The 71,673-nt window shown below is 45.5% G+C and overlaps 2 protein-coding genes across 2 annotated transcripts; one reads left to right on the top strand and one right to left on the bottom strand.

Moving 5' to 3' along the window:
• Positions 1 to 4,839: 4,839 nt before the first annotated feature.
• On the bottom strand, positions 4,840 to 32,859 carry TADA1 (transcriptional adaptor 1). The gene is made up of 8 exons (XM_039484931.1): positions 32,642 to 32,859; positions 25,703 to 25,794; positions 25,195 to 25,260; positions 15,506 to 15,603; positions 13,186 to 13,395; positions 11,476 to 11,627; positions 7,994 to 8,156; positions 4,840 to 7,180 (listed from the first exon to the last, which is right to left on the bottom strand). The coding sequence occupies exons 1-8, from the start codon at positions 32,713 to 32,715 to the stop codon at positions 7,028 to 7,030; spliced, it is 1,008 nt and encodes a 335-aa protein (XP_039340865.1). The 5' UTR covers positions 32,716 to 32,859; the 3' UTR covers positions 4,840 to 7,027.
• Positions 32,860 to 35,413: 2,554 nt separating this feature from the next.
• PRDX6 (peroxiredoxin 6) lies at positions 35,414 to 64,910 on the top strand. Its single transcript, XM_039486063.1, has 5 exons — positions 35,414 to 35,577; positions 51,065 to 51,221; positions 59,343 to 59,489; positions 60,454 to 60,600; positions 63,910 to 64,910. Exons 1-5 carry the CDS (start codon positions 35,486 to 35,488, stop codon positions 64,036 to 64,038), a joined length of 672 nt encoding a protein of 223 aa, XP_039341997.1. The 5' UTR covers positions 35,414 to 35,485; the 3' UTR covers positions 64,039 to 64,910.
• Positions 64,911 to 71,673: the final 6,763 nt, after the last annotated feature.

The following is a 71,673-nucleotide window of genomic DNA, read 5'->3' as shown; positions in this document are numbered from 1 at the left end:
AACCTCCTGCCCCAACCCTGAGCCTCCTCCCTCATTTTAGCTCCTGGCCAGACCCTACACCCCAACTCCCAGCCTGCTCCTTCACCCCAGCCCTGTGCTCAGTGCACTCCCACCCTCAGCTCAGTGCAGAGAGGAAAAGAATGGGTTAAAACCAGGAAGAAGGTAGGTACCTGCTCTATGTGGGCAGGGTCGGGATCCCAGACTGGCAGCAGGCTGAGCGGAGCCGGCTGCCAGGCCCCTGGCTGGCAGGAGCCAGTGGGTGAAATCCCATTCCGGCAGTGGGCTGAGACCCCCACTGCCAGTCTGGGCTCCCAGCCACCAGTCCCGCTCAGCCCACTGCCAGTCTGGGGTTCTGGCTGCCGGCCCCTTGCCAGACAGGGTCCTGGCCGCAGCCCCCCCTCAGCCTGCTGCCATCCAAGGTGAATGGAACCACAGGCTGGCAGCAGGCTGAGCGGGCCGGCGGCATAAGATCAGCATTTTAATTTAATTTTAAATGAAGCTTCTTAAACATTTTGAAAACCTTGTTTACTTTACATATGACAATAGTTTAGTTATATAATATATAGACTTATAGAGGGAGACCTTCTAAAAAACGTTAAAATGTATTACTGGCACGCGAAACCTTAAATTAGAATGAATAAATGAAGACTCGGCACACCATTTCTGAAAGGTTCCCAACCCCTGCTCTACAACAAGATATCTGATTTTAGGCATCTTTTTAATCTAGCAGGCAAAGGCTGGAAGCTGAAGTTAGAAAAATTCAAATTGAAACTAAAAACATTCACCACAAAGGTAGTTAGCCATTAGAAGATATTCTGATGAGATGTGGTATATAAAGGCACTGTTACTTGGAGTTTTTCAAACCGAGATTGGATATCTTTTAAAAAGATACATGTCTTGCTCAACCAGAAGTTGTCAGGTTCCTGTACTGTGTGACAGAATAATTCCCTTTTTGGCAGAAATTACTAAGTGACATTCTCTGGCCTGTGTTATGCAAGAAATCAGACAAAATGATCAGAATGGTCTCATCTGCCTTATCATTTAGTGTTACAAAAAAATAATTACAGACTTACACAATGCAGTTATGGTAATGCTTCATTATACCCCGAGAAACTTAATTCTACTCTCTGTGGTAACCACCATGCCTTGATCCCACAAGACTCTGACCTCTGCTATGGAAAGTGACTAAGGACTGTAGGCAAAAGGCAAGACTGCTCATACTTTGTATAATGTTGCATACTCTATTGTGAGAGAGTAGAAGATCTGGAGAAGGTTATGACATCTACTTCTTTGACCTCTGTTGTTAACTCCTCCTCCCCCCCCGCCCGAGTGATTTGTTTACAGTGTTGGTATAGGCGTGTCGGTGCCAGGATATGAGAGACACAAGGTGGGTGGGGTTTTATCTTCTTAGGCCAACTTTGGTTGGTGAAAGAGACAAGCCTTCTAGCTCCACATGTCTGAAGAAGTGCTCTGGAGAGCTCAAAACCATGTCTCTCTCACCAAAGTTGGTCCAATAAAAAGGTATTACCTCCCCCACCTTTTCTCTCCCAGTGTGAGTTGATATTCCTGGAGCAATGAAAAACAAGGACCCATTAGAAAATTAGCCACATTATTAGATTTTTTGATTGCAAACTCAATTTCAAAACTGAAAGCAAGTTAGACAGGAAGCTCAATTGTGGAGTAGCAACAAAAATTCAGCCTGGAGGGACTTGGAGCGGTGCAAATCAGAATCCCGCTGCACAAGGGGTCGGTGTGTGGGACACAGAAGTACTCTGTCTTTGCCTGTTCTTCAAGACATCTCCGTAAGGGTGTCTGGGTGTGTTGTGGGGGAGGCATTACTTTAAGTGTGTGTTTCCTGCATTACATAAATTTGTGGTTTGGCTTCTGGTAATGCTAACATTCTTCTTAGGGATACAAAGGGAGAGCCTTCCTGAAGGTTTCATTACTTTCTAATGTTCAAGTTCTGGCTATTCAGCAGCAGCCTTAGCAAAGCTTTTGGGAAGTGAATAGTGTAGTTAGCACAGAGATGAGAGCCACTAAACCTGGACGGGCCTTTATCCAGCCTTCGTCACTGAGTGACCTGGGACAAGTCACTTAACCTCTTTGTGCCCCATTCTCCACCACCAGGGGGATAACACTGTGGAAAGTGCTGTTGGGGCTAAGTATGATCATTCTTCGCTCTCTTCAGCATTATTCATGGGATTTGAACTAGCAGGACTCTTCAGTCTGTCATACTTGCTTAAAAAGGCGGCAAACATCACCACTTGTGGCCCCTGTGAAAAAGCTGGTGTGGGTTCAACTTTGCGTTAAGACTCCTCACAACCAGGAGAATCGAGCTCAATATCATTTTGTTGAGACATTTTTCTTTTAAGCAGCATGGCTGAATCGTAGTTCACCCTCCCCCTGTATCATGGGCGCCTTGTAGAAGTTCAAATCAAAACGGATACAAATTTGGCTTTGCTGGACAACTGGCTTCCTCTCAGCCTGGGCTTTGGCTCTCTTTGAGCATTACTGTGGATAGGTTAAGGTATGAGTAAGATTCATACTTTAAAAAAACAAAACAAAAAAAACACCCAAGGGAATTTTTTTTTTTTTTTTTTTTACATGAGATCTCAGTCCCACATATTCCTTTCTTTGCTGGGGAATCTTGACTAGGTGCTCTAAAGGCCTGCATAGTCATGTGATGACTGTTACGGCATTGTGAGCACCAGCTCTCCCTCCCTCTGTCTTCAGGGAAGGGGTTGCAAAGTACTAGATTTAGGTATTCTGTCAAGAAAGCAGCAGCATCTTCATCCGTAGGCCCTGCTGGAATGTGGGCTGCTCCCAGTCTCCGTTAGCCATGGGAAGGAGAAGCAGCTCCTTGAAGCTTTGCCAGTCTCTGCCATCTAGTAGAAGTGAGACAGTTGATCAGGGCACAGAAATTTGGAAGCAGCAGCTTGAATCCCACTTTTGGCTGCCATTTGATTTAGGATTTTCCTTTCTGTAGTAAATTGCCAACAGTCTTCTTTTAAAGTTAGCGTTACCTGTTACATGTGGCATTTCCCAGCTCCTGCAATGAGACAGGCAGTGTGGGCGTGAACACACATCCCCAGAACAGCCTAGACTATGGACAAAGAAACAGCCTCTTTCCCCAACCTCCCTGAAGAAGCTGGCTGTGCAATCTATGGGTTGGGATGGAGTCTCACTGCTTGGGGGATGGGGATTGGGACAGCACAGAATATCAGGAGGTGGGCACAAGGCAGGAGACAGTGGAGGAAGCCAAATGGTGCTACGGGCAGCAAGTGGCTGTTTCTAAATGGTGGAGAGCAAAATGGTCTTCCTCAGAATAGCTCCAAGGCACAGGAGCTATCTTCTCCCAAAAGTACCTGCTCTCCAGTGTCAGGCCCCACTTTCCTCCCACAAGGCTCTAACTTCCCTCTCCACTTATAAATTAAACCTCATGCTTAAAACTTTCCTCTTCATATCTTGTCCATTAGGAGGGGAAGGTATAGCTCAGTGGTTTGAGCATTGGCCTGCTAAACCCAGGGTTGTGAGTTCAATCCTTGAGGGGGCCACTTAGGGATCTGGGGCAAAAATTGGTCCTGCTAGTGAAGGCAGGGGGCTGGACTCCATGACCTTTCAAGGTCCCTTCCAGTTCTAGAAGATTGGTATATCTCCAATTATAAAAAAACCTTTAAACACACAATGATGCAGATGAATCTATGAAAAGGACTTTGCATTTATTACAGCAGCATTCTGATATGCTAGAGTCCTGTGTGAAGAGGTGACAATGACATTCAGTACAAGAAGTGGTGGGCAAAGAAACAAATTTGACTTTTGGGCCTTCCCTCAGAGGTAGCCAAAAGACCATTGGGTTCCACCACTCAAATGCCATTTTGAGCCAAATTTGGGAAATTCCTTTATTATGGGTTGCTGATGAAATAACCCCAAATTTGACAACTGTCATAAGTCACAATAAAAGTCACCACTAACAGTTCCCAGACATGATAGTTTTCTTCTTCCAAGGGTGGTCACATCGAGTACATAACTTCCAATTTGGAAAAACTATACTGCTCAAGGTCCCCAGTTCCATTTATTGGATACTAGCCAGGCAATTGCTGACGGGGAATGAATGTGCTAGTGCTGACAGCCAAGTCCACCCAAATGATAGACTACTGTCAACTAGTGGCACTAGCTACTCACCCCAACACCTTCCAAGAGAATGCCCTTGTGGGTGACCCCTGTCACAACCAAACCAAGGAGTGGAGGGGCCACAGGGGGAGGGAGGGCCAGTATGGAGGCGAGGCTATGGGGATGTGCCACAGGTACTGTAACAAAATAATACCACGTAGTTGTTCTATAGCGCTTTTCATCAGTAGATTTAAAATTCTATTACAAAAAGGAGGTCAGTACCATCACCCCCATTTTACAGATGGGGAAAATGGATGCATTTCCTTAATCCAGCCCAGTGAGGCAGGTTTCCTTTAACTCCTTTTCTTTTACACTGAATAGATTACACAGCACTGGAGAATAAACGGTTCTGCACAGCATCTACATGGCATGCTCTTCATACAAACACACACAAGCGCATATTATATTTCAGCACTAAGGCATTTTATTTTAAAATGTATGACGCTTTAGAGGCTGCTTATTTAAATTTCTAGCAAACACACTTAATGTTTTCATTCCATATCAAAGCATTATGACTAGCTGGGAAATCCCCTACCCCTACCCCCACCCCAAAGCCAGTAGTATATCTGGTGCCCTGCTGATCTCACTAGTATATATTGTAAGTATTATAGTTCAGTCTTGGATATAAGAATTGCCTTCTAAAACTAGTGGATTTCAAACTGGTGGGGTTTAAGGCTCATTCTGCTACATATGCCTGAAGAAAGAAAAAATGGGTGCTGGGAAAGGGGAGGGGGGGGGAATCTGCATCCTCTCCCAGATTCCACATATGCTCAGACACTGCTGGGCTTTAGGAGGCTGTGGAGCTGCTACTGCAGGGTCCTTGCTACCAGCAACCAAGTGCTTTACCAGGTCCCTCATGCTGCTTCTTCATCCACGACCATCTCTTGGAATTGGCTTCATAACTCACTAGGGTCCTTCTCATCCTGAGCCACTGGATACAAACTGCAGTCTCCACCTTATTACCCCTCACACCATTGTACATGGTACACTTCCACACCTCCCTTCCCCCGGGGAAGCTTCAGAAAAACAGGAAGTACCAACCAATGAGGAGCCATCTTGCTACATTAGTGATCCTCCAGAACCATAACCTATTGTTTCTTAAGAGGATTCCCTGGAAGCATAGGCAAACTGATAGGTCAGTGATTGTGTGGGAGGGATCTGAGCCCCTCACCAATTATAGGGAAGGCAGCCAGAGGAGAGGAGACTGGTTCTGTGTTTTGAGTACTCTAGTGAAACAAATTATAGCTGCCCCAGTACAATCGTGTTCTGAGGAGGGGAAAAGGAGTGGGTACAGGGAGCCCTTTAATGTACGTCTACAGGGGAGCTGGAGGTGTAATTTCCAGTTAGAACAGACATACCTGCGCTAGCTCTGACTGAGTTAGCATGCTAGACACAGAAGTGTAGCCGCCACTGCATGAATGGCTAGCCACCCTGACTATAATCCCACCTGAAATGCTAGGTACATACTTGGGGTGGTGTGACTTCTATTTTTAGTGCACTGGTACACGGATGTTTTCTCGAGCTGGAAATGACACCTTCCAGTTCCAGTGTAGCCATCCCCTCAGCCTCCCCTCCTAGCACTGCATTACAGGAAGCTGTCATAGTCCAGTTTTCAGAATAGGTAAAACAGCACTGATTTGGGTATACTGGGCTACAGCCCCAAACACAGTCCAGTCTAGCCATCAGTTTGAAAGACTGGCTCTATACTTCAGTGTGTTTCAAACAGCTTTCCCCTCTCAGCACAGAAATCACAGGCCCTTTCATTTGTGTGTGTGTCTCATAGTCCAGATCCAGAAGTGGAGGTTGCCAGGGTACAAATGGAGGGTCCACGTGGGCACTACACCCATCTTCACTTGGGTGTCTCGACTCCCCAGAAGTCCAATCCAGCTCCCAATGAAATCAAGGGAAAGACTCGCCCTGAGCTCATAGAGAACTGGATCAAGGCCTGGGTACTAAGAGACACTGCTTTTCCAACTTCATACATGTTCTGCACATACCTTGGTAAGCTATATACTAGTGTGATTACACCACAGGCACTCTCAGAAAACAGCTTTTTCCAATACAAATACCTGCCACAGCAAGGCACCTGCACTTTGGGCCTGCCCCAAAGCCCATTCACCTCCCTGGGCTTTGGATCTGCCCCTTTGACAAGTGCAACATTCCATACTCCTTCCAACTCTTTCTGTGGTCTGTGCCTCCCCCACCACTGGAGGAGGTCTCCCTGGTGACATTGACTGGGCGCAGAGAGGGAGACCGCATGACAACCATTCTGGCAGTGGGGAGCAGGCTTCTCCCCTTCACAGGGAAGTCCTAGTTACACCAAAGGAAAAGTACTTTGCCACAGGCATGTTTCTTCACCTGGATTTTAAGCACAGTGGTTCAGGCTGCAACCCGGACAGTCACTGGCGAGCGTGACAAATAGTCATGCACTCTGTCAGGTCCTCTATAGCAGTAGGCTGTTTGCCAGCACAGATCTATCACACCCACTAAACAAAAATGTGGATCAGTCTTCCTTAAAACTAAACAGTTCCTTCTCCCCCTGCCACTCACATTTTTCCCTACACAGGACACAAAGTCTAACTTCCACTCCTCCTCAAATGCAGTTGGAGCAGTGCAGCCCCAAGCAGTCAGAGTAACCCAGAGTTGGGTTGACTCTACAGCTTCACGGTAGCAAACAAGATGTACTACCCTTGGGTCACATTTCCATAGGAAAAAGGTTACACATATTACACATTTCTGCCTTGAAATGCTGACACAATGATGCAAGATTTGACAGTTTTCATAACGGCAAAGCTGAGGAGACCCCGCTGCCGAGTTCACAAAATGACAGCCTGCCTCGACGCCGGCCATCCTCACTTTAGCACAGCAGCAGCCCTTCCTTGGCTGTCAAGCGCTGGCGATGGATTTTGTCTTGCTGCAGCTCCTCATGGTTTGGATGCCAAAGTTTCATGATGATTCTCTCAATGTTTAGAGCGTAGACAGTGTGTGCTGGAACAACTTCTCTGTGCACCTGGGGGAGGGCGGGGGTTACACATTAGAAAACATTGCTAGCCAGACGCTATCACGCTCACTCCCCCACATTTCTAAAATAAGATGCATCTAGTGCATTTATTATAACTATATAATAAGCTGATGAGCAGGTTCTCAGGGGCAACAAAAAGGTTAGGCTTGTTGCTTTGTTTCTAACTTGCCAATATTTACCTACACCCAGAAGAGACCACCTGCACCCACTCAGGGTAAGCACAGGGAAATAGATAGTGCTTGTACCATGCTCATAAGGGTCATATTCAGGAAGCTAATTCCAGAGTCAAGAGTCCTTCTGCTGAGAATGCTTGGTCTTACCAGCCCCAAGCCATGCAAACCCAGGGAGGGACAACTCGGGCAGCCCAGCTGGTAATAAATACCTGCATGGAACACAGAGATTTATCTGGCAACTCAGTGTGCTGTATTTCTGCCAGAATCTCCATCAATCGAATGCAGGGAGGGGGGCCGTGACCACCTGTAACCCCATAGTGCATAATCCCAAGGTGAGAACCTATGATCTAATGCATAATGTGCTTGCATCTATGAGGCAACATTTACACAGCTGGCGGGGCCAATCCAGAGTTCCTGCCTAATATGCTGGGCAGCTCCATGTATAGCCACAGATTTAAGAAGAAAACAAGGAAACAGCCTGTTTAAATGAACAGGCAGTGGGGAGGGAGTGAAATCGGGTCAGTCTCCAAGTACATAATACAGAGCAGACACAATCAGCTCTGACTAGCAGTCTCTGCTTAGGAAAGCACCTCGCCAAGCCATGCCGCAATGGAACGTGAATGGTTACCTGTAATGCCTCAAAAAGGTCATACATGTTCACGGGAGGGAGAGTAGCTGGTAAAGTATTCCCAGAACATGCTAAGAGGAGAGCCGCCTGCTGCTCAGCATCATCAGGAGCGGGGTAGGAGGCTAGATTCTGACCTGCAGAAGGTGCCACACAGGTAGGAGGACTGTAAAGAGAGGGACATTAAAGACATTCCAGTCAATAAAAAAGCACCCACCTTGGGAAATATCAGGGCAGTAGCTTGGCTCCTGAACTTTATTCTTCAAGGCCTGAGCCAGCTCTGAGTGTCTAGATACCAACGTTGCACTGGTTTCACTAAAAATCAGCTTTTAAAAGGGACTGAGTTAAAATGGCGCAAAGCTGTGTGGCTGCACTTAAACTGGTTTACGTTACTTTTAACTTGGTCACTTTATTGCAGACAGGCTGCTGGCATTCTTACATGACTAATCTCCAGCCAGAACAGATCCCAAGGCTGTGTCTACACTAGGTAAAGAGTTGCACAAACTAAAAACAAATACGTATTGGTTAAACTATGTATCAGTTGCAACTCTTCAAATGGCAAAATCCCACTGCTCCCCAGCAGCCAAAGACAGCATGCTTACTCCTAAGCATAAACAACACGCCAGATAGTGCACTGCTGTTTGGATTTCAGAGATTACAAGAGACAAGATGTGTTCTGGAGATTAGCTATTAAAAAGACCTTGATATCTCAGGACTGAAAACATAAAGGAGCCCACTCTGGCCCATGTGTCTGGCAGAGACAAGGCAGGAACAAACAAAGTCTTTATCTGCAAGGTGCTGAAGGTAAAACCTAAAAGTTCGCCTGAAGCTCTGGGACTGTGGCTGACCTCTCTGCTCCCAAGCCGGAGCAGTCCTAGTCCTATTTTTGGCCCCCTACCACCCTGAAGCTGAAGGAATTTACATATGCAAAACCCATCACTTGCATGCACAAGTGATGGACTCCGTCCTGCTCCCAGCAGAACAAAAACCAAACCAAACTAAACCAAACAGCCAACCGATCAGAAGAGGAGCAAAACAAAACAGAGTGGCACAGCAGTTCAGTGCCCCAGACAACTGCCCGGCTCACCCACCCCTGGAACTGCCCCTGCTCCCAAGGCACACTGACGCTGTCCACCACGAGGGTTGTGTTTTGCTGTGCAGAGACTGAGCTTTACTGGGGGGCAGCCTGAGACTGCAGAACAAATTTTTACAGAATCCAAGAACTAAATTGACTCTCACCAGCTTCTGCTCCAAGTGTGGGTGCAATTTTCTGACCTTGCTTTCAGCGAAAAGCACACAGAGCAGAGCAGAGAGAGAACAAATATAAATTATTTAAAAGACCTTAACATAATTTTCCCTTGGAGGAGGAAAAAAAGGGAGTCCCATATCTGACAGATGCTAGTTATGTTACTTTGTGCACTTCTGGAAGGCGCTCAGATAGCACAGTGATGAGGGAGATGAGATTGGAACCCCCACCCCTCCCTTCAGGAGGGTAGCACAAACTGATTGGGGATTCTGTGGGTTACCATCCACGGTTTGCACCTCTGGCAATTCCACGCTCTCTGTCATCACAAGCTGCATGCTCTATTTACTGTAGTAGAGAGAGCCTAGAGCATTAGGCCTGATGCAAGACCTAAGGCCTGAGCCAGAGGCTGTGAACCAAAGTCAGGCAATGTACAGAAGTAAATGCCTGTAAGTTCAATGTCCGGTACATGGACTTGGCACAGGTACTGCTAACATTGCTAAAACACACTGAATATATAAACACATTCCAGCACCGGCATATCCCTGCAGCTCCTAGCTGGAGGCGCTGGGGGCTCCGTGCACTACCCACGCTCACAGGTGCCATATCCGCAACTCCCATTGGCTGTGGTTCCCTGCCAATGGGAGCTGTGGAGTCTGAGCTCGAGGCAGTGCAGGAAGCCCACTGGCCTTCCCTCACCCTAGGAGCTGCAGGAATATGCAGAGCTGGGTAGGGAGCCTGACAACCACGCCAACCCTCCCCCACCCAGCACTGGCCGGGGTCCTGGACTGTGTGCTGCCCGCCTCGCCCCCAGAACCAGCGGGGGTCCCAGGCCCAAGTTTTAGTTAGGGGTATATAGTACAACTCATGGACAGATCACGTGCTCTGAATTTTTGTTTATTGCCCATGACTTTTACTAAAAATACCTGTGACTAAAACATAGCTTTAGTTATAGAGCATCAAGCCTGTACCCTGGGACCAGTGTATAATTAGTCCAAAAATACAATTCAATACATTATCCAATCCAATTTAAATGTCTCCAGTAATGGGCTTTCCTCCCTTCCCTTGGCAGTTAACATACAGAAAGGGCTTTGAGATCCCTAGATGAAAGGTACTTCAGATGTGTACAGCATTATCAGGGCTTGAAAAATCTATTTGCCAGTAGGGAGCAGGAAATTTTCCCTGAGGAGAGGGAGTGGGATGGTGGGAGAAGCATAATCTTCTGCAGAATTTACTCTTTCATGCAAAACAAAAAACCACTCCTTATGCTAAGATAACCTTCCAGATATGAATGGTACAGTCTTCTTGAGTCTGCAGACAGATGCAAGATTACTGCTGCTCATAGCCTTCCCAAGTGGCTGCAGCAGGAGACTGAAATCAACATCATTGCTGACAATTTTACTGCTGACCAAAAGAGTTCTGCACAGTAGCCACGAGCCAGCATCTTTGTCAATTCCACACTGTAGCTGTCTGGGAAAAGCAACAAAGGTAGACACTGGAGTTATCCACACGGGAGTAGGAACCAAAGAGGCTGGGGAAGTGGTAGAGCCAGGAGAGCAGGGAAGGGAAATAGTGGCCCAACCCCTTCGCTATTCTTCACAAGTCAGAAGACCATTGGGGGCATCTCATCTCATCTTAAGGTTTTATACAGATGCCCAGGTGAAAGCTGTTTCTCCCTTCCAGCAGCCAGAAATAGTTGGAAGATGCTGAGTAAGAGTCTGTGTGCTTCAAATCAAACACTCGCCTACTAACCAGAGGCTTATAAGAAAAAATGAGTCCTCAGACTGGATCTAGAGAGAACACCCAAGAAGGAATTCCAGGATCTTCCTAGCAGATGAGGATGGTGGTAAGGGGCACAGACTTCTTGCCAGGGCACTTTATGCTATACCCCAAGTCCTTCCCCTCTGCCCAGTAGGGATAGTCCTCTGGCACATCTGAAGTTTCTGAATATTTTCATAGATTATTATTAGGGTTGGAGGGGACCTCAGTAGATCATCTAGTCCAACCCCCTGCTCAAAGCAGGACCAATCCCCAAATGGCCCCCTCAAGGACTGAACTCACAACCCTGGGTTTAGCAGGCCAATGCTCAAACCACTGAGCTATCCCTCCCCCCCCATATTAAATATTACCACCAAGTTTTCTCCAGGGGTTTTAAAAAAAATGGATCATTATGCTCCATCTCCTACACCAACTACTCACTGACTATGTTTAGAACAAGGTAGTTCCATGACAGCTCGCTTACCATTCAATTAGATTATTATAGGCAACAACACTGTTCTTCAGGTAAGGTTGTGGGTTAACATTGCTTCCGAAGGCGTATTTGAAATGACCATCTCTCAGGCGATAGGCTTTCCTCCTGGATACTACAGATGCCAGGATATCCTTAAGGTGATTCTGTAATGACAAACCTTACCTTTACCATTTGTGCAGCGTGCTCTCAAAATTTTACAGTATTGTCACATAGGCCTGTTTATCCCTTCCACCTAGATACTGCTGCAATCAGTACATCGCAAATGCCACTGGTCATATATAGAGACAGTTTCATAACTATTGATTTTAATCTATTAACAGGTGGATTCTGTTATATGGATAGCTTTCATTATTAGAGGCACAATCTGGCAACGTTATTTTAAAGGAAGTGCATTCAGTAGAGGATCATACAAATAGCATCCCCCTGCATCACATATCTGGAAAAGGATGTATTTTATAGTTTTGTACTGAATCTGAAAAATCAAACAGATCTCCAACTCAAATAAAAATCCTAGTTCCTCCGGAGGGCAACCCAATCAAAACAAAGCCAGAGTGCTGATTTACTTGTTATCACATGTTCGTGTGTTTCTCTTCCTGATTTATTTCTGCAAACCAGTAGGGTACCAAAATTCACGGGAGCCTGCCTTCAGACAGCAGGATTGGTGTAAATTTCATTACCCTATTTGTACACAAAGCAGAACAAGCACAGTAAACAGAGTGTGTGCACTTGTCTGTGAACTGAAACTTACAGCTCTCATTTGAGCTCTCCTGGTACCAACCTTAAAAATGTCTCAAATGTCAGGAAATTCCCACCATTAACTAGCACACTGTGTTAGAGGACAAGAAAGGGTTTCATAATCAGCATCAGACAGTGCATGGGAATATTGCACTTAAAGCTATTCTGAAAGCCACACTATGCTTTTATTAAGGGCTGGCCTTACTTCTGAGGTGAAACTGCTGGAGAGGGTGTGAAGGGGTGGAAAGAACAAGCAGAAAGTTGCTCTCACATCTGGTCATACTGACGGATCGGGAGATCAGACTGGCCTCTGAGTCTGCTGTGTAAGCCCCCAGAAGCACAAGTCCTAAGCAGTTGCTTGCAGTGCTTGGACCTGATCTTGAGTGATGCTAATCGCCATAACTCCCATAGAAAACAATCGGAATTGCATGTAATCAGCACTTCAGGTTTTGGCACTGTATGATTTATCTACTTTGCTTGAGCTTCAACAAGCAGACAAGTTTTACAACAGCTTGATGTACCTAAAAAGGGACTGTTCAAAACTAATCCTATGGCCTCTAGATATAAATCTGGAGTATAAACCGCTGCTAGCAATGGAATGTACATTTTAAAAATCCATCATAGTTAAAGAAATCTTTTAGTTTAAAAGCTGAAGGTCCAACTTTTCAAACTCAGTTTCTAAAATTGTGCCTACAATTTTTCACTCTGAGCTTCTGCAAATTATATTTTTGTATGCCCGAATCCAAGATCCTTTGTGTGTGCCAAGACTCTGATCTGAAGATCTGCAGGAATAACTTTCAGGGCCAGTTTGGGAGGCCCCTTTGAAACACATGGCATGGATTCTCATAAGTCACCTGTAAATATAGTGAAGCTATTTTCCTCTCACACACTGTAGTGCCCCGCCATATACAAAGCCTTTTGTTAGTAGCATAATCAAAACTACATCATTGATTTGTCTTTTCTAACCTGCACAGCATAGACAATAGCCGTCACTGCCTCTTCGGTGACATTGTCCAGCCCGTGCTCATATGCAGTCACTATCATCCTTCCTTCTAGCTGGCCCCGTGTGGGAAGCATCATTGTATGGGAACACAGCTTCAAATCATCATCTTCTTGAGGATCCTTTGCCACAAACTGCTGGGCTCCAGACAATGGATTCTGAGGCTGGAATCGGTGCTGTCAGACAAACACACTTTTCATTTAAAAACTACTAATTCCAGCACTGAATACAGCTTTCAGGGGAGATGTGAAATTGAGGTTCTGAATTTAGATGATCATTAAACACGGCACTTTTCATAAGAGAATAGAGATTTTAAGCATAGCAGCCTAGTTGAGTTCCAGCTTCGGTTATTATATTCTGCCTGTCTTAAATTTACCTGAAACAAGGTGAGTGAGGGAATCTCTTTTATGGAACCCACTTCAGTTGGTGAGAGAGAAACTTTCAAGCCACACAGAACTCGGAAGTTTGTCTCTCTCATCAACAGAAGTTGGTTCAATAAAAGATATGACCTTACCCACCTTGTCTCTCTAATATCGTGGGACCGACACGGCTACAACTATACTTCAATTTACCTTACCTTTTCAACTTAACATTGCTGCGTGCTGCTAAACAGCTGGGTGTTCCCCTCAGAAGTAGCTGTTTTTCAGTCATCCCAAAATATCAGATGCTTAATTAGTTAATGTTTGTAAAGACATCCTCGGATAGAGGGGGTTATAAAAGCTTTATACAGAACTACAAAGAATAACCATACATCTAACCATCATTTATTTAAATCTGATGGAAAAATTATTACCGCTAATGAGTGGAAAGTTGTTCTGTTAATTTTGAGGACTTCAGCTTTCATTTGGTTGCAAAGATATAACCTTCAAAATGTAACTGATGCTGCAAACAGAGAACATGTACCTTTGGAAAGCAGAAGCAAAGTGGAATTAACATGAAATCTGGTAATTTCACAGCTGTTACTGGGACCTTTCTGGGTAGCAATGAAATTGTGTCAATTTCATGCTGTTGAGAAATACTAATAGCAGGGACAGGCACAGAAGTTATGCATTGGGGGGGGGGGGGGGCGAAAGGTGGAGAGGGGATAGAGTAGAAGAGACTTCTGTTCCCCTGCCCTCCTTGCAGCAGAGAGCGAGTGGAGCATTAACAGAAATCTCTCTCAGCAATATTTTGGTGTCAGCTGAACATTTGAACTCTAATGGGATTATTAACTTCACTACCAAAATTCATCCTGATAAAACCTTCACACAGTTCTACACTATCATACATTCCTGAAAAAAAATGCACATCTACAGTATATACACACACACACATTCACATTTTTTAAACAAACCAAGTTTTAAGTCCACCACCAGACATACGTATTACTCGTTTAACCAGATTCTCATCATTGCTTAGTTCGAAAAGATTACTGAGAATTTTTATAAATGAAGATACTACAGATTATCCGAATAGCAGCTTGTATGCATTGCTGTTACAGTCTCGGCCAAAACAGGATGAATAGTAAGAAATATTGTCTGAATCATTGTGGCACTTTCTAAATACAATTCTGCTTCCACTGGGTTCACAATTCTTTAAAACCGCTGTTTGTAAAGAATATTACAGTGCCTGATTACACCAGTGTCAAATTTAGTTTCTGGCGTTTATGGGCCCAGTTCTCATTCACACTAATGCCCTTTATACCACTCTGGCAGTGTAAAGCAGCCTCCAAGTGGGCCACTTTACAGACCCTTTAGAATGCCAGAGTAATGTAAAAGGGGATTAATGTAAATGAGAACCTGGTCCTATGCGTTTCTCCCCGCACCCCACAGGGAAAAGGCTAGGCAGAGAAGAGGCACTCCGAAGTATTTTCCCTTAAGAACTTGGAGCCCTTTAAGAGTGGTCTGTTTAAAAGAAAGTGTTGCACCCATCCAGACAGCCCAAAGCAATATGGAGTTGGTGGCCCAACCAGGCTCACGCAGCAAGTCAATTTGAGAAGAAGGGGTAAGCACAATGGTAAACTATAATATATGGAACAGTGACCTTTTGCTTCATGAAGCACTTAGCTTTTTAAAGTCAACAAGAGATCAGGGCAGCATGAAATTATAAATATCTGGACTGAAAGAGACTTGTCTGGTAATTACACTTGAATACTTATTGCTTTAATACAAACGCTTCTGCTGGAATGAAGTAAAGCATTTTAGCCGTCCAGGCTAACAAAGGGACCATTTACTGCTCATAAGTTGCCAGCTCTTCATTTCTAGAGTGTTTAGCAGAGCTGAGACCCTTTGCAGAATATAAACTTACATCAAACTTCTGCCGAACCGAAGAAAACTTTTTCTTTCCTTTGGGTTTTCCAGGTTTAGTTGCAGAGCCACCCGTCCATGGCAGAGGCCCAGGACCCTCTGAAAATAGGAGAGAAGGAAAAAAAGCGGGGAAGGGAAGGTCACTCCCATTTGTAGCCAACATAATTTAGTTCATACAGTTAAAAACAAGACAAAACCCACAAGGTTCTGACACCTCTGAAGAGCACTTCCATCCTTTCCAATTTAAGTGCATGTGCCATTTCTATTTTACACTATTTGGCTTGTTACAATTCTCGACTACTAAAACCATGTATCTGAGCAATAATTCTATTACTTCAGAGGGAAATTAACTGAACAATATTGTGCCTTTCTTGCAACGTGTTTTTAAACTGCAATAAATGCATGAGGCTATCACAAAGGCACATGTATATAAGGCTAAGACCATACTACATCTACCTAAAAGGACATGGCAGGCACTGTATTGGCGGATGACCTCTGTAGATAGTTATTAAGCAGTACGTCAAGATACTTGAGAAGCATAGTTAAAGTCAGACCCTGCAGAGTTCCAAATGACTCCTGAGAGGTGTTGAGCATGCTCATCTCCTGTATCAGAGCTGAGCTGAGACTGCTCTGAACCTCACAGAATTGGGCCCTAATTGTTCAGGTATGTCCTGTATGTGCTATTATTCAAATTACAAAATCATATAAAGAAAAAAGCTAGATATGTGTTCACTGGGTTTTAGTGATGATAATTACCTTGAAAGTTCTAGAGTCTCCAGACAGTTCAACATATTTCACAGAGCTATCTCACATGACATGAGTCTGACCAAGGAATTAGTGCTTGGAATTTCCCTTTCTAATCCCGTAGCGGCATACAAATGTTTACACCCAGAAAGACCTTTTCAGTTTAAAAACAATGATCTAAACTTTTGAGGAAAACAGTATGTGAGGAAACAACTTACAGAACTCAAATTATATTGGGAATGGAAAAAAATACCAGATATTGGATTGTCTGTTAATGCTTGTTAATTAATCCTTTATATACCTAGAATTTCATATTTTCTTACTTCCCCAGAGAAATAGCTGCCCCAAGGAGTAAGAGCTACATATATATCCTCAAAAACACAAGGATTTCTTGGCACAGCAGTCCCTACACCACTGACACCAAGGAGTTCATAACAATGGTATTGACTTGGAAGAATTACTAATAAGAGAATAAAATGTATTTTCTAAACCCAAATCATTTTATATTTCCTCACCCCCAAAAAAAATTTTTAGATAAAAGGAAGTCACCAACTAAAGTTAAATATATAATTCTTAAACCAAGCTGGGGTTGCACACTCTCAGACTAGAAGTTTCTCTCTATGCCAGAGCAACCTTAACTCTTCTAGTGGAAGGGGAGGGAAAGAGTAGAGCATTGCAGGGAAGCTATGAAGATAGAACAAAGTTGCTCGGGGCCATGGAGGCAGAGGTTTTTGGAGGCAGGATGATGCGTATCATTCAGGCCCTCTCACTAGCACCCCGTCCCACTTCTCCACACACATGCAGCTCAGCAGACACTCCCTCTATGCTTAAAGTATTTAAATGTGTTATTGTTTAAGCAGTAAAAGTAGCACTGGGATGAACTGTGCTGCTAGGCCCTCCTCTAGCAAAGCAGTTAAGCACATGAAGAATCCCATTGTATCTCGTGTTTAAAGATAGATTCTTTAAGGTGCTTTAAGTACTTTGCATATTTCAGATGAGACTTAAAACAAGGTTCTGGTCACATGTAGTCCTTAAAGATCCCATGACATTCTTTTTAAAAGTAGGGGTCGTGGTGTCAGCATTCTGGCCCTATTCTAACTCTAGGAATTATGGTCAGCCTAAATAAATTCCCTCTACATTTTCAGTTCTAAAAAGGTAGTTTTCATGTTCAGTTGTGTAAGCACTGTTGTGTTCTACTTGACAGTTGCCATACATCAGCCCCAGAAATGGCTACATTTCACTAGCAGAGTCATCCTTGACTATAGTTTGCAAGTCATTTTGAAATGAGAGGGATTGTGTAAGCATAATATAGATATATCTTTTATTGAAGAGATTGTTTGACATTCTGGAGTTTTGTAAGAAAAATTGTCATGTCCTAACATAGCATGTACTATCAGCCTTTCAATATCCGGTGCCTGGCAGGTATTCAATTCCAATTAAGGCAACAACAAAGTTCAATTTGAAGTTTATGGGCAGACTTGCTGAAAGGTAAATTTGCAGCAACATATTGGTCCAATGCTTGGGGCCAGATCCCAATCCCCTTACTCATAGACTTTAAGGTCAGAAGGGACCATTATGATCATCTAGTCTGACCTCCTGCACAATGCAGGCCACAGAATCTCACCCATCCACTTCTATAACAAACCCTTAACCTATGTCTGAGTTATTGAAGTCCTCAAATCGTGGTTTACAGACCTCAAGCTGCAGAGAATCCTCCAGCAAGTGACCCGTGCTCCATGCTGCAGAGGAAGGCGAAAAACCTCCATCTGCCAATCTGCCCTGGAGGAAAATTCCTTCCTGACCCCAAAGATGGCGATCAATTAAACCCTGAGCATATGGGCAAGACTCACCGCCAGCACCCAGGAAAGAATTCTCTGTAGTAACTTAGATCCCATCCCATATAATATCCCATCACAGACCACTGGGCATATTTACCTGCTGATAATCAAAGATCAATTGCCAAAATTAGGCTATCCCATCATACCATCCCCTCCATAAACTTAATCAAGCTTAGTCTTAAAGTCAGATATGTCTTTTGCCCCCACTACTCCTCTTGGAAGGCTGTCCCAGAACTTCACTCCTCTAATGGTTAGAACTTCACTCCTCTAATGGTTAGAAACCTTCGTCTAATTTTACTCACAACTGAACAGTATCTGATGCCACAAGTGGTGGACAACTTTGTGAAGTAAAGTTCTACCCAGGATGAGTGAGGGTATCAAAGTCTGGCTCATTGGGTCCTTCTATTGACTTTAATACGCACTAGATCAGGCCCTTCATAAACAAAGGTCATATTCCTTAAAGCACAGAGGGGGTATGAAAAGTTGCAGAAGAAATAGAGACCCAGGAAGCAGACAGAGAGCTAGCAACCATGTGGAACTGAAGGAAGGACCAGGAAGGACGAGTGAAACCAACTGCAGCAAGGATGGTTGTTATGCGATATCACACCAGAAGGTCTGGCCAAGCAGCCCAATTGAATACTGCTCAGGAGTTAGCTACTTGTACTTCCATTGCCACTGCTGGCCAGACCAATATTATAGACTTTATAATTCCACATACCCTTGGCAATGGGAGTCCTGCAGAGTACAGTCAGTATCTCCTATTGAAATGATCACAGAATCTTGTACACCAGCTCCCACACCATTATTTTGGGGGGAGGGGCTATGGAGAAGGTTTGATCTGATGGATTTTTTCATTCACTCGTAGTACTATCAGGCACCTGCCCTGCCCCCAGTTTGAGCTCTCTGGCTGAGTGTGCAGCTCCCACTAAGGAACAAAGATTGGGATTGCTTCCTGGGAGGTAAGGGCTGCCCAGCTCTCTCATGATAATATGTCTAATACGCAACCAAACCTCTCCTTTATGTTTCCTCTGCACCTCCAATGCTGTTCAGGGCAATAACATTGCCCTTCCTTCAGGCTTTTGGTATCCTGCTGTGATCATTATGCTTTATTAAAGAAACAAACAAAAATACAGAAAGGTAGATTTACCACACATTTATAGGATAGCCAATAAAATTTTGCAGTTACGCAACTATTAGCTTGTCAAAGAGCAGACAGTATAAAATTGGACAATATCACACAGACGCTACAGTGGGGTTAACAATACGGTGATCGTTATTTGACTACAGGGAAGTTATTGGAAATGGTGTTTAAAGATGTGTCAGAAACCAAGGAAAGCTTTTTGAATTTCAAAGTTATGTTAGGGGGAATTTGGCAGCTCTGGAAAAAATCTTTGAAAGGTTTTACCTCTGAAGTCCCCCCATTTGTAGCTCCTAGCCCAAACAGAATATAGAGCATGAATGTACGAGAAGGGTAATGCCAATACTCAATCCACTCCTGCTATTCCTTCCCACACCTTAGAAGGTTAGAGAGAAGCCTCTTGTGAGATATCCCAACCTCTCAACCTGGGTTAAGAGGAAGTATTCCAGATTTAAAATTAAGAAATCCTAACCTTAACTGGGCTCTGGCCCTAGTTTTTAATAATGGTTCTATGGACAAGGGAAAGTCACAGCCTGACTGCAGCACCATATATGCATGATTAATACGCTACTCACTCCAATTTCCGCTCAGAAATCAAACTCCAAAAAATGCCAAGGCTTTCTACTGTAGGATGACAGGAGAGAGTGGTGTGGAATAATTTGGGGGTGGGGGTTACATGTATGAAAATTTTGATTAAGCTTAGAGAAGAAGATATTTGCAAACTACCAGATAAGGCAGATGCTAATGTAACAAATGGTTCCTTGGCTCCCTTATCTAAAGGCCATCCATAGAGTCAAAAATATTTGGAAATTTTGAACAGCTAAAGAGGGCCTTTATGCAGTTGGTTTATTTGGGAAGTATGAGAGGCACATCATGAGAGGAAGTAGGAGAGCACTGAGAGGCACAATCACTTTTGCCCAGGAGGGCCTGGCCAGGTTGAAGATTTGCCACATTATGCACAGTACTGTTACGTAACTTTTGAGGCGGGGGGGGGGGGGGGGGGAAGAGTCTATCTCCAATCTTGGCCCTGAAGCCTTTCACAACATTAACTCAAGAATTAGTATGGTTGTTATAGAGCAGGATTGTTTCAGTTATACAGCCAGTTGTCGTATCTGCCCACTCAGTAAAAAATAGACTGAAATTAATGCTCTTTATGATGTAAACAGATCAATTTGCTTCCAACACCTCTAATTTTGTTTCTGCATGTTGTTTTATGAGCTGTTTTGAAAATGTCAGTTGAATTTAAAACGGTTGAATTTTTTTTGTATTTTGATAATTTTAAAATTTATATTGGTTTCATTGAGCATCATGGATAATTGCTAAATCTGAGTTTGTTAGGTGCTGCTGTTTAATTCAGGATGTGCTCATTTCTCTAAGATTTTCTAGTTTATCAAGGATCTCAGCAATTACTCTTTACCTACTTAGCATGTAGGCTAGTCATAGTTTGGCTTCTATAGTATTCCTAGGACATTTTCTTTACTTCTCTCACCCTTAGCAGAGAACCTGTTTTATTCCCACAAGCCCTGGGAAGAGAAGCTGATATGAAAAAACAAGAATTAATTATCACAGATATCCAAATAACTGATGATCATATTTACTGACCGAACTCTAAATCGAGATCCTGAAGAACCTCCATAGTATTTTCCAGGAGGGCTGAATCTATGTGGCAGTAGTGATATCCAACTGGTTATGCTATCTGATTTCCTAATGCTTCCAGACAATTACAGCAACGTCAGCTAAAGGCCCATCCTTTCAACACATCAATCCTGTTTTCTCCATTGTCGTTTGGATGTTTAGTTATGGAACTTGGGGCTTCACACTGCCAAGATTATTTTCCCTTGCAGTTACAGAGAACTATAGGTCACCTTCTGATCGTGTAAAATCCCCAAGCAGATCTCTGGGTTAAAGTGTTCCTTGGGCCAGTGTTCTTGACCATACAGGTTCCCTTCAACAAAAGTAGGCAAGTAATCCAACCCTATTCAGTCGAGCACTTATTTAACTTTAAGTACATGCTTAAGTCTGTTGAAGCTGATGGGCCGTAAAGTCTATTATTTAAGCACATCGTTTTGCTACTATGAGGGTGAGTCTCTACAACCTAATATTTTGTTTCCAGTTTTAATCTTGCCTCTTAATTTTCTTGAGCCTCATACCCTTAAAATACCTTTTAACACACAGTATTCTAGCACTTAATCATCAGGTCCATATTAAAGGCTTCAAGTATTAGGGCACTGAAGTAATTAACTCCATCTGTGTGATGGACTCTGTTGTTCACCCACTCATTTGACAGCTACTTCCTCTTGCATTCTCTTGCTTTGTGCTGCACAGACCACATCAGGCTTTGCCATTTTTCTTTATTCTTTCCATGAGTCTGTTATTATACCTATACACTTCGCTTGCATTCTTCTGATCTATAGCCTCGGATGACCGGTCACAAGCCAGTCAGCATTTGGATGGGAGACAGAACATGCAAGTACTCTTCACTTGTATTCTAGTAGGTGTAGAAGGTAACACGTTCTTTTGTAGAAGGTGTAAGACTGAACTGTAAGCATTGAGAATCTTTAGAAGCACAAAGTAAGGAAGTTTTGGGAAGGTCAGAAATTGAGAGTGGGTAGAAACAGTGAGCATGGGATACCATGAGGAAAAACAGTAGTGAAGAAAAAGAAAAGAGCCACAGCTGTTCAAAAACACAGCCGTCTTCTTACCACGCAAGATAGGTTACCAAGAGCACATCATACAGAGCCATAATTCTTTGCATTAGCTCAGACTTGAAGACAGCAGCAAGGTCAAGATTTCAGTTCTTATCCTCAAAAAAGCCTTTATATAAGTAACCCCAGCTATGCTGAAGGACTGCTCTCACTCTTTTCAGTCATGACAGCTGAATTCCACTACAACTGGGAACCTCAAAAGAGACAGTTTGCTTAGCAGGTTGATTTCAAGTGTGGAACACATGCCTGGATGCGACAATACCAGACCTCCCTGTCAGACTGAAGCATAAAAATATCTCCCTCCCTAGTCACTAATCATTTTTTTAAGTTGTTGGAAAAGGCAGGTTAGAGAAAGCCAGAAATTCTCTAGAAGTAAATTCATTAGAATTCGCAAAGCGCTTAAGAGATGACAAGTGCAGTTGTACTGCCTTCATAGACAGACCATATGATTCCATGTGTTGCTACTAAGCCCTTCTGCTACCATTCCCTCATCAGGTTTTATGCAAACAGATTAAAATATCCAGGCTTAACGTTATATTAAAGTTGCAACAATATCAGCAGATTCAGAGCCAAGGAGGCTCTAGCAACATTAACTGCTCCTTTGAGCATGTGTTACCACATACAAATCCACACAGCCAGGCCATATGTTGTAGCTGTCATCTAGTGTAATATTAAGGAACTGCATCTCTTTCCATAACTAGAGGTGCTTAGAAGTAGCATTATAAGTGACAGCATGTGTTCATTTTACTAATTTCTAGAGCACAGCTTGTACTTATTGCACACATTGAAGGGTGCAGTAGTAGCACGTGAGGTGCTTTACTGGCTACTCTTGTTCAGTTCAAGATTTGCCAACTTCACATTAGCAGGGTTTTGACAACCGATCCACGGCAGACCTAGCCAGCTTCTAGTCTTCTTAACAAAGGCAACAAGCTGAGAAAGGAGGACAGAGCTGCTTCGCTCCAGACTTGCACTGATTTGCCATAGGGGCAGCAGAGTACAGTCAAACCCCAGCAAAAGGAAGGCGGTGGCATTTGAGACTTTTCCCAACACACATACAGCAGCAAGAGCAGAGAGAGAAAAAGAATGTACTAAACAGAGATGAAGCCACAAGGATATAGGTTATAGAAAAGAACCCGCCCATGCTGTTTGTTTATTTGTTTTTCAGTATTTTATTTTCTTGGCCAGAAGAGAGAAGGACAAATGGTTAGGAGAATCTCTCTGTTCACTCTCTTCTGTTTTCATTTGTCGCTTTAGTCCCCTTTCTTTCTCTCTCACACACTTCTTTTCACTTCTTCTCTCTTTGGAGGCAAATGGGATGTGGTCAACCCATCCCTGTGTGTCAGACTTGGAAGCCCTTAAATCAAAACGCGTTGCCAACCCTGAATAATTAATTAAAAAAAAATAAATGTTGTTATCCAGTCTCAGGTGTAGATGAATATAGCTCCAAGTCTTTGTCAGCCCAAGATTACTGAAAAAGAAATTGGGGCCCTACACAAGCCAGGATTAAAAAACCAACTAATTGCTTTGCTCATCAAGACGGATCAGAGACCCTATAAACTGAATGTACATTTCAGTAGGATTTCCTGGGGGGGGGGTGGGGGGGAGAAAACACAAGCATGTGAAAGCAAAAAACACAAGTAGTTCTTCAGTGTTTTTGTTCCTAGGTAGACTTTGAAGGAGGCAATTTCCACAAGCTAAGTAGTCTCAGGTGTCTAACAAGAATCTTCCCTGAAATCAGCAATCTGGAACAGAATGTTAGCAGCTCTACCATGATTCTTATTATTACTACAGAGTACTCATGTGATGCTTTGTCTGTCTAGGTACTTACACAGCGCCTGTCGCTGTAGTATCTAAGTGCCTCCCAACTTTTTATGGATTTATCCTCACATCACTCCTATGAGGTGGAGAAGTATTTTCCCCAGCTGTAAAAATGGGGATAAGGGGTACTGAGAAATGAAGGACCAGATTTTCTAAGTGTACTTGCTCAGCACGAAGCAGCTCCTATTGTTCTCAGATGGAGCTGTCGAGTGCTGTGCAAAAATCTGGCCACTCATTTAGGTGCCTAAACAGGAGCGGAGATCCCTTCCTGACCAGACCCCTGAGCCCTACATGCCCAATGTTACACATGACAACATCTGTGTCACTCCTAGGAAATGGAACCCAGACCTGCGGAGTCCCAGTTCACTGCCTTGTCCTTTTTGAAAGGTTAATCGGGCTGTGGTTAAGTCTGTCTGGTTTTATTCAGAAGGTTTAGATTATAAAACAAACCAAGTGCAACGTATTTGCTGCAGCCACCCCAATGGAAAAAAAATTGATTGATTATAATCAACGAGAAGCAGCAGAAGTTACATGGAGAACTTATGGCGTTCAGTTAGCCAGGTTCAATTATATTATGCAGTCAGCATAAACAATACAGCAGGCTCAGCACAAGACCCTAAAATGCTGGTCCCTGAACTTTCTAGCCATCTCAAACTCATTCTAATTTGCAGTTTGAATATCTTTCACTCAAAGGGTCTCGTGGCTAAGTTTTTGGTCCATCCTTTCAAAATCCATTCTGGTGTCAGGAATACTGAAACTCATGAGACATCGCAGACCAGCGTAACACCAGACATAATGTGATAGCTGCAGGGGCTTAACAGAAGGATATTAAATTTATTGGCAACATTTTAATTAAAAAAAAACTTTACAACTAGAAGCTTCCCATCCTCCCCTCTACTCTGGAGACAGGACAGGGCAAAAAAACAAAAACCAACCCAAAAAACCCCTCTCTCTTCCCTAGTGCTGCCTCCCTCCATGACTCAGAGTTTCCATCTTTCTGACACAAGGCTGTCAACACCATTCTCACATCATGCCAAGCAGATCGCTGGAGAACATGGAGCAAATCCTCCCTTCACTCAGCCCTGCAGGTTGGTGGGGCACAGAGCACACCACCATACAGAACTAACAGCCAAAGAAGCATGAGACTAGAAATCAAACCTGGGTCTCCTGCATGGCAATGCAGAGCACTAGTCTTTAGCCAAGTGTGTGAAATCCTTATTTTATAATATAGATGATTATATTTATATTGCAATAGTAACTAAAGGCCCCAGTCAGCATTCCCACTGTGTCATGCGGCATCTATCTCATATAAGAGACAACATACAAATTTAAGACTAAATAAGTCAAGCACATAGCTTAAAAACAAAGCCCACCACAAACACTTCCCAGGGTTGTGCTGTATAGTTTAAAAAAAAAAAAAACCCACACAATAGTTTTGTTCTCTTACCTGGTGCAGAAACCAGGATTTGGCATCGAGTGAGAATAGCCAGGAGGAAATCATTGTGAGAATGGACTGTGAAAAGAAAGAGTTCATTCAGACTGACACCAGGGAAGAAAGTTTTACCTGAAGACAGATTCACATTAGCAACATGGCAGGCAAAGTCCAAAGGCAGCCACTGGAAGCTACCTTATAAAGTGATTTTGTTTACACCTTCCAAAGCCATGTTTTCCCATGCATTCCACTGGCTGCATACACCTTCCAATTGATATCCTTTACATTGGTTTTTAGTCTCTCTATGAAATTAGGAGCTGCAAAAGAGAAGGTTATCATCTCATCAGTGGTAAGATCATGTGGCCCAAGAGAAGAGGCAAGTTCTAGTGGAGCAGTGGAAGTTATGTAGTCACACTTCATGTGGTTGCATTGGTGTGTAGCAAGCAGCAACTAACCCAGAATGTGGTATTTTGAGAAATGGGGGAAAACAGAAAAAGGGACACTCCTAGGGACTGTCTCTTACCGTTATCTTGGGTGAGGAGTCTGCGAGCTTCCAGATCAAACTCTTCTTTACTGATCTTTTGCTTGAACCAAAGTTTCAAGTTCGCCCAGTATCTGTGCATGGGAGAGAAAACATTAAGTACTGTAAACAACATTGCTTTGCCTACTAAGTCTATTCCTTTTCTCCCATTTCTTAAATGGACAGTCATTTAGTTCAGGTCCAGCATTTAACTTTTTGTGTACGTTTTAGAAAAATCTAATAAAAAAAGCAATGTTTTAATATAACATCAGTGAAAACAGAGAGGGTTGCATAAGAACAGCCATACTGGGTCAGACCAAAGGTCCATCTATCCCAGTAGCCGGTCTTCTGACAGTGGCTAGTGCTAGGTGCCCCAGAGGGAATGAACAGAACAGATAATCATCAAGTGATCCATCCCCCGTCACCCATTCCCAGCTTCTGGCAAACAGAGGCTAGGGACACCATCCCTGACCATCTTAGCTAATACTCTTGATGGACATATCCTCCATGAATTTATCTAGTTCTTTTTTTAACCCTGTTATAGACTTGGCCTTCACAGCATCCTCTGGCAAGGAGTTCCACAGGTTGACTGCGAGTTGTGTGAAACAAATCCTTCCTTTTATTTGTTTTAAACCTGCTGCCTATTAATTTCATTTGGTGACCCCTAGTTCTTGTATTATGAGAAGGAGTAAATAACACTTCCTTATTTACTTTCTCCACACCAGTCATGATTTTATAGACCTGTATCATATTCCCCCTTAGTTGTCTCTTTTCCAAGGTGAAAAGTCCCAGTATTATTAATCTCTCTTTATATGGCAACCGTTCCATACCCCTAATCATTTTTGTTGCCCTTTTCTGAACCTTTTCCAATTCCAGTATATCCTTTTTGAGATGGGGCAACCACATCTGCACGCAGTATTCAAGATGTGGGCCTACCATGGACTTCTATAGAGGCAGTGTGATATTTTCTGTCTTATTAGCTATCCCTTTCTTAATGATTCCCAACATTCTATTAATGTTTTTGACTGCCACTGCACATTGAGTGGATGTTTTCAGAGAACTAACCACAATGACTCCAAGATCTCTTTCAGGGTGAAGAAGGAAGATTAAAATATTTCCCAGCAGTGTTGGTAAGCCAGAGAGCACTGTGCTACTGACTGATAATCAGAAAGTGGGGACAACAAAACTAGACCCATTGGTTTCACTCGTTTTAATAATTTCAGTGAAATACATCATAATTAAAATTAATTTTTAGTTTTATTGTCACAACCTTAGATTATTAAAGGTTAGGCAGGTTGTTTTTGAAGTAGTCTGTCTTCTAAATTGCACAGCATCAGCTGGTTACACCCTTGCATATTCCAACTGTATTTAGACTTGGTCTGCTACAGACACCCAGGGCCGGATTTGGATAGAGACCTAATATTTTTAATTAAATAAATATTACTGGGAATTGTGTGATTATGGGAGACTAATTGCCCAGATATAGACGGGGGGGGGGGGGGGGGTCCAAGTGCTACTTATAATGGTAGGTCCCAGCTATTCCTGGATGTGATAGCTGACAGATTTATTCACCATATAGTTACTGAACCTACAAGACATGATGCCATTTTAGATTTGGTATTGGTAAGTAGCAAGGACCTCAAAAAAATTGGTAGTAGAGACAACCTTTGTTTGAGTGAATGCGAGTTTATCCTGCCATTTAGTTAAAATGGAATTATCAAAAATAGATCAGCAACTAGGGTCCTTGATTTCAAAAAGGGCAAACTTAAAAGGAATTAGTTAGGGAATTGGACTGAAGAACTCCAGGATCTGAACGTGCAGGTCGTTAGCAGTTATGTTAAATCAAAGTTGCAGAAACGATCTGAAGTCTGTGTCCCAAGCAATGGGAAAAAATTCCTAGGGAAGGATTGCAGACCAAACTAGATGAAGAAGCATCTCAAACATGTTATTAAGAGATAGCAGAAAGCCTACAAGGAATGGATCAGCAAGGAAAGCTACCTCTTGGAGGTCAGCAAATGTAGGGGAAAAGTGAGACCTGACAAAAGCCAAGCAGAGTTAGACCTTGCAAAGGAAATTAAAAAATCAGTAAAAAAAAGTTATTTAGCATATATACAAAAAACAAAAAAAGAAAAGAAAAAACTTTAACTCCCCCAAACCACACACACTTTTTTTAGAAGGAGATTGGCTTCCAAATACCCATAAGGCTATCCACACTACAGGTTTTCCTTTGTTTTGTCATTAAGAAATAATGTCAAGTTGTTTCAAGATTATGTTATTTGAATCCATTTAAGGGCCAGTTTGTACTGACTGGAAAATGGGGTCGAGACTTTTAGAAGCAGGGAGGAAAACCAGTTTTCCCTCAGAATTATCCATTTTCCCCTTTGCAAACATTTATACATGCCACCAAACACTTGTAGTAATGCTAATCACTCATTAGCACAATGATTTAACAGGATTTTAGATGTAGTTATGCAGCAGCAAAGCCAGCAGAGGGAGCACAAACACATTAATACAGTGGTTCCCAAACTTCCACAACCTGTGAACCCCTTTCACTAAAATGTGAACCCCTTTCACTAAAATGTCAAGTCTCATGAACCCCCTCCTAAAAATGAATATTTCCAGGGATTTTCTCTTTTACCTGAGTATAAATTATAAAAGCAGTGATTTGGAAATATAAAATTTGTTTTTATGACATGATTACACACAATTATTTATCATTACAGTATTTATTACATTATGAAAATGGCAACACGCTTCCAAGATCTCACTTTCGTAGCTTGTATCACTTTGAATAAGCCTGTTATAAGACAAAGCTCCCATGTTTCATCAAGGAGTATCAGATATGAAACAGCATGAAGGTATTTAAAAAAGCCAACCCGAAGAGTTCCTCCTACACAAACATTCTGGTCTTGAGCAGTCCAGGCAAACACACGTTACAACAAATCTTAAACTTGTTCTTCATAATAATTTTAAAATACTAGCTGCCTATTTAATTTAAAAAACCAGAAGAAAAAAAATCCACCCCCTTTCCATTACTTATAAGGAGTCTTGAACTTTAAATCTCTTCAGTCTGATAGATAGGCTTGCTTTGATCTGCTTAGCTCTTGGAAGTACAGGGGCTCCAGGCTGCTGGCCCCATGCTGCCCAGGTCCCTAGGGACAGCTCTGTCTGCCACTAGGGAATTTCTTCCCCCCCCCACGAGAACCCCCTGTAACATTTCACAAACCCCAGTTTGGAAACTACTACATTAATACAAAGACTCCTATATTAACATGCTACTGCTGAATATAACTGTCATACAAATGTAGTCCAAGAATACTAGGTGGTGAGAGTATCACATCCCATTAGGAAGGTAATTTGTCCCATATTTGGGATCAGAGTTTATATTTTGACTTAGAATCTCAATAATACTTAGCTATAGCACCAAGAGCTCTTAACATCTGTGGGCATTCTTAATACACATTCCTTGACAGATACCTCCACTAGTTTCTATATTTCTTTAAAAGTTTCTCATTCACTGGAATGGTGGTTCTCTTAAAAAGAGAAGGCATTTAAAATTCAGAAGACTTTACCCAACATACAGGTTTTAACCTTCAATGCTGAAACTAGTTGAAAACACTCAGGCAATTTAGAAATCTACAGATCATGAGCCCCGCTGTTTGTAAATGTGGCTGGGTGCCAGAAACTTAGTAATAAATCTGGACCACAGCCAGATTTTACTCCAGTAGGGACAACAAATGAATTTAATAGCAGACAGTACATTTGTTCAGGATAATAAAACATTCCATTAAGAAGAGCATGTAGGTCACATTCATTGTGCCAATGAATGCATGGTTTTTGAAGGTCAGGAAAGGTTTCTACCTTGCTGTCACATCAACTTATTCTTAAGGGCTGCTCAGACATTCCAAGAGAGAGCCAAAACATTTCATTGGTGGAAGAGCGGAATATAGCATCTGAGGAAGCCAGCTGGCTCTATCCAAATGTAAAGCAGAGGAATATAGGCATTTACTTACTTTTTAGAGTCTTAGTAGTGCTTCAAACCTCTGTTTCCCTCTCAGATAAAGATGCAGAGGGAAGCAGAGTAGGTCTCCAAACCCCCCACCAAAGATTACAACATGCATCTGTAGCACCTTACTTACCCTCCCACACCCCCATGCATCCCTACCCTTGTTCCTAAATGATTCAGCAGATATGCCACCCTGCCACCAGTCACCATGACACCAATTATACTTTGTGACTCTGCTGATGAGCACAGAGAACACTGGGATAATTACTGCTGTTTCAGCAACCATAAGTTGGGAGGGGAGAGAGGGGAATTAAATGTTTGTGTTTTCAAATATTGTTGAATCAAACGTATTGTTTTTTAATCCACATAGGAGAGGGGAGACATAACACGGCCTATGACTGTTTCCAGATCCTTCCCCCCCCAATTCTCTGCCTATATCCTTCTGTTAAATTGATAGATTTTTGGCAGCGCAAACACTGCAGAGCAGTGTACATCACACTGCCTGGGATGAAACACATGAAATGGGGTGGACAGGAAATGGGCAGAGAGGTGGGCCGAAAAGCATAGAGTCCTTAAGGTAATGATAGTGCCCAGTCATAGTTATGATCACAAATAATTTTTTAAATATTTCTCCTTCTTCCCATACTCAATTCAAACTAAAACACTGTGGTGAATGATGTAAACCAGGGGTAGGCATCCTATGGCACGTGTGCCAAAGGCTGATTTTCAATGGCACTCACACTGCCTGGGTCCTGGCCACTAGGTCCAGGGGGCTCTGCATTTTAATTTAATTTTAAATGATGCTTCTTAAATACTTTAAAAACCTTATTTACTTTACATACAACATTATAGACTTATAGAAAGAGACCTTCTAAAAATGTTAATGTATTACTGGCACGGCACGCGAAACCTTAAATTAGAGTGAATAAATGAAGACTCGGCACAGCACTTCAGAAAAGTTGCCGAGCCCGATGTAAACTTTAAAAGCACGTTTGAGGGAAAAGGGAAAGTGCTCCCAATTAGGTAAACAATCGACTCATCAAATGAATATAATAGAATTGGCCAGTGTTAGACCAACAGGGTCCGAAAAACCCTGGTGAATAGGAAACTTTCCCTGACAAGAGGGATGAGAAACAGCTGTGCTCCACTAACTAAGGAATACAATGTGGCTTATTGGCACAATGCATTGGACTGGGACCCAGGAGACCTAGTTCTATTCCCAGCTCTCCCAATGGTCAGCTGGGTGAATGAGCAAGTCACTTCACATGTCTGAGGCCAGTTTCCCCCCACTCTGTAAAATGGAGCTAATGATACAGATCTCTGTTATAAAATGCTTAAAAATAGAACCATAATGGCTGAAACCCACTTCTTATAAGTGGAGGTTATGAAGATAAACATACAGATATAATAGAAAGAGCTGTCACACTGAGTCTGCAGACAGTCTACAACCTGTGATGCTGCTCATAGCATCCTAAAACAGCAATAGAATGAAATTGACAAGACTTGGGTTAGTTTGACTCACAGCAGAGGCATAGATCCATAAGGCAAGATCCCCCAAAAACTAAGATTCAGAGTAGCAGACAGCTGCCTTCAAAGGCAGGTGCCTGTGACATGGGATGAAAGGTAGAGGAGAAAGCTGCCTTCCCCCTTCTAGCATCTAGAGAAGGCAGAAGGTATGGCATTAGGGTTTATAACATGCCAAGAAGCACAGAAGATGGAGCATCTGCAGATGGAGGGTGAGAACTGTGTTTCTGTGCTCTCTAGATCATACAGGTACACCTATCAGAGGGGTAGCCGTGTCAGTCTATAAGGTGCCACAGCACTCTGCTGCTTTTACAGATCCAGACTAACAGACGTATTGGAGCATGAGCTTTCGTGGGTGAATACCCACTTCGTCGGATGCATGTAATTTGTTATTTAAGTTTATTACAGGAGAAATGGGAAAACAATTATATAAAACTAAGTTTAGCATAGGCAAAGGCACATGAACTATCTGGTCCATTGTACTCAGACAGAATTCTTGCAGATTTCTAAGTTTACTGCAAGTAAAACACCAAGAGAGAACAACCAGTTCTCATTTTGCTTACTAGCTGTTTAGTTTAAGCAGAGGGGAAAGGGAGCATCGTTAATTAAACGGTCAGACTTTAAATGACCTCGTTAAGCGCCATGTGTGTTAAAAATGCGGGCCTACAATTTCTCATGGTGGAACAGGATGTTTTAGTGCAAACCCAGAGGGTGAAAAAAGCTTGCCTCTCAGCATGAAGACCAGCTCATATAAAGTAAACAAGAGTGCAGCAGGAGTCAGCAGGTCCCTTCCGGCTACATTTGCCAGCTTTTTGCTAAATCCGGGGTTTTAACTGGATAGGCTGTGGGAAAAGAGACAGAGGCTGCTACTTCATCACTTCCCCTGATCTCTTACTGCCCCCATGGCCCGAGCACGGGGTGAAACGGACCCGAACGGTCATTAAGTTGGGCCTGCAAAGCTCAAGCTTCCTGTCAACGAATGACAACATGCTGCTTAGCCCCCGCCTAGCGCAGGCCCCGCGCCAGCGCCCAGGCAGCTCGGACAGACCGAACGGCCCGCGAGTAGTTCCCCGCTCAGGCACCGCTCCCCTGCGGACTCCGGCCCGCATTACCTGAGCGGGCTCCCCGCCCCGCCCCGCGCGGCCTGAACCGGTGCCCCCCGCCCTGCCCCGCGGCTGAGGCCGAGCCCCAGGGGTCCCCACCAGGCCGGGAACTCAGCCCCTGGGGGCCGGGCGCTGCCTGGTGCGCTAGGGAAAGGCGAGGCCACGGGGCGCCCAGCGACCGGGACACGCTCCAGGCTGAGCCCCGCGGCCCAGGAGCGGCCTCCACCAGCCGGCAGGCCCCGCTCCCCCGGGACCGGGCAGAAATCGAGGCCGGGGCTCGGCGGGACTAGCCGGGCGGGGCGCACTCACTGCTTCACGTTCTCGCCCAGCGCCTCGCTCAGGTTCTTCTTGGCCACCTCCAGCTCGCTCACGTACGTCGCCATAGCTCCCTCCCGGGGCCTTGCCGCCCTCCCGCGCCGTTTGCGCGCCCAGCCGTACGCGGCAACCACAGCATCAACTGACGTGCACTAGCGCGTGTCTCTTCTCCCCCCGCCCACCTCCGCTGCTTGTTTGTTTCACAATTCCCGGCCGCGCCGCTTCTTCTAGAGGAGCCCGGCGCCGGTCCCATGACGTCACTCTCCTGTGGCGGTCGAGTGGGAGGAGTAGTGTGTCACTGTCAGGTGCTTCAGTTCCCCGGGCGCCAAGAGGGAGAGGTCGGCGCGCGCCAGCAGTCAGCGCTGCGGGGTGGGCCAGGGGGGATCAGTATCATGCAGGGCTTGTGGGATCCTGGCAGGGCAAGATAGAGGTAGTCACATGGGATCAGCTTTGTATGAGTCAAGAAGCAGCAACCAGGTGATGGGTAGGGTGACCAGATAGCAAGTGTGAAAAATTGGGATGGGGGTGGGGGATAATGGGTGCCTATATAAGAAAAAGCCCCAAATATCGGGACTGTCCTTATAAAATCACGTGTGAAAATTTGAAGTGTCAGGCTATTGACCCCTCCCCCCAGTGCTTAGGGAAAGCGGGGTCATGTGCACTGCTTGTGGAGAGAAGGTTGAGGGGGTCTCTCACAGCACAGCCTCATGGGTGCAGAAGGTGATGCTGGTGTGCACTGCAGGCTTATTGGATTCATCATGTGTAAAATAGTCCTTCCTAGAAATCTTCATTGTAGGTCAGAGTAAATCATCCACCACATAGGATGGATTTAGCCCACATGAGGTATTTATCTGAATCCCAGTGCAGATTCAGAAGCTGCAAAATGCAAGCTGTGGTTTAAAAGAAAAGCGCCCCATATCATTGTTCACAAATTGTTACAATGATCCAGTGTATACTTAAACAGTCTTGGGCCCAAATCCTGATTTCAGTGCGCAGCAGCTGGCTAGATTTAGCCCTTTGTCGTTTTACATAAATTCTCTTCAATCTAAAGTCTGTATTTTTCTAATTTTGGCCCCAATCCTGCAAATAATCCTCACTATACATATAATAGGATGGGGTCTAAATTAGCTGTAACACTCAAGAAAGATTTTGGGAGTCATTGTGGCTAGTTCTCTGCAAACATCTGCTCAATGTTCTGCAGCAGCTAAAAAAGCTAACAGTATTAAGAACCATTAGGAAAGGGATAGCTAATAAAACAGAAAATATTGTGCCACTATATAAATGCATGGTATGGCCATATATTGAATACTGTATGAAGTTCTGGTCACCCCAGCTGAAAAAAGATATATTAGAATTGGAAATGGTACAGAGAAGGGCAACAAAAGTGATTAGAGGTATGTAAGAGCTTCCATATGAGGAGAGATTAAAAAGACCAGACTGTTCAGTTTACAAGAGAGACCTAAGAGAGGATATGAGAGAAATCTATACAATCATGAATGCTGTGGAGAAAGTGAAAAAGGAAGTGTTATTTACCTCTTACATAACACAAGAACTAGGGGTCACTTAATGAAATTAATAGGCAGCAGGTTTAAAATAAAAGGAAATAGTTCACACAATGCACAGTCAACCTGTGCAACTCATTGCCATGGGGTGTTGTGAAGGCCAAAAGTACAACTGGATTCAAAAAAAGAATTAGATAAGTTCCTGGAGGATAGGTCCATCAATGACTATTATCCAATATTGTCAGGGAGATAACCCTATCCTCTGGGTGTCCCTAAACTTCCAGCTATCACAAGCTGGGACTGAATGACAGGGGATGTATCACTTGAAATTGCCCTGTTCTTTTCATTCCCTCTGAAGCGTCTGGCATGGCCACTATCAGAGACTGTATGTTTAAGGGGCAACATTTCTTCTTGTGCAGACAGCCACAACTCTGGACAATAATACTATCCTAAGAGCTTTTCTCAGAGAAGTGCATACAAAAAGTTGTATTAACATAATATGTTTTTATAAAATGCTGCTTTTTTATTATTCTTTTTCATGTTGCTTGCTTATCCTCATATTGTCTTAATAAAAGTTAGTTGCTATTTTCTCCAAGAATTGTTCCATCTTTAAAATAGTGTTAAATTATTTCCTTAATGTGTGAGAACTGGGTTATGGAAGTGATGTTTGCATGTTATTGGTGTGATTCCTATTTGTATTATGGGTAGTGACCTGGAAGCCCTAACCAAGGGCTAGATCAGTGGTTCCCAAACTGCAGGGTGCAGAGGAACATTGGGGGAGGGGGGTGGAGAAGGGTCCAGACCAGCCGCCATGGAGGGCGGGAAGGCGTGCTACCCAGCACTCTGGGTGCCACTCTGCCCCTGGCCCTGCCCCACCCCAGCTGCAGCGTGGCTCTCTCCCAACCCTGGGCCTCAGCTCCAGGCTCCCAGTTGAGGTTCCAGGGTGGGGGGTGCGGACAGGTTCCATTATGGGGGGGGGGTGATGGAAAATGTTGGGGACCACTGGGCTAGATGCTACCCCAACACATGACAAGAGACAGCCCCTGTTTCGAGGGTTTGCACTGTAAACACTCAGAGTGAAGTGACTTGCCCGATGTCATGCTGGGGGGGGGGGCCGAGCCAGAACTGGAACCCAGGCGTCCTGGCTCCCAGGCCGCTGCTCTAGCCACGAGGTGCGCACCCTGCAAGGCGCGCTCCGTGCCTTTCTCCTGATTGGCCAGGCACAAATCATGGCAGCCCCGCCCCCGGCAGCCCGGCCCCGCCCCCTGTGGAGGGTGCATCAGTCGCTGTCGCCGCCGTTCCGGCACGTCGCCCGCGAGGAGTCAGGCCGCCAGCCATGCCGGGACTGCTGCTGGGGGACGAGGCTCCCAACTTCGAGGCGGACACCACGCAGGGCCGCATCCGCTTCCACGATTTCCTGGGAGACTCGTGAGTAGCGCAGGCTGGGGGACCCCGGGCTCCTGCCCGCCCGCCCGCGGCCCGGGGTAGGGGACAGGGACCCGCACCGCCCCGGGTTGGGGGGCGGAGTTCGGGATCTGCGGGGAAGGGCTGGGTTGCCAGCTCTTGGGGGGCCGGCTGGCTTCTCTTCTTTCTCTCGGGGGGGCTGTAGGGGTGGGGGCGTCTCTTCCTTCTCTGGGTGGTGCTATAGGGTTAAGGGGTCTGGGGGGTTCCTCTTTCCTTCTCTCGGGGGGGCTATAGCGCTAGGAAGTGCGGGGGGAGAAGTGGCTGGGCTCTTTTCCTCAATGGAGGGTAGGGGATAATGGCTGACTGTGGGGTTAGCTGGAGGGCTGGGTTTTGTCCTCTGCACAAATGGTATCAGGCACATGAAGAAACTTGGAATAATTTTATTCCTGACTCCACATCCCCCCCAAACCCGAGCCTGTTCTCTCTTTGCCCAGCTCTCTCTCTCCCTCCCTTCCTACACACACAGGCCTTGCCTACACCAGAAAGGAGAGTATGCCAGTATAGTTTATACTAGTGTCCCTGTGTCTGCAGTTGGGCTATTGCTGGCATAACCTTTAAAGTATTGACCAAAATTCCACACACCCAGTTCTGTTCTTGCTTGTACCAGTGTTGATCTAGAACAGGGATGGGCAAATATTTTGGCCCTGAGGGCCACATCTGGGTAGGGAAATTGCATGCAAGGCCATGAAAGTAGGGCTGGGGCAGAGGGTGAGAGGGGGTGCAGTGTGCAGGAAGGGGCTCAGGGCAAGAGGTTGGGGTGCAGGAGGGATGCAGGGTTTATGAGGGGACTCACGGCAGGGGGTTGAGGTGTGGGAGGGGGCTCAGGTTTGGGGTGCAAGAGGGGTGTGGTGGGGGGCTCAGGGCAGGGGGTTGGGGTGTGGCAGGGGGTTGGGATGCAGGAGGAGTGCAACCAGGGAATCAGGGCAGAGGGGTGGGGTGCAGAGGGGTTCAGGGTGCAGGCTCCAGGTTGGCAGCAGCATGTCATGGGTCTAAGGCAGGCCCCCTGCCTGCACTGGCCCTGTGCTGCTCCCAGAAGCGGCTGGCACAATGTCCCTGCCTCCCTGGGGTGGAAGGGCAGAGGGCTCTGCGTGCTGCCCTCACCTGTGGGTACCTTCCCTGAAGGGGGCACTGCCTGCAGGTGAAGGCAGCATGTGGAGCCCTCTGTTTCCCCCCCCCCACACACACACACACACACTCCCCTAGGGGCTTCAGGGACGTGGTGCCGGCTGCGTCCAGGAGCGGTGCAGGGCCAGGGCAGGCAGGGAGCCTATCTTGGCGCCATGGGGGTGGCAGTCCTGTGGGCCAGATCCCCAAGCTGTAGTTTGCCTACCCGATCTAGAATAACTGATTCAATGGTGTCATTCCAGATTTAAAGCAGAGTAGCTGAGAGCAACATTTGACTCATGATCTGGCTTTTCATTCTGTTTCTGTATAGGCTTTTCTCCTTGTGTTCATGGTGTAGGTCAGGGGTCCCCAACGCGGTGCCCGCGGGCACCATGGCACCTGCGGGGGCATCTTAATGCGCCCGTGTCTTGGCCCCCAGGAGAGCACCCGCCAAAATGCCGCCGAATTTCAGCAGCATTTCAGCAGGGAGGCCTCTGGATGACGCCGCTTGCCATCGACAAGTGACGTCATCGAGAGGCATTGCTCCCGAATTTTGTCGGCGACACCTCTCGATGATGTCACTTGTCGACGGCAAGCGGTGTCATCGAGAGGCGTCGCCGCCGAAATTCGGCGGCATTTCGGCGGGTGCTCCACCGCCGCAGTGGTCCTTCGTCTGGCGCCTGCCAGACGAAAAGGTTGGGGACCACTGGTGTAGGTAAATTTGTTGCATCCCAGTGTCACAAATGAGTCTGATTCTCCTCTATAACGGTTACGTGATCTGAACAACTCAGAGCCATGTTGGGTTTTTCTTCATGTTTCACCTGGACCTTCCCCAAAGTTCAACATGTCCAGAAGGCTGATGTGCCTGACTTGAGAGGAAGAATATTACAAGAACTGTCTCATGATGAGATCCCTTTCCAAAACTAAGTACAGGAACTCCTCACTTAACATTGTTATGTTCCTGAAAAATGCGACTTTAAGCGAAACAATGTTAAGCAAATCCAATTTCCCCATAAGAATTAATGTAAATGAGGGGGTTAGGTTCCAGGGAAATTTTTTTCACCAGACAAAAGGTGTGTGTGTGTATAAAATATATATATATATATATATATATATATATACACACACACACACACAGAATAAGTTTTAAACAAAGGATTTAATACTGATACACAGTGATGATGATTGTGAAGCTTGGTTGAGGTGGAGGAGTCAGAAGGAGGGATATTTCCCAGGGAATGCCTAACTGCTAAATGATGAACTTGCAATTGACTGAGCCCTCAAGGGTTAACTCTCACACGCTACCTGGCAGCAGGAATGGAGGGTGGGGAGACAGCATCCCACCCTGTGTGTGAGAGAGATGTGCATTTCCCCTCTAAGTAAGCTGACCCTACTCTTTAGTACACTGCCTTGTTAATTAGATCAGCTTTGCAAGCTCTCTCTATCCTGAGACCTGTCCTGTGTCCCCCCTGCTCTATGGAAGATGGGGTAAGCGGGGTGCAGGAGCAGGGGGGAGGGGGCCACCCTGACATTAGCCCCCCTCTTCCTCCCCTCCCCCCGCACAGCAAGCAGGAGTCTCGGGAAGCAGCTCCAAGGCAGAGGGCAGGAGCAGCACATGGCAGTGGGGAGAGGGACAGCTGAACTGCTGGCAATTGATAGCCTGCTGAGCAGCTGCTGCACGGGGAGCTTAGGGGAGCTGATAGGGGGCTGCCAGTCCACCCTGGTTCCAAGCCCCCACCAGCGAGCTGCAACTGGCTGCTCTTCCTGCAAGCAGTGGACAAAGCAGACGGCTGCCACTTTAAAGGAGCATGTTCCTTAATTGATCAGCAATGAAACAACGGGGACAACTTTAAGTGAGGAGTTACTGTATAACAAGAGATTGGGGGGTGAGGGAGGGTGGTGTGTCTAGGGCTATGCCTATACTTCAAGGTAGGTATGCAATGCTACTACACAAAAATAAAAGGAAGGAATTGTCTCCCTTATCTGTTTTATATTGGAAGTAATAGAGTAGTGTGGAATCTGTTGTTGTTTCCTCTTAAGTGAAGAGGTTATCCCCTGTGAAAACAAGACCCGAATGAGAACTCTCAAAAGTATATGGGAACATACAGAAGGAAACTCTTACAACATTTAAAAAAATAAATAAGCATGTAATGGTCCTTGCCCTTATTGTGTATCTGTCAATCTGCAGTACAGTTCTGATCTTGTGTATTCACACAGATATTATGGACACTTGATTACACCTGAGGCACATTGGCTTCGGAATAAATAGGGGTCACATTGGCAAGAAAAAGTAATGTTCTGTCCACAAGCCCAGCTCTACCACAGGAGGCACCAAAAGGAAATTCCACTCTTCCCTTCACAATAGGATTGTCCTTCTCCCTTCTCGCATTTCTTTGGTCTGTGAAGAAATAGTTAACAATACTGACTGCTTTTAAAATTGTCATTAAGCTTCAGAGTTAACTCCTTAAATGCATACACACCTTTCTCACAGTGATTTCAAACAAGTTAAGGCCTCATCTGTAAAGAGAAGTTGCATCACTCTTGTTAACCTGATGCAAACCCCCAATGTGAATGCTTAAATAGACTAATATTTGGTTAATGCAAATCATTGTGACTTTTGTGTCTAGATAAGCTGTCGGGCAGAGGTTACTCCAGCTTGCATTAAATTCATATTAATCTTTCCTTAATCATAAGGACTAAAGACTTTTTTAAATGCTTTCATTTGGACAGCCTCCAGAAAAATGTGCTGGTTTGGTGACCCCAAGGAACTTGTCCAGTTTAACCCCTCTGAATAAGTCACCTTCTGATATAACAAAGACTTGAGCAACCTAGGGAATCCTTTCCTAAAGAAAAAGTAGTATTCTGCCCACAAGCCAGGATCCACACTTGAGATACCAAACAGGGAGACTGCTGCTCCTTTCACAATAGGATTGGCCTCTTCCCTCTCACATACTTCGGTCTGCACTCCGTCCTAAAGGGCCACTAGGCAGACACGTATCTTCCCTCTAAATCATTCCGCCAGCTTCACTGGATTGGTGCTCACTAAGTTTAAGAGGCCAATCTCCACCTGATCTATATCAGGTGAGTAAGATTGTGAAAGGTGTCTTTGAAAACCGCATGCCTGCAGTGAAGCCCTGCCCTGTTGAAGTCAATGGGAATCTTACCATTTAGTTTAATGGGGCAGGGTTTCACCCCAGTTTTCTGAGTGATGCTGTGACTTCACAACATCTTTTGGAGATAAGCTGCATACATTAAATAGGTGAGCAGCAATGCAGAGATTCTGAGACTAGCAGCTTCAGTCCGGCCACTTACTCTTCCGTACCTGAGTTTGTCCGTTGGGGTAAATGAGGCTTAGTTCATTACTGCTTGCACAGTGCTTTGTGACACTCTGGGTCCCTGAATATTGTATTTGTAGTGTGGGCAGATCCACAGATTTCATATCATGGGTAAAGTTTGTGACTTCTGGTCACACTACAGAGACCCAGTTACAACACAGTTGTCCCTATGCCCTTTTAAATGCAGCTGCAATATGGAATATATTTTCTGACAGAATTCAGAATTAAAAAAAAATGCCATTTTCAGTTTCTGGTCCTCCTGCTGTAGCATAAGGCAATTCTAGCGAGGTTTTAGTTTCCAAACACTGCAGCAGAATGTTTAAATCAAAACAAAAAATTTCAGTGAAGCTTTTAACTTTCTGAAGGCACGTCTATTAGTTTCTGTAAAAATTCTTACAAATCCTAAATGTTGGGACTAAGCTGTCTGGCCATCCCTTGAAGTTTGAAATAGGTATTTCCAGAGTAAGACAGGCTAATATTTTGTTTTTTCACAATCTACAGCTCAATGCATAATGTACCTTCCTGGTGAAGACTGCATAGGATCTAGACCAGAGATAAGCAAACTATGGCCCGCAGGCCACATCCGGCCCTCAGGACCATGGCCCTTGAGCTCCCTGCTAGGGAGGCTAGCCCGTGGCTCTTCCCCTGCTGTCTGCCCTCCCTCGCAGCCATGCTGCTGTGCGGGCAGCGCTTTGGGCGGTGGAGCATGTGCTCCTACGGAGCAGAGTGGCAGCATGTCTAGCTCCGGCTAGGGGGCACGGCTGCCAGACATCATGCTGCTCAGAGCAGCATAAGGGGGTCAGGGGGTTGTATAAGGGGTGGGGGTCCCGGAGGGCAATCAGGGGAACAGGGGGTTGCATAAGCGTAGGGAGTCCCGGGGTCGTTGTCAGGGGCGGTGTAGATAGAGGTCGGGGCAGTCAGGGACTGGGAGCAGGGGTTGGATGGGGGTGGGGTTCTGGGGTGTGGTTAGGGACAAGGAGCAAGGGGGATTGGATGGGTCGTGGGTTCTGAGGGGGGCAGTCGGGGGTGGGAAGTGGGAGGGGGCGGATGGGCTGGGAGCCAGACTGTTTTGGGGAGGCACAGCCTTCCCTACCCGGCCGTCCATACAGTTTTGCAACCCCAATGTGGCCCTTGAGCCAAAAAGTTTGCCCACCCCTGATCTAGACTGTCTGTTGCTCACCAGTGCAACACAGCAAGTACAGTAGATAAAAGGGGACTGATGATTTAGGTAACAGTAGTTACTATTCAGTCTAAAGAGCATGCATCTTCCGTAACACTAATAGGGAGCATGCTGTAGTGTAAAATACAAAGTGCTGAGCCCACATTGCCAGAACATGTGTTATCAGGCCAGTTGCTCAGTATCCAAGGATAACACTTACTGGTATGAACCAGAGTGGGATTTGGAAAGAACAGAATCCCATTTAGGCATTGAAACAGCTGAGTCATTTCTGACCTTGTGTAAACAAGCTCTAGTATTTCATGTCAGATTACTCATTAAATAACAAAAAAGGCAAACAGATCAGACAGTGGAGCGTGGGAACAAATCTGCATCTCTATACCCTGTTTCCCCAAGCGGGAAGTATAAAAGAATATTAACTTTCACGCTATGTATAGAACAATCTCAGCCCCAAAGCAATGTGACTGAAACAAAAAGCAGCTGCTTTGCCAGTTTGTTCAATAGCCATTGTCCAATGTTTATTCATCTGAGATTATAGTAACAGTCATTTCAAATGCGTTTTATAGGTCTGGGATGACAGCAGTTTCCTGGTAGGGCATTAAGAGGCAGTAATTTTCCAAGATAATCTGGTGGCATGAAATTAAGGAAGATTTAAGAGAGTAAATAGAGGACCTTTGCAGCTGGAGGCAGTTCATGTGGTGCTGGCTGTCAGGTGCACTGAATGGGGGACTAGAAGGAAATGTTAGATTTGGTAGTAAAGGAAGCAGGGATAATAAAAAGCTGAAATCTCTACGCTGTGGCAGGGCCACCATTATGTGACTTGATTTCAGCTGGAGAAGCCAATGTGATCATGACTGTCACTGGACTGCTGCTGGGCTCTTAGTGGAGTCTGATGGCAGCGCAAAACTCAGCCCTGCAGAAGGGGATGGTTTTGAAATGTTCATGTATGCCATGAGGAAACAGTCTGTCACCGTAGTGCCCAAAGCTTGCCACCTGAGGGCCAAATGTATTATTTCAGCAGACAGCCAAGGGGAGGGACAGGACTATGGGAATGTTCCTGGCACTGCTCTTGGGGCTGTAGTAGATGCTGTGGGAGGCCATGCACCACATTTCCCTCAGGTAGCAGCAGGACTGATGATGCAGAGGCCTCAGGGCACAGCTAAGGGTATTTGCTTTCCATTCATAATCAAACAAATATTCTGCTTATCACAGGTGCCCTACAGGGTCACAGACTAGGCACCACGGCTCTAGCACTAATAGCAGGATACTGGGAATCAAACTGGGTTCTCGTCTCTGTTCTATCATACCCTTCCTGTGACTTCCCATGTTCTATCTGTGACTATCCCAGAGCCTCAGTTTCTTTATCTGTGACATGGGTGCTCCCTCTTAGCGGTATGATCTCAGGTCATTATTGTATTTGCAGTATTTTGGCCTGGTCTACACTAGAATATTAGGTTGGTTTAACTACATCGGTCAACAGTGTGAGAAATCTACACCCCTGAGCGGTGGTGTTACACTGACCTAAATCCCCAGGTAGACAGCACCAGGTTGTTGAAAGAATTCTTCTGTTGACCTACCTACTGCCTCTTGGAGAGGTGGATTACCTACATCTACTGCGGTAGTGTCTACACTGAAGTGCTACAGCAGCATAGCTGTATTGCTGTAGCATTTAAGTGTAGACAAGCCCTTTGAGATCCTTGCATGGAAGGCATCACTGAGGTGCAGTTTTCTGTAAACTTGGGTTGCAGTTTTTATGCCAAGATTAGCAATGGTGGAGTGAATTGATTTCATTCCAAACCCAATCTATAAATTATGCAGTACTTATTTTAGCAATGCTTAGTATATTTCAAAGCACCCTACAAGGGAGGGATAAGACCATTATCCCACGTTATAGGTAGGTGGTGCTGGTGGAAATGAAGTGCACAAAGTTTATCTAAGTAGTGTGGAAAGTTAATTTAAAAAAATCCAGATCCGTCTGGGACTAAGGTTCACATTTACATATCAGAATAATTTATCTGGCCTTTGTCAGATAAAAATGAGTGTCCTCTCAGCTGACTGAACTTGGGGATGGAACAGACTGAGGTTTGCTGTGGCAGCAGAAGCAGTATACTGGCCTTGTTTGGCTGTTTAGGATGGTGGCTTTTGCATGCAGTTGAATCTAAAAATCCCTCTTTTTTTTTTTTTTTTTTAAATAGTTTATTGAGGATCCGGACACTGACCAGGAGCCCCAGCTTGTCTGTGTGTGTGCCGGAGAAGGGAATGTCCATAAAATCAGATTCCTATAAGTGCACCATTCTTCAAAATCCATTGCTAGGTTTCACAGTCATGGGTTTTCATAATCCTCAGCCTGTTACCCTCTGTACACACAGTTCAGCATTTGACCTTTCCAAGTATTCATACTGGACTACAAACTATTCTGCACCACTCAGCCAGCTAAATAAGCAAAGGAAGTAGGGCTGTCGATTAATTGCAGTTAACTCGCCCGATTAATTCAAAAATTAATTTGGATGTTTTTCTACATTTTCATATATATTGTATTCTGTGTTGTAATTGAAATCAAAATGTATATATTTTTATTATAAATATTTGCACTGTAAAATGATAAACAAGAAATAGTATTTTTCAGTTCACCTCATACAAGTGCTGTAGTGCAATCTTTGTCATAAAAGTGCAACTTACAAATGTAGATTTATTTTTGTTACATAACTGCACTCGAAAACAAAACAATGTAAGACTTCAGAGCCTACAAGTCCACTCAGTCCTACTTCTTTTTCAGCCAATCACTCGGACAAACAGGTTTGTTTATATTTGCAGGAGATAATGCTGCCCCTCTTCTTATTTACAGTGTCATCAGAAAGTGAGAACAGGCATTTGCATGGCAGTTTTTGTAGCTGTCATTGCAAGGTATTTATGTGCCAGATATGCTAAACGTTCGTATGCCCCTTCATGCTTCGGCCACCATTCCAGAGGACATGCTTCCATGCTGATGACACTTGTTTAAAAAAATGCATTAATTAAATTTGTAATACAATTCTCCCCCAAGTGTCCCCTATTCTGTGTTTTTTACTTGCATTCTGCCATATATTCATGTTATAGCAATCTTGGATGATGACCTAGCACATGTTGTTCATTTTAAGAACACTTTCACTGCAGATTTGACAAAATACAAAGAAGGTACCAACCTGAGATTTCTAAAGATAGCTACAGCACTCGACCCAAGATTTAAGAATCTGAGAGGGACAAGTTGTGGAACATGCTTTCAGAAGTCTTAAAAGAGAAACACTGTGATGTGAAAAGTACAAAACCCAAACCACCAGAAAAGAAAATCAACCTTCTGCTGGTGGCATCTGACTCATGATGATGAAAATGAACGTGCATCAGTCAGCACTGCTCTGGATCCTTATTGAGCAGAACCCCTCATCCACATGGTCGCATGTCCCCTGGAATCGTGGTTGAAGCATGAAGGGACATATGAATCTTTAGCGCATCTGGCATGTAAATATCTTGCAACACAGGCTACAACTGTACCATAAGTACACCTAGTCTCACTTTCAAATGACATTGTAAATAAGAAGCAGGCAGCATTATCTCCTGCAAATGTAAACAAACTTGTTTGTCCCAGTGATTGGCTGAAAAAGAAGTAGGACTGAGTGGACTTGTAGGATCTAAAATTTTACATTGTTTGAGTGCAGTTTTTTTGTAATAATTCTACATTTGTAAGTTGCACTTTCATGATAAAGTTATTGCACTACAGTACTTGTATTAGGTTAATTGAAAAATATATTTTTTTACAGTGCAACTACTTTTAATAAAAAATAAATATCAAGTGAGCACTGTACACTTTGTATTATGTGTTGTAATTGAAATCAATGTATTTGAAAATGTAGAAGACATCCAAAAATAGTTATAGATGGTATTCTATGATTGTTTAACAGTGTGATTAATCATGAGACAGCCCTAAAAGTAAGTGTAATTGGGAGTTACTTCCAATTTTATGTTGCTCCCCTTGGTGTATTTTGAAAATTGATAAGTCTGTAGTAGCCAAACTTGGCAGATTTTGTGCCTTATCTCTGCTCAACAGTTTGAGTTTTTATATTTCAGTGATGTTACAAGTTAGCTGCATAGTTTTCACCAGATAATATACAGTAATAAAAAGGTGCCAGCCCATTAAGTCCACTAACAACCATACTAAATACACTAATTCAGATCTACATGAGCTAAATTGTAACTTTTGTCCCTGGGTAAACACTGCTGTTGCAGATCAAATAAGGTGGAGGCTGCACAGGCTAATGTGGACTAATGTGTTTCATGCCTACTGTGGGTCAAGTAAAAAAAAAAATAAAATGCTGTGTGGCAAGTACTGTACGTATTTTGGGTCTGGATTTTTCTGAGATATACTTGGTGTTGGGATTACTAATGAGCTCACAGCATGAACTCCTGTCACGTTTTTAGCTGTTCTTGAGATCCCAGTTACCTAGCTGAGGGTAGCCGTCAGGCATAGACCTTCGGTGAGATGGGGCCTTGTCTATCCCGAGCATGTGAAGACAGACTCCGGCGGATTGAGCAGATGAGACCTTTTGGAATAAGACCAACGGTCATGAAGGCGGTTTCTGCAAGCGATGTGGTACGCTAAGAGCACGGCAAGACGCGAAAGACGCCTTGGTCAACCACTGCGCCCAGCCCATCTCCAACCGTCTCAACTTTTGTCCTGCCATTGGAGCAAGATGGAATCTGGGAAGAGAGAGTGAGGCTGACTATGCGCACCTCTCCCTCACTTTAATCCAATTCACGCGCAAGTCTTGACATCCCTCCAATTCCCGTAAACTTTAAAGTCCTGTGGCGATGGGCGAGCGACGAAGCAGCAGGTGTGGATACACTGGGAGCTGTAGCCGCGGACCTGCACACAGGCAGCTCAGGTCTAATGGTCGTCTTCTTGCTGACCGAAGCAACAGCTGGATTCGGCGTCTACCTGAGTGACTGAGCAGCCCTCTTTAGGACTGCACTGCTCACCTCCGTAGTAAGAGAAAGGGGCTAGAAAAGGTGCCCTAAACATTGTTTGCTTCATAGAACCCTGGCCAGCTTACTGCGGCTGGAGGGGATCCCATCTTATGCGGTCGAATAACAAAATTTCAAACAACAAAACGCAAGGTGACACCACTCATTATTGGTACATGGAATGTACGCACGCTTCAAGACAACCCCTCAGCAGATTGACCAGAAAGAAGAACAGCTCTGGTCGCCAGAGAGCTTGCAAGATTTATCATCGATATTGCGGCCCTGTGTGAAACTCATCTAGCCAACGAAGGTCAGCTCACAGAAATAGGAGGTGGTTACACATTCTTCTGGTGTGGACGCAGCAGTGACGAACGTCGTGAATCTGGAGTTGGCTTTGTGGTTAAGAATCATCTTGTCCGCAAACTTGCCAGTCTTCCCAAGGGCGTGAACGATCGACTCATGACACTGCATCTTCCACTACCGAGAGGAAAGCGAGTTATACTAATCAGCGCTTACGCACCCACAGTGATGAATCCGGATGAAGTAAAGGACAAGTTTTATGAAGATCTCGATGCCCTACTTTCATCCGTGAAGCGCACCAACAGGCTGATTCTACTTGGTGATTTTAACGCGAGAGTAGGATCTGATCACTCTGCCTGGGATTGCGTCATTGGAAAAAATGGAATCGGCAAATGCAACAGCAATGGCCTACTACTATTGAAGACATGTGCGGCTTATGATCTGATCATCACCAATACCATCTTCCGCCTGCCCACTCGCAAAAAGACGTCCTGGATGCACCCACGTTCCAAGCACTGGCATCTCATTGATTATGTCATCGTGCGGAGGAAAGACGGACAGGATGTAAGGGTGACTAAGGCCATGCCGAGTGCTGACTGTTGGACTGATCGTAGACTTATCATCTCTAAATTAAGCCTTCACATCAAGCCAAAGAGACGTCTGCAGGGAAATAAAGCTGGGATGAAAAAGATCAACGTCAGTAAACTGAGGAACCCCAACACAGCAGCTTCACTAGTAGAAGATCTCGACAACCAACTCTCAGAGCTGCAATTAGAGGAAAACGTTGAGAGGAACTGGGAACGCTTCCGAAATATTGTGCACTTTTCTGCACTAAAGGTTCTTGGACCCTCACACAGGAAACAGCAGGACTGGTTTGATGAAAACGACGAAGAGATCAAGGCTTTACTTGCTGAAAAGCACCGCCTTCACCGTGCTCATCAGAATGACCCGTCGTCAACAGCTAAGAAAAATGCCTTCAACAACATTCGCAGGACCGTACAGAGCAAGCTTCGTAAGATGCAGGACTCCTGGTTGAGTGCCAAAGCAGATGAAATCCAGAAGTTTGCTGATAGAAACGATGCCAAACGGTTCTACGAAGCCCTTAGATCCTTGTACAGACCTCGGCCTTCAGGGAGTTCCCCTCTACTGGACTTAGATGGTGTAACTCTCATTACTGAGAAGACTCTGATTTTACAGAGTTGGGCTGAGCATTTCCAATCCGTACTGAACCGCCCATCTTCCATCAATAATGAGGCGATTGACAGAATGCCCCAGGCGGTTATTAATTACAGCCTGGACGTTCCACCATCAGAGACTGAAACCCTACAGGCCATCAGTCAGCTGTCTAGTGGCAAGGCCTCAGGATCTGATGCGATTCCAGCGGAAATCTATAAGGATGGTGGTGCAATGCTTGTTGACAAACTCACTCAGCTGTTCCAGTCCTTCTGGAATCAAGGGTCCATTCCTCAGGAATTGAAAGACGCGTCCATCGTACACCTCTACAAGAGGAAAGGAAATCGAAAAGTCTGTGATAATCATAGAGGAATATCACTGCTTTCTAGCGCAGGTAAGATCCTTGCACGAGTGTTGCTGAATCGCCTGATTGACCACCTGGAACAGGGTTTACTACCCAAGACACAGTGTGGCTTCCGCAAAGAGCGTGGCACTGTGGACATGATCTTCGCAGTTCGACAGCTCCAAGAGAAGTGTCAAGAGCAGAATCGTGAACTGTATACCATCTTCGTGGATCTTACCAAGGCTTTTGACACTGTCAGTCGCGAAGGTCTGTGGCGCATCATGTCGAAGTTTGGGTGCCCTGACAGATTCATCCTGATGGTACGTCAGTTCCACGACGGCATGACGGCTTGTGTTCTGGACGACGGAGAAGCTTCAGAGGCCTTTCCCGTCACAAACGGCGTCAAGCAAGGGTGTGTGTTGGCACCGACCCTGTTCAGCATAATGTTTTCAGCTTTGCTGTCAGACGCCTTTCAGAACAGTTCCTTGGGAATCAGCCTGAGATACAGGACTGATGGGAAACTGTTCAACCTGCGAAGACTCCAGGCTGTCTCCAAAATAAAGGAGACTGTGCTAAGAGACCTTCTTTTTGCTGACGACTGTGCCCTGAATGCTGGATCAGAGCAGGAAATGCAAGCTAGCATGGATAAATTCGCAGCAGCATGCGATAACTTCGGCTTCCTCATCAACATAAAGAAAACCGAAGTGATGCACCAGCCAGCTCCGAAAGCCCAACACCAAGAGCCCACCATCATAGTGAAGGGACAAAAGCTGCAAGCAGTGGACCAATTTACATAACTTGGCAGCACCCTTTCTCGCGCAGTGACAATTGACATCGAGGTCAACTGCAGAATTGCTAAGGCAAGTTCTGCATTTGGCGGACTGCTGACCAACGTGTGGGACCACCGTGGAATAAGCCTTGCTACAAAGCTTAAAGTCTACCGAGCAGTAGTGCTAACTACCCTGATGTATGCCAGTGAGACTTGGACTGTATACAGGAGGCATGCTAGGCAACTGAACCACTTCCACATGACTTGCCTCCGCAGACTTCTGAGGATCCGGTGGCAGGATAAGGTGCCAGATACAGAAGTCCTCTCCAGAGCAGGCCTGCCGTCAATTTATACTCTGCTTATGAAAGCCCAGACATGCTGGGCAGGCCATGTTGTAAGGATGCCAGACCACCGCATCCCCAAACAGCTCTTCTATGGTGAGTTGTCTCAAGGAAAGCGAATGCACGGGGGACAAAAGAAGCGATACAAAGACACGCTGAAAGCCTCTCTTAAGTCCCTGGATATTGACATCACCTCCTGGGAAACCCTGGCACAAGACCGATCGACATGGCGTACGCTGATCCATCAAGGCTGCCAGACGTCTGAAGCCAGAAGGATAACCCTAGCACAATAGAAGCGAGCACTCCGTAAAGCCAGAGCTGTAAATGTAGTAACAGTGGTGCCCACACATGTCTGCCTGACATGTGGCAGAACATTTTGTGCCCGTATTGGCCTTAACAGCCACCTGCAGACGCACTGTGGACAGCTCACAACCTGCTAGATGTCAAGGTCTTCTTCAGAAATGATGGACGAACATCATCATCACATCACCTAGCTAAAAGTGTCCTAAGAAATGCTCACTTCTTTGTTAAGTATTGAGTCATACTTATAGAAATTTCTTCATCTGTGAAGACTCTTTGTAATAATGTTTATGTGGGCTGTTTCCCCATTTTTTTTTATTTTTATTTTTAAACAGTCCTTCCCCAGCTCATCAGTGGGGAGGTGATGTAGCCTGGTGGATAGAGCACTGGACTGTGATGCAGGAGACCCTGCACTCCCCTCCAACTCTGCCACTGGCCTCATAGGTGAGCATGGGCAAGTCATGTCCCCTCTGCATGCCTCAGTTTACCCATCTATAAAAGAGGTTCAGGAATACTGACCACCTTTATAAAGCACTTTAATATCTACTGATAAAAAGCACTATGTAAGAGCTAGGTATTATTTATCACACCAGAACCTAGAGCTATAACAGCACAACAGCTGGTAATTACTAATATTCTGAGGTTCAATATAACAAACCAGGCCAGGACAAGACCCATCACCTTATTTTGAAGGGGTGTCCCCATCTAGAGGTGATTGACTAGATCAGGGCCAGTTTGTTTACCTGCTGCATCGGCAGGTTCGGCCGATCGTGGTTCCCACTGGCCGCGGTTCGCTGCTCCTGGCCAATGGGGGCTGCGGGAGGCTGCAGCCAGCAAATCCCTCGGCCCGTGCTGCTTCCCGTAGCCCCCATTGTCCTGGGACGGCGACCCGTGGCCAGTGGGAGCTGCAGTCAGCTGAACCTGCCGACGCGGCAGGTAAACAAACTGGCCTGGCCTGCCAGGGTGCTTACCCTGGCGAGCCACGTGCCAGAGGTTGCCGACCCCTGGACTAGATGAAAACCGGTGGTAATTGGGATTGTAAAATATCAGTGACCCTTTCAGGATGTTAATTCAGGTGACTTAGTAGCAGAGTCTTGTTCCAGTGGCACTTAAAAGGGTCTAATGTGTACCGTATACGTCGGCATTACCTTTATGGTGATTCTACTTGAAAAAGAAATGCAGCAATATTTGTCCTGGAGGATGGGAGTGGATAGATGGCAGCCACTGGAGACAAATCACTTTAAAGTTTTTTAGGTACTGTATTATCTTTTGATATGGTGACATGTGAACTGTGGGCATCATTAAGCTAATGTGGAGAGACCAAACAGGGACATGAGAATGAATAGTGAGGATTGGAGAGAAGAGTTCTAAAAGCCTGAAGGCTCATTCTGGAAGATTCGCTTCACCTCAGCCTCTTACAATGATGGTGACACAAGGAGGATCTCTTAAAGGAATTCCTTGCTCACTTGATGAGGAGATGAACAGCGCACTTAATTCCCGTGGCTAGCAAGCTTTAAAATATCATCTGCAGCTGGGTATTTCTCTGTGTCTAACAGATTCCTAATCAGAATCTGGGCTCATTCTGTTGTTGTCTTCCATTCTGTTCCCTTTCAGATGGGGCATCCTCTTCTCTCATCCCCGTGACTTCACTCCAGTCTGCACCACTGAGCTGGGTCGAGCAGCAAAGCTGGCCCCTGAGTTCAGAAAGCGAAATGTTAAAATGATAGCGCTCTCTATTGATGCAGTCAGTGACCATCTCGCCTGGAGTAAGGTATGCTGGGGGTGAAGAGGTGGCAGCAGGGAACTCTGTGAGGGAACCCTGACTAATTGCTTGTATTACTAGCATGCAGAAGAGTTGGTCTTGCTTTGTAACATAAGCACGCTAATGGAATAAAGCCATTGACTGGCAGACATATTCGCCAATACATCTGGTAGGTGTAGTATACACCACATTAATAGGTATGTGTATGGTATTAAAATATAAATAGATGTGTGTTGGAAAGTTATGTTAACTGAATGTACTCTGCTGCCCCTTCAATTCTGTTCACCCACGCCAAGTATCCCACAACACTGCAAAGCTGAAGGCAACTTTGTCATTAGTAAATAGGCTTCCTATCAAAGCCACAATACACGAATGGCATATGCTAGCGCAGGTTGTATCTACACCCAACTAGTTTGGGATGTAGTATTTAAAACAGAGCTAAGAAACAGAACAAGAAGTTAAGGAACTGGTACAAACTGGCGGGTTGGATTTTTAATTAAGTATAAAGAGTTTTGTAACTTGTAGAAATCACACTATAAATACTATTATCTGACATTCGTGTCTTTGAAGCACACCTTTTGCATAAGGTGAACATGCTGCAAGAATTTGCTTCCCAGAAGGAAGGTACGTGTGTCCCCTCTTCCTATTGTGCTGCTCTGTATTTATATAATAAATGTGGCTAAATTCTGTCTCTTGAACATTTTTAAGAACAAACTGTCAGTGTAGTTAAACAATTGGCCATGCTAAACCTTTTCATCACTACTCTACCTCCACCCCAGGTTCTGGGTCTCAGAAATCTTTGATGCTTGTAGGTGGTTTTTTTTTTTTTTGGTTTTGACTCTCTCCCACATCTGATCAGTGGGCTCAGTATTTTGATCAGAGTGCAGATATTTGTAATCTTATTAGAGGATATGACTCGGCTGGTTCAGCTCTGCCTTGTCTATCCCTCACCTTTTTCTTTTCGTTCTTCAAGTGGTTGATTGTCAAGCTTTGAAGCCAAGGCTCTGCCTCCATCATATGGAAATGAGCCTGGAGTACGGCTTTATATTAGTCACTTCCTTAATGCTGCCATAATCAGTCTTGGCGTAGTCCACTGTTCATGGCATCCTAATCATTCTTATGGCATAAAATTACTTCAAACTAGGAGTTAGACAGGAGGGAGTTTCCTAATGTATATGGGAACCAAATGATGCCCTCAGAGAACAGTCAGCAATCACTGAGACCTGCGGGATAGACTGAGAAAAGGGTCGTGGTTGATAACCACCTGAACGTGCACTCCCAATGTGGTGCCTGGTCAAGAGAGCTGACATTATCCTTATCTGTGTAAGTTGGAAAATGAGTGTGAGTAGGGATGTGGTGTTAAGTCTGTATAGGACTATAGTGAGACCGTTACTGGAATATTGTGCACAGTGCTAGTATAAACACTTCAAAAAAGATGTGGAAATATTGGACAGGGTTTAGAAAAGAGCCACAAGTGATTTCAGGTCTGGAAAATGTGCTTTTTAATAAGCTTTGAAGTTCAATCTACTTAGCTTATCAAATAGAAGACTAAAGGTGCTTTGATCATCTTCTGGAAGTCCCTACAGGAAGAGAAGGTTTATATAAGAGAGGACTCTAATCCACAAGACAAGGCAGAACAAGATTCTGTATCTGGAAGTGGGAAGCTAGAGAAGTTCAGACTAGAAATAAATTGCAAATGTTTGAGTGAGGCTAGTGACCTATTGGAACAACTTACTGAGGGATGTGGTAGCTTCTGTATCACTTGAAGTCATTAAGCAAGATTGGATGTCTCCTTTCTGAGAGATCTGTTCTAGTTCAATCAGAAGTTACATGCTTGAGGCAGGAATTACTATGTGAAAGTCTATGGCCTGTAATGCAGGAGGGTCAGACTAAGATCATAATCCTTGCCTTAAAATCTATGAATAACTTCTCCTCTGAGCTCTTGTGAATGCATTTCAGTCCTGACTTGCAATAACCCCAGCTCTTCCAGTCCTCTGTCCCCACAGAGTTCTACCAGTACAACTGAATATTGGTCTCCATGCTGTTCTATTCATGGGTGGCTCTAGCAAACATTGCCAGTTGTCATGATCTGGGAAATAATCTCACTGTTGAAGCACCCTATACAGGTACAGCATTATAGAAAACTTTGAAATGTCTGTTTAATGTGCACAAGTTTCAGGATACATTTCAGGGGGTGTAATAGACACAAGAATATTTACCTATATTTACCTATATCAAAACAGTAGAGATGGCTGTAGTGGAGTGTAATTTTGTTTTTCAGTTTTGATGGAGAGACTGTTGTGCTTTGTGGAATGATGCAGGATAATGCTGCATGCCTATGAATCCATCTAGCAGCTTTCTTTATTGGTTCACTACGTTAGTGGTGGGCTGCCCAGATCTAGAAACGGGTGAGACCTCTTTCCAGGCGAGCCGGGGCATTTATTGTCAAATGAGCCCTTGCTCTCTGACTGCCAAACACAGTGAAAGTTGTAATGCGGGAGGCTGCCCCTTCTAGACTGGACTGCAGCCACCAAATCATTTTCTTGAAGCTTTTTCTGGACTCCTGCCAAGTGCCTCGTAGACTTAGATGAAAGTCCAGAAAGCCACGTCTTTATCCACTAAACTGCTTACTGCACATGACACCAGGCTATGGAGTAAACTTGAATCTCGGGACTTTGCTGCTAAAAATAAACTGGAGAAACTGGCAGTTTACCCTCCAGACTTCCCATGGAGCCAGTTCACTTTTTTCATACAGAATTTCATGAGGTGCCTGGGGATTTACGATGGTTTAGAAAAGCACAATCCTTTAATTAAAAGAGAATAAGCCAGTCGTAAGTGACTGACAGCACACCACCAAACAGGGACTAGCACAGCCAGTACCTTCCTGATGACTCTCATGGTGAGTGGGTAGGAAAGAGTAAAGTTAGGACTTGGTTTAAGCACCCAGCCAGTCTCTAAATCCAGAGACTCTCTTGCTCTGGATTGAACAGTCTGTTCAGTGAGCTTTCTAGATCCCTTTATAGAGCAGCACTCTGATTAGACTCATAGACTTGAAGGTCAGACGGGATCATCATGATCATCTAGCCTGACCTCCTGCACATTGCAGGCCACAGCATCTCACCCACCCACTCCTGTAACAGACCCCTAACCTCTGGCTGAGTTATTGAAGTTCTCAGATCATGGTTTAAAGACTTCAAGTTTCAAAGAATCCACAATTTACTCTAGTTTAAACCTGCAAGTGACCTGTGCCCCATGCCGCAGAGGAAGGCGAAAAACCTTTACTTTTTGAAAGCCAGTTTATGTCCATCTGTTCTTGTGTCCACATTGGCGCTTAACTTAAATAACTCCTCTCCCTCCCTGGTATTTATCCCTCTGATGTATTTATACAGAGCAATACTCTCCCTTCAGTCTTTGTTTGGTTAGGCTAAACAAGCCAAGCTCTTTGAGTCTCCTCTCACAAGGTAGGTTTTCCATTCCTCAGATCAGGTTAGTTGTCCTTCTCTGTACCTGTTCCAGTTTGAATTCATCTTTCTTAAACATAGGAGACCAGAACTGCACACAGTATTCCAGATGAGGTCATAACAGTCCTTTGTATAATGATACTAACATTTCCCTGTCTCTAGTGGAAATAGCTCGCCTGATACATCCTAGGACTCCATTAGCCTTTTTTACAGCTGCATCACATTGTTGATCACAGGATGACTGTGAGCTGCCAAATACATCGAGGTCTGTTTACAAAGACTAACTTCTTCTAACACACTACAGCCCTTAGTGTGGATTCAGAGAGGCAGCATGTTGGCTGCTTTCGTCTTCTGAGCACTGACTTGCCAGAGATCATAAGGAACTCTTATGACCTGCTTATATCTTAATCCGTTGGAACCCCTGACAGGCAGGAACCTCATTGAAATGTCATGGATATAAATCACAAATGCCATTCAGTAGATGCACGCCCGTGATGGAGTTCAAAGAGCCAGCCATGGGCTGTGGCACATCACTGTGTCATTCCTCATGAGTTTATCTGAAAGGGTTTGGCTGGAGTTTAGCCCTGAGCAGAGACAGAGCGCTCATACTCCATGAAACTGGTGTTAGTGTAGCTCACCTACTTCACCAATAGATCTCAAGCTGTGGAGTGTTTGGCAAACATACCTAACTCACACCTGGGGAAACTGAAGCCCAGAGAGGTTAAGTGACTTGTGCGAGACCGGGGAATAGAGCCCAGGTCTCAGACTCCCAATCCTGTGCCTGCACCACCTCCTGAAGTCTCCAGAAAGGTGGTGTGGGCTCTTAGGTTGCACGCTCGCCTCCTGCCTGGCTATCAAAATGGATCTTGCATCCAACAAGCAAGTCAGCTGGGTTAGTCACCCTGGTGCTCCGATCATCTCCATCGATACGCAGCAGGACCTTTTAGGTAAGGACCACTGAACAGTTGTTGTGGGTGCAGTAAAACAGAAATGTGCTAGGAGTAGAGCTGGGTGAAATCCTTCAGACAAAAAACACAGATTCAGGTGGACAGAAACATTTCACAAATTGGTGTTTAATTTGCTGAGTTGTTTCTGTTGGAGGGAAACTTGTTTTTGTTTTTTAACTTTAGTTTATATTTAAAAATAAAAATCAAACAGAATACTGTGTGTGAAACAAAATGTTAGATTCTGGTCAAATTTGAATTTTTTTTTCACTTCAATTCATCCAAAAAGCAACTTGCATTTTGTTTTGGGTGAAACCAAAACAGTTCTCCACCTTGTTTGGCCACCAAACCAAAAAAACCCAAACCCAATTATTCTCACAGCTCTAGCAAGGAAGCTGCAGAGGAGATAAAGACTATTTCAGCCCCCAAAAGCTCACAGCTTAGATCTATACAAGATATAAATAGTAGTAACAAGACATCTGTCTAATCGTATAAAACAGGGATTGGCAACCTTTGGCACATGGCCCACCAGAGTAAGCACCTTGGCAGGCCAGGCCCGTTTGTTTACCTGCCACATCTGCAGGTTCGGCCGATCGTGGCTCCCACTGGCTGCGGTTCGCTGCTCCAAGCCAATGCGGGCGGCAGGAAGTGTTGACCAACACATCCCTTGGCCCTCGCTGCTTCCCGCAGTCCCCATTGGCCTGGAGCGGACGTGGCAGGTAAACAAACTGGCCCAGCCTGCTAGGTTTCCAATCTCTGGTTGCCATGCTATGGGATTTGTAGAAGTCTTAGAGAGTAGCATAAAGAGACTATACAGAGACTTTTCTTGACACATTAGGAGTTGAGTGGTAACAAACCAATTTAAAGTATCCTTGAGAAATTACCACCACATTAGGTTTATGGCTATAAAAAATTGGCTGTGACACACAAGCAAAGGATCAGCAGTCACATAGGGACCAGTGCACTGGCCACTGAAAAACAAATGCCTACTTCACTAGGAAAGCTTTGCCCAGCAGTCACTTCTATTAACAAGTGGCATCTCTGCCCTTCCTGTTCCTCCCAAGCCAGATTGTCCTGCCCTTAGTAAGTGGCGGGGCAGAAAGACTAAGGTATAAATGGCCCTCTACGCTGATGGCACATCATGATATTGTGTGGGAGACTCCTGTGTCAACGGGAGAAATAGTTCAGTGCTGGTAGCAAGAGAGCTGCTGTTCTGGGCAAACATGGTCTGTTTGCCTCAGACCTTTTGTAGTTCTGCAAACTCTGCTAATTGGCACAGTGGCTCTGCTCTTAATATGCTGTGCAAACACTAAGCAAGTCACCACAAACTATATAAATACATTTTTAAATTGGACTTGGAAAGGACTTGACAGACTAACAGTTTGGTCAGAACCAAATTCAAACCTTGAGAAAATGTTTCTGCTCAGAAAATAGACTCTTTAACTAGGCCAGGTTTGGATTAGGGTATGGAACCGGTTTGTCCTACATTAGTACTGGACAGTCATGGTGCAATCTCACCGATTCTAGTTGTAGATAATCTCTTCACTGTTCCAAAACCACAGCATATCAAATTGTGTGTTTCTCTGCCAGGGTGATGGGGTAGACCACTTGGTTAATGCTGGGTGGGGTGGTAACGGTGTAATTTTTCCCCAGAAAATGTGCATTGCATCTTCCATTTGAATCTGACTTAGTCTGCACTCTTTTGGTGGTTTTTACCCTAGCCAGCCAGTACTGAGGATAGTGAGGTAAATTGTTCTGGGCCTCATTGCTGGATCTAGGCCTTGGCTAGAGAGCAAAGTTCCACCCACTAAAGAACAGGGGCCGAACATAACTTTGATCTAAGTGGTACAACTGTTACTGATGTCGGCATGTGTTGTACCTGCTTACCACAGGTCTAATTTTGACTCTAGCTGTGTGTAATGGGATCTTTTTAATTATCAGAGGTGAGGCCAAGGGAATCACATGTACAGAATGATTCACATCCATCATCAGTGAGCCCTCTTTATCTGAGCTCCAATACAAAAACTTTGCCCCAAATATGGGCTCTTTCAGCACATATTGTAAGTGTGATTGATTAATATTGCATTGTACTACTTAAAACTAGGGCTGTCAAGCAATTAAAAAGATGAATTGTGCTGTTAAACAATAATAGAATACCATTTATTTTATAAAAAATTGGATGTTTACTACACTTTCAAATATATTAATTTCAGTTACAATACAAAGTGTATAGTGTTCACTTTATATTTAGTTTTGATTACAAATATTTGCACTGTAAAAAAACAAAAAATTTTAATTCATCTCCTTCAAGTACTGTAGTGCAATCTCTTTACTATGAAAGTTGAACTTACAAATGTAGAATTATGTACAAAAAAAACCCTGCATTCAAAAATAAAACAATGTAAAACTTTAGTGCCTACAAGTCCACTCAGTCCTACTTCTTATTCAGCCAATCACTCAGACAGACCAGGTTGGTTACAATTTGCAGGAGATAACGCTGCCCGCTTCTTGTTTACAATGTCACTTGAAAGTGAGAACAGGTATTTGAATGGCACTTTTATAGCTGGCATTGCAAGGCATTTACGTGCTACATATGCTAAATATTTGTGTGTCCCTTCATGTTTCAACCACCATTCCAGAGGACATGCGTCCATTCTGATGACATGTTCTGCTTGATAAGGATCCAAAGCAGTGCTGAGTGACACATGTTCATTTTCATCATCTGAGTCCGATGCTGGCAGCAGAAGGTTGATTTTCTTTTTTGGTGGTTTGGGTTCTGTAGTTTCCGCATCAGAGTGTTACTCTTTTAAGACTCCTAAAAGCACGCTCCACCCTCTCAGATTTTGGACGGTACTTCAGATTCTTAAGCCTTCGGTCGAGTGCTGTAGCTGTGTTTAGAAATCTCACATTGGTACCTTCTGTGTTTTGTCAAATCTGCTGTGAAAGTGTTCTTAAAACGAACATGTGCTGGGTCATCATTCAAGACTGCTATAACATGAAATACATGTAGAATGCAGTAAAACAAAGCAGGAGACATACAAGTCTCTTTCCCCCTTCCCCCCCAGGAGTACAGTCACAAATTTAATTGGCGCATTATTATTATTATTTTTTTAAATGAGCATCATCAGCATGGAAGCATGTCCTCTGGAATGATGGCTGACGCACAAAGTTTAGCATATGTGGCATATAAATGCCTTGCAATGCCAGCTACAACAGTGCCAGTCAAACACCTGTTCTCACTTTCAGGTGACATTGTAAACAAGAAGCAAGCAGCAGTATCTTCCATCAATGTAAACAAACTTGTTTGTCTTAGCGATTGACAGAATAAGAGGTAGGACTGAGTGGACTTGTAGGTGGTGGCGAGTGATGGGAGAGGGAGCAAATACCTGTAACGGTAAAAGTTAAGAGATGTTTTCTCTCTACACTGTAGCCCTGTTCCTCCACATATCTGTCCTCTGCTAACATCACTCCTAGTGGGTAACTACAGCAATGGGACTCGAATTCAAAATCTTGTTTAGAAAAGAATCCCCCACCCCAGAAATCTAAGGTAGCCTGAGCCAAGAATCCTCATTGCCTCTGCCCAGGCATAGCACGTTAATCCGTACATTGAAATCCTGAGGTTTTGCTAGGAAAATTGGACGGGATTTTTTTTTTTTTTTCCCCCTTCATCTGAGTCTTCAGAAAGCACTGAGCATGCCTGTGCTTCCTCTCCACTCCTGCTACAGGACATCAATGCTTACAACGGTGATGAGCCCACAGAGAAGCTCCCCTTTCCCATAATTGCCGATGCGAAGCGGGAACTTTCAATCCAGTTGGGCATGTTGGACCCAGACGAGCGGGACAAGGAGGGCATGCCGCTGACGGCGCGTGTGGTGAGTTCAGGCTGCATGTGGGGCACTAGTGTAAACCAGGTGTGGGCGTGAATAGGGTTGGACAACACTGTGCCTAAGGCCCCGGTGCCTTGTCTGTACTAGCACACTACCCCAGTGCAGCAGCCTAAATAACTGGCCCATTGCATACGAGTGACTAGAGTAACTGCCTGGCTGGAGAATGGGGCAGATCTTCGAAGCAGTTCAGTGCTGAGGTTTGCCAGTGGGGGTTTGGGTGGGTGATCCCGCTCCTAGCTCTAGCTACCCTCTGTTGGAGCCCAGCTGTGATGCTGGTCAGGAGCCAGAAGCATGTTAGTATGCTGATCCTGCACTGCTTTGTCCTGCTGAGAGCGTGGCCAGGTCGGTAACGCTCCTTGTCTGGAATCTCAAATGGGCAAGGAGTAGAACTAAACGGACAGAGGGCCTCCGTGGATGCCTACAGTCCATTTTGTGACATTCCTTCTCCCCTCCAGCACTAGCATGAAAAGACTGTTATTGTCCCCTTTCAAGGTAGGGACCCGCAGAGAGAGGCGGCAGTAATGCTCCACACAGTAAAATAAACCACACACCTGAAATATCAGATACTGCATAAGAGCACATGGCCACTTTTCCTTTGTATGTGGCTGCATCTTTCCTCTAAAAGAGATGAGACTGATGGCACTAGGTTTTATAATAAACAATGTAAATAGCCCTTGTTTTGTCCTAAATGCTTACAGTCTAAAATGGACAGGACTGCCTTTCAGAAGAGGGAGAGCATAGGGATTAGGGGTAGGAAGGATGGAGCAGGGATTGCTTTGAAGGAGGCAGTGGGGTTGTTGATGGATGAGGGAGACTATCAGTACTAGAATACCTGTCTCACGGAACTGTGGCTTACCTGACGCTGTTAAATGCTTGTAGCTGATGTAAATTCAGGTTACTGTTCTATTCAGATTCCCAGAGTGTCTCCTTATGTGTCTCTGCTGTTCAGGTGTTTATTTTCGGCCCAGATAAGAAGCTGAAACTGTCAATCCTCTACCCAGCAACCACGGGCAGAAACTTTGATGAGATCCTAAGAGTAGTGGATTCCCTGCAGCTGACTGCAAAGAACAAGGTTGCTACCCCAGTGGACTGGAAGGTAAATATCTATAGAGCTACAACCCAGTGCTGTAGGGCAGCTCCGGGTGTAGAGAAGGACAATTCCTAGAGCAGAGGTAGGCAAACGTCTGGCCCTCGGAACTGTCCTGCCCAGCCTCCGAGCTCCTGGCCTGGGAGGCTACCCCCGGCCCCTCCCCCGCTGCTCCCCCTTCTCCGCGGCTTCAGCTTGCTCCTCTACCTGCACAATGCTCTGGGTGGCACAGCTGTGACCTCCTGAGGCAGCGCAGCTGCAGAGCCCGGCTTGACCCGGTCTCTGAGCTGCGTGGTGGTGACGGCAGCATGGCTCGGCTCCAGCCGGGCAGCGTGGCTGTAGCGCCGCCAGCCATTGGCGCTCCAGGCAGCGCGGTAAGGGAGCGGAGAGCATGGGGGGGGTTGGCTAGAGGGCAGGGGAGTTCGGGGTGGTGGTCAGGGGGCGGGGGTGTGGATAGAGGTCAGGGGGGAACAGGGGTTTGAATGGGGGCAAGGGTCCCGGGGGGGGCAGTCAGGAAGGGTAGGGGTGGATGGAGCAGCAGGGGCTGTCAGGGGCAGGGGTTCTGGGGCAGCCAGGGGACCGGGAGATGGGGGGGGTGGATGGGACAGGGGTCCTGGGTGGGCTTTCAGGAATGAGAGGAGGGCTTGGATGGGGGGCGATCTGGGAGTGGTCAGGGGACAGGGAATGGGGGGGGGATGGGGCAGTGGTCCGGGTGGGGGGGGGGGGAGCTGTCAGGGAATGGGGGGTTGGATGGGGCAGGAGTCGGGGGGGGGGGCAGATAGGAGGTGGGGGCTGGGCCACGACCCCCTCCCCTAACCGGCCCTCCATACGATTTACAAAACCCGATGCTGCCCTCAGGCCAAAACATTTGCCCGCCCCTGTCCTAGAGCCTCTGTGCCCATTCTCAGGACAAGGTGAAGTTAGGTAGTTATCACACAGAGGAAGTGCTAAGAGACATGGATCGTGAGAATCCCTGCAATCCTGGGACATGCTAAGGGCACACATGAGGCTGAGAAGTAGAGCTGGCTGGGAGAATTCGGACGAGTGTTTCATCATTCAGAATTTGCTGATTTGGCAAAATCAGACTTTTGTTGCAACAGTCCAATTTAATCAACGTTGCAACAGAATCCAGGCCTGCAGACTGCCCCAGGGCTAGGACTCCATTCCCTGGGGTGGAAAATTTGAGTTTTAATTCCTAACCAGAGCAAACCAGATCTCAAAAGAGCGCAGTCCTCTATGAAACGGAATTATCTTTCTCCACACAGCTCTGCTGAGAGGTGTGGTAACAGTGGGAAAATAACAGTAACAACAGCACTGTCCGCATTGCGCTCGTTAACAGTCATACGTGGCTGGTTTCGAGATAACAGAGGGAGAGAAAGTAATTTATTATCAGTGTGGGCTCTGCAAGGCTAGGGCAGAGTGAGCTGGATTCTGCTCCTGCTTGTGCATGATAAGCAGAATTGTTCTGCCAGTTACAGAGCCCAGTGCTGCCCTGGTTTCAGAAAAACCTCTCTTGCAAACAAAGCATCTGGAATCCTCCAGAGCACATCACTGTGACACCCCACAAAGGAGTTTTGTCTTTCTTAATCTGAGGAGGGAGACCCATGGTGTCCTACAGAAGTTGACCATTTTGATGCTTGCATATGTTATCTGCATCAAAGAGAAGTCTCATTTGATCCATGGTATCTTATAGACCCATCTAGGTCTCTTTTCCTAATGGAAAAATCTTCATAGCTTTTCATGATTAAACTAAACAGCTCTCTCCTGATCTGCATAACACTGGGAAGACTCTGTTTTCGTCCTAATTATGAAGCACTCTCTTTAAAACCCAGCTGAGTACCACTATGGGTAACTGCTGCCTTATTAAAGTGAGATCTTCTGGTGCAGGTAAAATCCACCATCTGGCTGTGGGCATCCTTCTGACTTGTTACTGTCTTAATGAACTAGCTAGAGTTCATCACTGGCCTTGGACTTGGGACTGCTTAAGGATAACAGAGCTGTACTGCTCATGGAGTGTTGCTTTTAGCTTTAATAGAAGCTGACGTCTTAGAACTCTGATCCTCCCGCTTCATTCCTCACTGCTGCTGTGAAATGCCCTGTAGCTGGGAAGTGTGGTAAAAGTCTCAGACACTGGGTTTGTTACATGGTGTTACAGCATCAGCTACGCTTCCAAAAAGGACTCATGACTTTGACTGCGCTTCCACCTCCCGACTCTTTAGCTTCGCACTGGTGATGCAGGAATTCCCTGTGCATTCATGCAAAGCACATGTTTTTATACCGCTCCTGTTGCTGGGGTGTCCATAGAGGACCAACGAGAGAGGTTTTCTTTCCTGCTTCACAAAGCCACACACCTCAGGCCCAGAGAAAGTTTTATTTTGAGAGGGGAATTCACAAAAGCTGGAGGGCTTAATGGAAATTGTACTGTCTTTGGGGAGATTAGGTGATGTCTACACAAGCACTCACTGCAGTATAACTTATGTCACTTGGGTGTGAAAGTTACCCCCTTGAGTGACATAAGTGACATGGACCTAAGCACCCGTGTGGGCAACACGATGGCTGTGGGAGAGCTTCTCCCGCTAACCCAGCTACCACGCTCGCAGTGGTGGAGTAGTTAAGCCAACAGAGCTCCCTCCCATCGGCTTGGAATGGTTGCATTAGAGAGCTTACAGTGGCGCAACTGCATCAGTGCAGCTCCACTCTTCAACCCAGGGGTCAGCTTCCTCCTTGTGAGCAGATCAGTGGTGGTGACCAGGTGAGTTGTATTGTCGCATAGGAACTGATCAGCAAGCTGGTGTAACGTGTTCCCTGGTTGGAAGACAAGTGGCAGGCAAAGGCATAAAGATGAAGTCCCCCTATTTTCCCTTTACACCCGTCTGTAAGTTACTTATCTGGCTGCATCTCCCTCCTTTGCTGCTGCAGTGTTACTTGTCCTGTGCACCAGCTGACTGCCAAATTGGTCCAAGTTACAATACTGATGCCTGTCTCACACATAGCTCATCTCCATTCAAGTCACTGCTGAATATGTCCCAGAGGCTTCATGGCAGCTGGATGTCTTGCTGCACATCTGAATATGGCAGAGTGGGCTCAAGAGTATATTCATTTTCCACTTCTGCCTCGGTGGGGTAACACCTTTTGTAGCTGGTGAAGTTTAACACTTTGTGTTGAGGGTGGTATGTGCACATCAGTGTATACGGTGACTACGGTCTTAATATAAAAAAAAAGGGGGGGGGGTGGTTAAAGTCTCACTTCTTAGTGGAGGCACCTTGTAGAGTCCCTTGATTTCTCTGCTTCACTAAAATATTCCCTGTTTCTTACCAGCGTGGAGACAGTGTCATGGTTATTCCCAGCATGCCAGATGATGAGGCCAAAAAGCTGTTTCCTGAAGGAGTCTTCACCAAGGAACTCCCCTCGGGCAAGAAGTATCTCCGCTACACCCCGCAGCCTTAGAGCATGTCGCTGCCGCAGAGATACCAGACTGCCGATTATATGGTTTGAGCAGAGCCCTTTGCCTTGGGGTGACCTGTATGGGATGGGGAGCACAGACAGAGGCTGCTCCAGGGAGTAGTTGTCAGAGCAGTTAAACTGACAGCTGCTGTGCCTGATGTTAGCTTCTCAGGGATCCTTCCTGGGGCTGGCTCAGAGTTGATTAGCATCATGGCAGATGCTAGTTCTGATAAGCCGTGTGATCAGCAGCCTTGTATTGTCTGCTTGAAAGCAGTTGGGCTGCAGCAGTACAATATGAAATTCCTGATCATTCATCCACTTGGTACTCACCCCACCCACCTTTATAGCTAGAAAACTGAAATGTGTCTCCTCCGCTGGGAACTGCTAAACGTGGAAGAGGATGATGGATTTGTAATAGTGCTGAATGCTTGTTCTCTTGGGTCTCATATATAATATCGGTGCTGGGGCAGGGAGGAAACACTTCAGGCTTCAAAAGGAAGATCCCATCCTACAATGAGACACATGCCTGCAAGTAATGATTCACAATGTGACAAAGATTATCAAAGTAGCTACAGCTGGGCTTTGCGTATTGCTGAATAAGCAGCTAGAATTGGATGGGGTGGTAGCTCATGAATTGTCCAAGCTGCCATGTGCCTTTTGAGAATTAAAATTACTCTAACTTGTTAATCAAAAACTTACTTTGACAAGTTTGTTACCAAAGCTGATGCTGCATTAGAGGAGCTGTAGGCTCCGCTGTAGCTACATGGCTTTATTACAGATCTGTATTTTTCATGGGGGGGTTTGCCTGGATAGTTGCCTGATTTTTGCTTTCTTGGAGGGGGGGAATTCAACCAATAAAGCAGCATTTACCAGAAGTGTGCGTAGTGTCTTTAATCTCCCCCTTACCTCAGCATTCCAACATGCCCCATTAGGCTCAAAATACATTAATCACGTGGCCTTGCCTGGTGGAGTTTGCAATGGAGACTTACACAGGTAACCAGAGCTCTGGATTCATGCCAGCATGGTAGTATTTGCCATCCTAATCACTTAGTAAATGAAGCAATTATCTCAAAATACAGGAGACCCAACAAAAGCAACTAATAGGATTATCTTTACACTTTGTACCTTTACTTTCTGAATCTAGCTGAACCCACCCTCTTGTTTGCCCTCGAGAGGTGGTGTAATCATTTCATGGAGTATATGGGGCCCAAAGAGCCAAAGGTGTGAACATGACCCTGAAGCTGTCAAACATTAAACAAAAAGAACAGGAGTACTTGTGGCACCTTAGAGACTAACAAATTTATTTCAGCATAAGCATTAAACAGTTTTAAACAAAGAGGGGGCAGCGTTTGGAAACCAGAGACTTCAGCCTGTGTAATGGCAAACAATAAAAACAAATGCTAAAGCCTAGAGAGTCATTGATGGGGATACACAAGAGAAAAGGAGCTAAAACAAGTCATAAGGCACTTACCCGGGAAAGAGTCTGTAAAACAAAGTTAGGTTTTGGTTATCAAATTCCCATTTAAAGAGACATGATACCAGTTAGTCTTATTTAATCAGACATCCATTCTTGGGGGTAGGGAGAGGGGGGACGGGCTTGTTTTGCTGATCAGTTGCAAGATGTTAAGAATGGTCACCTTTCCTAATGGACGGAGAGGCAGGGTAGTAAAGATGGAGGAAATACAGCTTTGTTGATGTTCCCAGGACTTCAGGCAGCAGGTCAGCTACAGCCAGATGCTCTGGTCTGGCAGGTGAGTCATGACAGCAGTTACCCTGGCTCATCTGCTGGTCTGGGGTCTGGGACCCTCTCAAGCTGGGCAGAGCTGGATATGCTATCTCATGACATCATACTATGCTAATGTCAGGTGGTACAGATGACCTTAGGATCACATGGAAAGCAGAGAGAGGATAGGAGGGAAAACGGGGGCAGACAGGGACACACGAGGGCAGGGAAGACAGAGTTGGATCTTGGGTCTCCAGCAGGAGTTTACATTCATGTGGCCATGATGGTCAGGTAGCTCAGATCACAGTGCAGTTGCATCATGATGCAAGGACTCAGCATCCCTGGGCAAAGGACGAGAGTCCTGGTGAGGGAGCCCGATGGCCTTTCCGCTCCACATTCCCTGCAGCTGAGCTCACCATTAGGGTAGATTTGTGGCCCAATTGCTATAACAGCTGTTCCTTGCAAACCAGAAAGGTACAGCGCTTTTCATACCCAGGCCATGGGGACACAGGCTTTGACCCCATGACCTCTAGCCTCAGAAGCAGGAGCCCTACCCCCGGGGTCAAAGCTGAGCCAGTCAGGCCATACAGCTCTTCATACATTTAAAATGATGCATTTCATTTTTCATAACCAGTATGTGTGTGTCTGGAACAGAGTCCACAGCCTCCCCTACCCCCCGTCATGCCCGACGCCAGCAACTCAGCCTTACGTTTCTCACGGAAAGAAATTTGTGCATTGGTTACAAACAGCCTCTTACCTGGGGGTAAAAGTCCCCTGTCACTTTCACTGCCAGAGCATTTTTGGGATGGGAACTTGTGACCTTTGCTGTACTGACTCCAGCGCCTCGGCCTTGGAGCAAGGACTTTGTCAACTATGCATGAGGAGTTATCTTAGAAGTGGCCAGGTCCCAAACCTATCCCCACTACTGCAGGAACAAGTGGTTCAGCTGGCACCTCGAGCCTGCAAAGCCAGAACTGGCCCCGCTCATGAAGCATGCTGCCTTTTCCTGTTCTAGGAGAAGTCTGCCAACTGGTACAGGTATTTTCACCATGTGAGAGACAGAGTTTGCAACTGGCAATTCTTGCAACCCATGTAGACCACACCCTTGCCAGAAATACAAGACCTAACTGGCACATGGGGCTTGGGTTCGCTATATGCCAGGGAGGATTGCTGCACGCTACTCAGAACTTTCACCGGAGATGTTATTTTGCCATTTTTGTATTACACAAACATCCTGTATGCATGTCAGGAACAGCCTGTGACTGCCTGTGCCCCAGGCCACAACTAGGATACGTTTTAGCCAGCACGCACACTAGATCCTGCAGGCTCAAAACCTGCATCTAAAACAGTCTCTTCACTTCAGGGGTGTGAAGAAACCCTGCCTGTGCAGTGCTGACACTGCTTAGCCCCGTGTGGGCTGAGTCATGATTGTCTCCTGGGGATGGGGGTGGGGGGAGGTGTTGACTCTTAACTCTAATGACACTTTAAAGGGAAAATTTCCAGTAATTGTGCATGCCCAGAGGGCAGAAATAGCACTGGGCCTACATGTCCTGCCTCTGTCTTCACTGCAGGATGCTGAATGCAACTAACGTTACTAACCAGAAGTTGTGTCCTGTGTCGAGGCTGCAATCGCCCCTGCTCTTGGGGCAGAGCCCCTGCCAGCAGTGGGGAATGTGCCTTGGATGATGCGTAATCCTCTAACTTTGTCATCCTGGCCCCCACTAGAACGGTGCTTTGACTCTCCCCGGAGGGTAGGCTGGGGCTGTCAAATGCAGCCTGCTTCTCCAGGCCAGGCCACCTGCCCTCTAGAGCTCACCTGGAGGCGGACAGATCTAGTGTGTAGCTTAACAGCTCTTGAGCAAGTTTAGCAAGGCCTGGCTAGAAAGTGAGAAGGTGCATGAGGGGCTGTCTTATTACCTCACCCCTAGAGTGACCAGACAGCAAGTGTGAAAAATCGGGATGGGGGTGGGGGGGAACAGGCCCCTATATAAGAAAAAGACCCCAAAATCGGGACTGTCCCTCTAAACTCGAGACATCTGGTCACCCTACTCACCCCCCCTTGCCTGTCTCATATGGGACCAACACAGCTACAAAGCCACTGCCTGCTCCCAAGCGTCTAGAGCATCCCAGCAGTATTATGAGGGAGCTATTCCAAGAGCCGGTTGAAACTTTTTCAAGTTATTTCCCCCCCAAAATGAGATTTTTTTCCCCATAATTGTTGAGGTCAATTTTTGACACCTTTTCCGGTGTTTTAAAAAATTATCCATTTATTACTGATTGAAAATGGGGTTCCAGCCTGGCCTCTGCTTGCAAGGGGCTGTCAAACCAGCCAGGCTCACCAGGCCATGCAGCATGTTCTAGCTGTGCCCCTGTGTGAGAAGGGGTGGTACAGACCCAGGGAAGCCTGCCCCAGAGCATCTCCAGCTACCCTCTTCAGGCCCATGTAAGTCCCCCTTTGTGCCACCAGAGCAGCGTAAAGCTTTCATGCCAGGGTCTGGCCCCAGGTGTCCGACAAAAGGTGATACACACTCATTAAGCATTGTGGCCACCCCCTAAGCCTGGCTCCCTATCTGCCCTCCCATGGCAGTCCCAGCCCTCTCGTCCCAAGGACTGGTGTTTGGCCCTTGCTGACCAGGTTAGAGATGGGGCAGGTGGGGGAAGGCTCTTGCTGAGCTGTCTCTCACCTTTAAAGCTGGCCCAGAGCACGTCTATCTCCAGCTCATTGGGGGAAAACAAGAAAACTAAATTAGTTCACCTACAAGACAGAGCCTGAGCCTGCAACTCCCCTGAACTGCTGGGGGGGTAGCAAGGTTGGAGCCTCATTAGAGAATAAAGAGAATTGGCCCAAGCTAGATAATAATGATTTTATCGGGTTCTCTTCATCTCTGCCTTAAAAAGGAGGTGAGTGTTTCACTAGTGGGGAAACTGAGGCACGGAGCATGGAAGTGACTTGTCCAAAGTCACCCAGCAGACCAGGGGCAGAGCTGGAACTAAAACATATGGATTGTGAGGGTTCAGGGCTCTATCTGCTAGGCCACACTGCCTCCCTTAACCTTATATTGGATCAGCACCACCTAAACTTGAGGATGCCGGCCAGGCAATATTCTGGAAAGCATCGTTCTGGGGATCCTTGGGCCTTTCAGAGCTGTATCCCAGAGGCAGCTGCTGCTGTCCGGGCAGTACTTACCCATTTATCAGGGGAATAGCTTCAGGTCTCAAACTCCTGAAATGCAATCCCGGCAGTATCCAGGCGATGGCACCAGCGTAGCACAGATGCTGCCTAGGCCAGGTTTAGTTGGAAGGTGGGACTAGATGGCTTTTAAAAGTCCATTGCTTTTACCATGTAGCCCTACTTAGCTAAAAAGCATTTCAGAGTTCCTCCTTTTCCTCTTGCACATTGCTAGCATTTGCCTGTTACGATGTTCCACCTATTTTTAAATGGAGTTTGTATTACAAAAAATAATACAACAATAATGTATTGATGTTCGTCGGGGTTGGGCTATTTGTTAATCCAACTACAGTATCTAAACTTGAATTCTCTCTTTATATGTCCGTATGCTATGAGATGTAAATCCTTCAGATCTGGCTTTGGTAGATCCATTTTCCAGTTTACAGAGAAATAGCTGCACGACCCTGATCCTTGCGCCAGAGTAGAGAAAGATTTTTGGGGGAAGGGGAACTCAGACCTATTACCTAGGCTACATAGTTCAAAGCACTGGTCCATAAAGGGTGGACCATTTGAATCAGTTGATTGTCCTTTTTAGCCAAGCCCTTAATCTCCTTTGATTGTCCTTTTTAGCCAAGCCAAGCCAAGCCAAGCCAAGCCCTTACCGGGGGAGGGATAGCTCAGTGGTTTGAGCATTGTCCTGCTAAACCAGGGTTGTGAGTTCACCCCTTGAGGGGGCCATTTAGGGAACTGGGGTAAAAATCTGTCTGGGTATTAGTCCTGCTTTGAGCAGCAGATTAGACTAGATGACCTTCTGAGGTCCCTTCTAACACTGATATTTTATGATAACACACAGAGGTTCCTTCAATCCTTTTGGAAAGGCACCTTTGCAGTTTTAAGTTCCTTTCATGCCTTGCTGTGACATTTGCAGCAGAGTGAGGAAAACCAACTAACCGGAACATACAACAACCAGAATCATAGAACCAGAGGGTTAGAAGGGACCACAAGGGCCATCTAGTCTAACCCTCTGCCAAGATGCAGGATACGTACATGCTTCACTTGAAGCCCATGAGCAGTGAGTCCCATTGACTATGACTGAAAAACTCATGTACTTAAAGCTACTTGTATAAATCTGTTTCTGGACTCAAGTCTACAATTTTTACGGTGTAATTTCTTTTCTGGATCAAACTTGAGAGGCATCTTGCCCTTTGAAATCAAGAGACCTATGGCCAGGATTCAAAGCCGGTGTTAGCCACCATACCTTAATGGATTGCAAGGGAGCCCTGCCAATTTACAGCAGCTGAGGATCTGGCCTTTGATATCAGACTGATCTAGGTTTTCTAGGTGACTTTTTCAGTGCAATGCAAGCAAACAGAGACTATGTTAAAATTCCCCAGAATTCAGAGTTATCTGCCCACCGGAAAATTCCAGAGCCAGAGAACTGCTTCAAAACTAGGTGTAGAAGATTTCACATTTATTTTCAAGAGCACCTGCAGTCGGAGAGGATATGTATTAGTGGGCTGAAGCTGGGCTGGTTACAAATTTTTGCTTCTAGTCAATATGCAGTTAAATGGACTATATATGTGGCATAAAGGAGGGGAAAAGAGGAAAGATAAAGGAGAGTCATTTCTAGTGGCACAGGGGGTGAGGGAGGATCTTGCTGCTTGGTGTTAACTGGTTAGAGCAGGGGTGGCCAATCTGTGGCTCTGGAGCCACATGCAGCTCTTCAGAAGTTAATATGCGGCTCCTTGTATAGGCACCGACTCCGAGGCTGGAGCTACAGGCGCCAACTTTCCAATGTGCCTGAGGGGTGCTCACTTCTCAACCCCTGGCTCTGTCACAGGCCCTGCCCCCACTCCACCCCTTCCCCCCCTCCCCTGAGCCTGCCATGCCCTCACTCCTCCCCCTCCCCCCCCCAGCCTCCTGCATGCCACAAAACAGCTGATTGGGAGGTGTGGGGAGGGGAGGGGGAGGCGGTGATCAGCAGCCAGTGGGTGGGAGGCACTGAGAGCAGGTGCGGGAGCTGATGGGGAGCTGCTGACATATTACTGCGGCTCTTTGGCAATGTACATTGGTAAATTCTGGCTCCTTCTCAGGCTCAGGTTGTCCACCCCTGGGTTAGAGATTTGAAAGGCCACTAGAGAAATAGTGGCAAAGAAAAAACTAAATAAAAGCATAGTTAGTTGGAGAATTCTCATGGCTGAATGGTCTGTGGCAGGAATTGAGCCCAAGACCAGGCTAGAAGAACATGCAGGCCCTTTAGCTGGAGAAGTAAAGGGTCATCACTAGGGGCTGCCATGGGGGGAAATGGGGAATGCCGGTGGGTTAGGTGTGGGGGAGAGGGAAAAGGTCATTTATTTGTGGTAGGGGGCACTGAGTGTGTGCTGGGGGGTTCGTCACATGCCCTGATGTCCCCCTCCATATGAGACACAGACATTAAGTGTGTTCCCTAGCCACATCATTGCCAGCAGTGGGATCAGAACCCAAATACTGTATCCACAATCCTGGTTCTAAGGCACTGCTCCTCCTCCTGCACCCCTGCAGGTTCTCAGAGTTTCACTAGGGGGAGACAGAAACCCCTGGGTAGGTCCGGACGGGAGTCTGGCAGGCAGAGAATCAGTGTCAGGGGGTGACTGGGCCAAGCAAGTTCCAGGACAGGCCCTTTCTGCGGGCTGAGCTCCCAGTTCCATTCCTCCCCACAGTGGGAACACACCCGCACCATCACTTAAAGGCCCAGTACAGAATAGGT

This window comes from Mauremys reevesii, linkage group 8 (genome assembly GCF_016161935.1).
Source record: "Mauremys reevesii isolate NIE-2019 linkage group 8, ASM1616193v1, whole genome shotgun sequence".
Lineage (NCBI taxonomy): Eukaryota > Metazoa > Chordata > Testudines > Geoemydidae > Mauremys > Mauremys reevesii.
This window is presented reverse-complemented; position numbering and strand designations above follow the sequence as displayed.

Coding starts and splice junctions, on each gene's coding strand:
- TADA1 (XM_039484931.1), bottom strand. CDS start 32,715: ATGGCGACGTACGTGAGCGAGCTGGAGGTGGCCAAGAAGAACCTGAGC. Junction 25,795..32,641: donor CTGGGCGAGAACGTGAAGCA/GTGAGTGCGCCC, acceptor TCCCATGCACAG/ATACTGGGCGAACTTGAAAC. Junction 7,181..7,993: donor ACCTTTTTGAGGCATTACAG/GTAACCATTCAC, acceptor GCCCTCCCCCAG/GTGCACAGAGAAGTTGTTCC.
- PRDX6 (XM_039486063.1), top strand. CDS start 35,486: ATGCCGGGACTGCTGCTGGGGGACGAGGCTCCCAACTTCGAGGCGGAC. Junction 59,490..60,453: donor TGCCGCTGACGGCGCGTGTG/GTGAGTTCAGGC, acceptor TCTGCTGTTCAG/GTGTTTATTTTCGGCCCAGA. Junction 60,601..63,909: donor CTACCCCAGTGGACTGGAAG/GTAAATATCTAT, acceptor GTTTCTTACCAG/CGTGGAGACAGTGTCATGGT.